Source organism: Podarcis melisellensis (assembly GCF_964234715.1).
Source record: "Podarcis melisellensis genome assembly, chromosome: 8".
Lineage (NCBI taxonomy): Eukaryota > Metazoa > Chordata > Lepidosauria > Squamata > Lacertidae > Podarcis > Podarcis melisellensis.
Window position 1 is genome coordinate 78,951,244 of NC_138540.1, and position 72,089 is coordinate 79,023,332.

Here is a 72,089-nt window from a genome sequence, read left to right on the forward strand (position 1 = left end):
TCCCAGTATGTTTCTGGGCACAATTCAAAGTGTTGGTGCTGCCCTAAACAGGCTCAGCCCTGTATACCTGAAGGTGTGTCTCCACCCCTATCATTCAGACTGGACACTGAGGTCCAGCTCTGAGGGCCTTCTGGCACTTTCCTCACTGCGAGAAGTGAAGTTATACAGAACAAGGCAGAGGGCCTTCTCAGGAATGATGCCCTCCTTGTGGAATGCCCTCCCATCACATATCAAGTAGATCAATAACTATATAACATTGAGACAACATCTGAAGGCAACCCAATATCAGTGAGTTTTTAATGTTTGATGGTTTATTATGTTTTTATGTGTGTTGGAAGTCAACCAGGATGGCTAGAGTGACCCAGCTGCATGGGCAGGGTTTAAATGTAAATCTCATCATCATCATCATCATCTCTGACATAAAATGAAGTAATGATGTATATGATTGGTGGAAATTGAAATGCTTTGTCTGAGGTTTTTAAATACCACTCCCTGGACCACTGGGCAAGGTTGCAGTTTTGCAGAACACTCCGACTGTAACCTTGCATTGCAATAAACAACGTTGGACGCCAAACTCCTCTCATTTCTGAGTTTTATTGGCATTAACTCAGGAGATAAGCCATTTTCTGGCTTATAACATTTGGTGCTGTGACTTGGATGTACCAGGAAAATTTGGGGATATTCTTTTCTTTTCCTTTACTTTTCTTTTCCTGGATTTTATTTTATTTTAATTTAATTTTTATTGATTTTCAACCAGAATACATTTATGTACACTTGTTATAGAAATAGCTCATATAAAACCTTTAGCTCTGCCGAGCTTCAGACTTCCTTCCCCCCGCCTTCGGTAAATATCTTATAATTTCATTACATCTCGTACTTTATTCGTTTATCTAATTAACCATATGCTGTTGAAGTTAATCAAACCCTGCCAGTGTCTTTAAAGATTTACAATTATCTCTTATATACACCAAATATTTACTCCAATTTTCAGAAAACTTCTGATCTTCCTGATCTCATATTCTTCCTGATAATCTAGCCAGTTCCACATAATTTATCAATTTAACCTGCCAGTCCGAAATAGTTGGTAATACATTTGTCTTCCAATTCGGGCCAACATAATCCTTGCTGCCATCGTGGCAAACAAAAATAAATTCTTATCCTTCTTTTTAACCTCCTTCCCCACTAATCCCAAAAGAAAGGCTTCAACAACAGCTGCCAGGATGCTTATAGCTAAAAACTGGAAAGGCAGAAAAATTCCATCAGTGAAAGATTGGCAAATTAAATTTTGTGAATACATAAATCTGGCAAGACTCACAGCTTACATAAGGGGACAATCGGACCAGAAATTATTAAAAGAATAGTGTGGTGCTAAAGAGTATATGAAAAAACATTCTTCTGGAGTAAGTATATTGGTATGTAATGAATGATGCTTTACAGGGTTAAAGAAAAATAAAAATAGTGTAAAAAAAGTACAAAGGTGGAAGTAATCTAATTAGACACAACAATACAGTAAGAGTAAATTTTTTGAGGTCTTAGAACAAAGGAAGGAAGTCAATTTGTGTTTATGTACGTAATGATATGGTTTTTTTCTGTAGATGTGTGCTTTTTCGTTTTTGTTTAGTTTAGTTTTGTTTCCTTTGTTTTTTTCCCCTTTTCTTTTCTGTTTTTTTTTGTATGTTCCGGGGGGTTTTTTTTGTATAATATTATTTTGGATTCAATGTTTGTAATTTTTGTTATGATTCTGCATTGAAAATAAAAAAAAATCAGAAAAGAAAGAAAGAAAGAAAGAAAGAAAGAAAGAAAGAAAGAAAGAAAGAAAGAAAGAAAGAAAGAAAGGAAGGAAGGAAGGAAGGAAGGAAGGAAGGAAGGAAGGCAGGCTTCGGGGTTTTTTTGAAAGGTATACTTAAAGATTTTTTTAAGCTCGTTATAAATTAAATCCCAAAAGCCCTTCACCTTTCGACATTTCCACCACATGTGGTAGAAATCTTTTTCTGGATTTTAAACATCCAGTGTGATATTAGGATGGTGATTTTAACATGTTTCTATATGCACAATACATTTTATAATGATTAAAATGTTCCCATTCTCTGTCTCCTGCACCCTGTGACTTTGGTACTACCCAAGGACTTTTATGACTATGCTTTTTTCTCTTTATTAGATGACCGTAAATGTTCTGATAAGGTTTACGAAGGCTGTGCAACACAGGATTTTTGTACGCTGGCAAGGATAACAACGGATTATGACTTTTTTGGCAGTATCAGCCAAGCACGATGCTGTGATACTGCACCACCACCAAAGTCCAACCTTGATGAGTAATTAGAAGATAGCAAAGTCTTCCCCTTTGACATTTATAATTTGCAGCGGCAGTGAAGGAGGAAGATGCTTACCTGATATTGGGAGTGCAGAGAAAGTGGGGTTCACAGGACTGCAGGGTTACCTATTTAGCATTTAGTGTAGGATGAATGGGATGCAGGGATAGATATGCTAAAGTAGAAAAGTGGGGCGTGGGGACTCTTCCTCATGATAATATAGCATTTGTTGATGTTTAGTGGTTTAGTCGTGACTGACTCTTCGTGACCCCATGGACCAGAGCACGCCAGGGACTCCTGTCTTCCACTGCCTCCCACAGTTTGGTCAGACTCATGCTGGTAGCTTCGAGAACATTGTCCAACCATCTCATCCTTTGTCGCCCCCTTCTCCTTGTGCCCTCAATCTTTCCCAACATCAGGGTCTTTTCCAGGGAGTCTTCTCTTCTCATGAGGTGGCCAAAGTATTGGAGGCTCAGCTTCACAATCTGTCCTTCCAGTGAGCACTCAGGGCTGATATCCTTAAGAATGGAGATGTTTGATCTTCTTGCAGTCCATGGGACTCTCAAGAGTCTCCTCCAGCACCATAATTCAAAAACATCAATTCTTCGGCGATCAGCCTTCTTTACGGTCCAGCTCTCACTTCCATACATCACAACTGGGAAAACCATAGCTTTACCTATACGGACCTTTGTTGGCAAGGTGATGTCTCTACTTTTTAAGCTGCTGTCTAGGTTTGTCATTGCTTTTCTCCGAAGAAGCAGGTGTCTTTTAATTTCGTGGCTGCTGCCACCATCTGCAGTGATCATGGAGCCCAAGAAAGTAAAATCTCTCACTGCCTCCATTTCTTCCCCTTCTATTTGCCAGGAGGTGATGGGACCAGTGGCCATGATCTTCGTTTTTTTAATGTTGAGCTTCAGAACATATTTTGCGCTCTCCTCTTTCACCCTCATTAAAAGGTTCTTTAATTCCTCCTCAATTTCTGCCATCAATGTTGTGTCATCTGCATATCTGAGGTTGTTGATATTCCGGCAATCTTAATTCCGGCTACGGATTCATCCAGTCCAGCCTTTTGCATGATGAATTCTGCATATAAGTTAAATAAGCAGGGAGACAATATACAGACTTGTCGTACTCCTTTCCCAATTTTGAACCAATCAGTTGTTCCATATCCAGTTCTAACTGTAGCTTCTTGTCCCACATAGAGATTTATCAGGAGACAGATGAGGTGATCAGGCACTCCCATTTCTTTAAGAAGCTGCCGTAGTTTGCTGTGGTCAACACAGTCAAAGGCTTTTGCATAGTCTATGAAGCAGAAGTAGATGTTTTTCTGGAACTCTCTAGCTTTCTCCATAATCCAGCGCATATTTGCAATTTGGTCTCTGGTTCCTCTGCCTCTTCTAAATCCAGCTTGCACTTCTGGGAGTTCTCGGTCCACACACTGCTTGAGCCTTCCTTGTAGAATTTTAAGCATAACCTTGCTAGCGTGTGAAATGAGTACAATTGTGCGGTAGTTGGAGCATTCTTTGGCACTTCTTTGGGATTGGGATGTAGACCGATCTTCTGTCAAGTGTCTCTTTTGTCAAGTGTCCGGGGCTCCGGAACAGATCCCGGACTTAAAACAAGGTACCACTGTACTTGAAGAAAATAAACTTGTTCATAAACAGCATAGTGAAAGAGTATACACAGAGTGCTCATAGCAGCTATCTGACTCTTCACAGAGGCACAGTCTTAGTGATTTACTAGAATCCTGCAACCACTCTGTCTGCCTTAGCTTTATATAGCAATAACAACAGCATTATTCCACAGTCTACTCCATACATAATCCATACAGCTCTCTGACTGAGGCCCATAGAGAGGCTGGCTACTTTTTATAGGAAGAATGAGTATCACCTAAGATGAGTCATGAGTCACAGTGACAGCAGCTGTTAGCAGTTAACCAGTTAGCAGGCTTAGGCTTGAATAAGGCCTTGTAGGCCTTACTGCTTCTTCTGCTCTCAAGAAGTGTTACTTGGTGCCATTGACAAACTGATAAGGTATTGCTGGAAAACTGGCTGTTTTGAGAACAAGGGAAAGGGAAGAATATGGCAATTTAAAAGCAGTCAACCTCAAGTTTGGATAGAAGGGCCTCTGAACAGGACCCAGGAGGCAAGTCCCATTTTGAATTGGTGGAGCTTTTCTTTGAATTGAAAAGACAGCTGATAAAAGAGATGAAGGAAAATTTAGACAAGTTAACAGACAAGTTACTAGCCAAAATGGATAAAAACACTGAGGTGGTGACAGAACTGACTATTAAGATAGAACCATTGACAAAGAAAACAGAAGCGGGGGATGTTTTTTATGCAAGGATTTGACATGAAGAAAGATCAGGAGATACCCATGGTAGAGGTGGATGGTATGGGTGGCAGGTAAGAATCATTTGGGGATGCCTTGGTGGCAGACAGTACAGGCTCTGAGACTGAGAAAAGCCTGTGTGGAAGGTGAGCAGGATCTTAAATCTGATCCAATTGCCTTCCGGTGAAATTTAAGTACCGTATTTTTCCATGTATTGGATGCCCCCGTGTATAGGACACCCCCTATTTTTGGGGACCCCAAATTAAGAACTTGGGTCTTAGGAAATTGACCTGACTTGTTGAAATTTTTTGGGGGGGGGGAGGATTGCCCAGATGCTAACAGCCCCATGTGTCTAACAGGCCTCCTATCAGCTGTTCCCTCACCAGCAATCGCTGAGCTTTTGGGGGGTCAGAGTTGAGCTTTGGGGGGGGGAGTGGTGAAGCTTTTTTTCCAATTACTTTTAGCACTTTTTGCCTTTCCCGTGGAGCATCCATACAGTAATCTGCTTGCCTCCTCCCACTCTGCCCGCCATACAGCTGGGAGGGATGCTGGGAGGGAGGCTTTTGCTGTGCGGTGTCTTCGCACGGCTCCATTTGTGCACGGGCAGCATAAAGTTACACAGGAGGAGCGCGGTGATTGAAGTAATATCCCCCTCTGTGCCTTTAACATCAGCGAAACATCGCGCCTTGCACTCCTCCTGTGTAACGTTGCGCCACCTGCACATAAATGGAGCCGCGCAGAGACGCCATGCAGAAAAAAAAAACAGATCACACCCGCAGCCTCTGCTTGTAGGGTGGACAGAGTGGGAAGAGGCAAGCAGACTGAGAATGCCCCACGGGAAAGGCACTGCCTCTCCATTTGGCCGCGGCGATCAAAGATATCTCTCCCCTCTGTGTCTTTCCCTTGGGGCATTATTTTCAAAATACAGTGCATGATTACCAAAATCAACAGCTTCTTGTTGGGGGGTGAGGTTTTCCACAGGTAAGTAAGAAATGGAATGAAATGGAACTTCACTTATTTCAAATTGAAAGAGCGTTTGTTGACCCCCCCCCCTTTTTTCATTTGTCCTTTCTTCTCATTTCTTTTCTTTTCTTGTCTCCTGATCTGTGGTACAATTTGGATGGGTAATTTATAAATCATTTGGGTTTTTTATATATCTGCAGAAAGGGAGAGAGGAAAACAAGATGAAAAATTTTATATACTAATAATTTAGTAGAAGAAGTTTCGGCAGCAGTGGCAGTAGGCTAGTAGTAGCGAAGGCACATTGGCCATGAGTTCTAGTGTTATGAGTGTCAGGAGCATCCTACACACGAGTAGGCATCTGGCAGAGACACATTGTGATGGCCTGGGAATCTGATTCAGAGGCTGAACTGGAGGATTCCCAGCCTGCACAGGAGTCCCCGCCTCCAGGGCCAGCTGAGCAGGGGCAGGGCCTTGAATCTGAAGGGCCCGCACCTGCACCGGATCCTCAGGAGCAAACACCAGATGAATCCACTCTGGCTCCGGAGGTCATTGAGGACCCATTGCCTACAGGTGCGCCTGTCCAAGCCCTGTCAGGGGAAGGTGAGCCTCCCCCTGGGTCCGGTAACCCTCCAGCCTCTCCTGAGCTGCAGAGGGTCAGGGCAGAGAGGCGGAAGGAGTTCTATCAGGAGGAGTGCTCGGCTTAAGGCCAGGAGAGGCAGGTCACCTGTGGGCCAGGACCGCCCCTGGCCTCAGAGGAGATAAAGGCCAGTCAGCCCAGTCCCTGGTGGTGGGAGCAACATCGTTGGAAACCTTTTTCTGCCAGCACCCAGACCTGTTCTTCCAGAGTTCCCAACCACGCCCAGCTTCTTGCTTGGTTTTTTTTTTAAAAAAAAAATATTTATTACTTTTAAAGCTTACGAAAAAGGAAAAAAAGAAAGAAAAGACAAAAGAAAATAACAAAAGGAAAAAAATACAATACAAAATATAAACAATACAAAGCACAACCTTAACACATTAAACTAAACACATTAAACTAAACAAAACCCTATCCCTAACCCTAACCCTAAATAAAATAAAACAAAAACAATTTAAAAACAGACATCACACCTTTTCCATACTCTATCTTTCATTCCCTTGTTTCATTGACCTCCTCTCACCTCCCTTTTTGTATTCCACTTCTATTAATTGTTTCAGCAAATCCTTTCCATCTTTCTCTATTTTCTGTCATATTATAAATATCTTAACATATTTTTAACCTTATTTTCCATTAAAACTAGAATACTTGTATATACTTAACTCCTTATAACATTTCTACTAAGGCCATAAAATTTCATTCCAACTTTTTTCTATCACTCATTAATTTTACAGTATTTCTATAAATAAACTTTAAATTTTCCAATCTTCTTCCACCATCTCTTCTCCCTGGTCTCGGATTCTGCCAGTCCTTTCTGTCAATTCCATATAGTCCATCAACCTGGAGATCTTATGTCCGAGGCTCTTAACTCTTTTCCAAGTCCCTTCTGCATATTCTTTAATGCTAAAGAGCAGATCTCGGGGAGACTCCAGCCTAACAATGCTTTTATTCCTTCTCGACAGGTCAGCCAAAATTCCATAGTTAAAGTAAAGATCCATAAAGTATTTCAGGACATGTTTCAAGCTTCCTCCAAATCCAAAGGCTCCCAGAACTTCAATCTCCTCCTGACCCAAGTCCATATCCCAAAAGTCTGTTAATCCCTGCATAGAGGGATCTTTCCAACTTTCCTTCTCCAACCCAAGCCGGGCTCCGATCCTCAAAATCTGACTTTTTCTAGATTCAATCATAAAAGCCCTCAACTTATAGTCTTCAATTTGCTTCTGTAAGGCTGAGGATCCCGCTTGTATTACTTTAGGTTCGACAACAACAGCTTTCTCCTTCTCCTCCACAATTTGTCCTGCCAAAGTAGATTCCTGTACCAATTCCTGAATAATTTCTGTGTTGGTGCTCACTTTTTGTCTCAAATTAATCGTTTTTTGTCCCAAGTTGTCAATTTTAGTAGTCATATCATCTGTCTTCTTATGAAGCTGTTCCAGCGAATAGCTTATCTTACATAATGCAGTCACTATGGCTTCTCCTGTCAACATTTTTAAATGGTCCAAGGTCAATCCCTGGTTCTCACAATTTCTTATCTTGCAGCTGGAGATTCCCCAGTTACACTCCTGTAACAGTTTCAAAAAGCTCCCTCTAGAGGGAAACAGTCTCCACTTGTATCAATCCTTTAAAGCACAACTCAAGCAATAAAGATAGTTTCAATTTTCAGTTACTTTTCCTCCTTTTTAACTGCAGAAGAGGACAATGGAAACAGTATATTTCTCTTATTTAGCTAGGTGTCAAATACATTCTGTTCACAGTCAATGAACTCTCCCAAAACGTCACTCTTTCTGGCAGCCCGTTTCCAGGTTCAGAGCAGTGGTAATTTGATTTTTCACTCTCTCCTGCAGGCTCGCTAGGTCCAAAATTTCCCCCCTCTTCTCCTGCTTCCAAGGGGGGTTTGATAATTTTAACCGATGGAAATTTAATCCTTTGCCAAAGGCTTTCCGATACTTTAGCTTGTAACGTCTTTGCTTCAATCTATTTACAAAAGAGGAAGGCGGACTTCCTGTTTAAAACCTTCCTGTTTCGGTGCCAAATTAAGGTATTTAAAGATCCAATTTTCTGTTCTACTCACGGGTAGTTGTTTAAAGTCCAATTGTCCACAGGAAAAAGTCAGCGCTCTCCGGCAACAGCAATGCGGCTTCACTCCGTGAAAGAAGCAGTCAATTTGAAGCACAGCGCCACGCACCCCACGTCGCTCCGGATCCCCAAAACAGAGTTTCCCCGCGAGTAGGGGAGGCGCAAAAGGTGCCAGCCAAATCCCAGGTTCACAGGCTTCTCCCACCTGTGATTTCAGTGGGTCTCCGCCTTCGCCGTGGTGGTCAGACCCTGCTTTCCACGGAGCAAGTTCCTCCCGATCGGAGGAGCTCCGCCATTGCCAGAGGCGCCAACCCAGAAGTCCGCCCAGCTTCTTGCTTTGGACCCCACTTAACCCTTTGTGGACAGACTCCAGACCCTCGACCCAGGACCAAACTCTGACCACACCTCACAGTAACCTCCCCCCGGGACCAGCACACACATGCCCGACTGGCATGTTCTCTCCCTCCTGGTCAGTCGTTCGGGAACTTCAAAAGCTTTCTCCAGCCCAAACATCACAGTGACTGATACCAAGAGGCACCAGCACACTTTAGGATCAGCAGAGTGTGTGCAGTTCGCGTGACGGACTCAGTAGCGCAGCATTTTAGCTAAACTACTTTATTTACATATAATACACTCAGAACATTCTAACGCAGCTCCTTCCTCATCAGCATCAAACAGCAAAGAGAAGGAACAAAAAACAATAATCCTACATCACAGAACACAGTAATACAAAAATGCTGTCTCCGTCACTTCCCACTATGTGGAAAGAAAACATACACTGTCATGTGATAAAAAACAATCCCATGACTGCAAGCATGGGGAAAGAATCCTAACAATGAGAGAGGAATAAAAAGTTTTCTTTATCCATTTTCCCACACTCTCAATAAATTTGTATACTTCTTCATGCCCCTTACTTGCCTTCTTTTTAAACTGAAAAGCCCCAGATTTTGCAACCTCATTAGCGACTTGCTCTTGATCGATTACTCCTCCTTTTCTGAAACTTTTCAACTCTACAATAGCCTTTGAGGTGGGAAGATGGTACATCATATTCCTAATATTTGCATAATGGCATCATGATATTGGAAGATTCGTTCAAAGGTAGCCAAGATATCTACAAATAAGAATAAAAATTCACACCAATGCAGGGATAGATGTTTTAATGCTGTGAACCCCTCTGCCATAGGCTCAGGTTGAATAGATGTGAAAATAGACCATCTCTCATTAAGACACTACAATGTCTACTGTGCCTCATTCCCAAAGGAAACAGAAACCCTGCTTAAACACCTGGAACCCCTAAACTGTCACACTGCTCAGAGATTGGGGTGGTGTGCAACAATAAAATGATAATTCAGTAGAGTGTACCTGTGCAAGAGACAATGGCATGACAATGGTGGAACTTTTTTATTTTTATTTTTGAATGTCAGAGACAGGGCCCCCCAGTGAAGAGGAGGGTGATGTTGGGGAAAAAGAGTCCGAGTTTGCCAGAGACAGGGCTCTCCAGAGAGACAGTGATACAGAGGAAGAAGTAGTTCTCCTTCCTTCTCAGCTGTTTGAAGACAGTCCCCCACAACCACCTTTCTCCTCAGCCGGAGGAGATAAATTGCGTGTCAAAACCCCTCCCACCAGAAAGAAAGACACAGGACACGATGTTTAAGTTTAATGGGCATGAAATGGCCACAACTTTATTGATTAGAGAATTGAAGGTATTGGCCCTAGGCATTGGCTCCTATCCGCTACCCGGCATGATGTCCGGGAAGGGTTAACACAAACCGTGGGAGGCCCCTGTTGAAGTACGCCAACTAGGATCCCACGGGTGTCACCGCTTGGGGCGTGCCGGGGGCCCTTACCTAGCTAGGTTTCGGACAAGACAACGCCCCTCGGAGTCCTCTACCGCAGTGTTTCCCAACCTTGTGCCTCCAGTTGTTTTTGGACTACAATTCCCATCATCCCTTGCCACTGGTCTTGCTAGTCAGGGATGATGGGAGTTGTAGTTCAAAAACAGCTGGAGGCACAAGGTTGGGAAACACTGCTCTACCGGACTACCCAATTTCCTGGGGAAGGTGATGGCGTTCCTTCCCCCCCATCCATTTGCATAACAATAGAACCCCAGCCAATGCCTAACCGCCAATACAGGGAAAGTTGTGACGTTTGCTATGAGGTAGGCGAAAAAACCAACTGGCCGAAGATCGCCAACTTGGAAAAATTCCTACCAGGCCCCTTGCGGCGACCAACCGAAGTCCATAGCAAGGTCATGATGACCTACGGCTGCCTAAGCGTCTAAGGGTGGGTGGGATGGGAAAACCTCTCAGCTGGTCAGGAGTGAAGAGGGCGGACCCTGGGCGTGCCCGGCTTAAAATACCTTAAGCCCCGCCTCCCCCCAGCCCGCCGATAGGCGGGCAGGGTCTCGAGCACGCCCAGGGATTCCCCCAAATTCTCGCGGGGGCCAAGGTCAGCCCCCGCGCTTGGGGGGAGGGGCTAGACCGCAACCCCCTCTCCTCCCCAGGGTCGGAAATGGCTTTGCGTGTCAAAACCCCTCCCACCAGAAAGAAAGACACAGGACACGATGTTTAAGTTTAATGGGCATGAAATGGCCACAACTTTATTGATTAGAGAATTGAAGGTATTGGCCCTAGGCATTGGCTCCTATCCGCTACCCGGCATGATGTCCGGGAAGGGTTAACACAAACCGTGGGAGGCCCCTGTTGAAGTATGCCAACTAGGATCCCACGGGTGTCACCGCTTGGGGCGTGCCAGGGGCCCTTACCTAGCTAGGTTTCGGACAAGACAACGCCCCTCGGAGTCCTCTACCGGACTACCCAATTTCCTGGGGAAGGTGATGGCGTTCCTTCCCCCCCATCCATTTGCATAACAATAGAACCCCAGCCAATGCCTAACCGCCACTCGAGCAAAGCTCGCCGCCAATACCTTCAAACCTGTAACCAATTCCTATGCCCTGCTATGGAAACCCCTGAACCCAGGACCTAATCCCTGCGATGATATCACCCAACCATAAGTCGCTCCCTGCATCAGACAGATGCACGCCATCCCTTCTGTAGAGGGCCTCGTTGCTGAACTGGATGCTCGGGTGTCTGATGACGAACCCGCCCAGAGCTGCCACTCTACGTTCCACCGCTCGTTCTAAAACCTTTCTCGCCTTGTTGACTCCTACTGGGCTCATGCAATCTCTCCATGTCCTCCTCTCAAGCAACGAGGACCAAATTATTGTGACATGTGGGTATGCAATTACCAGCTTGGTCAGATCGTCAAAAATGTGCCACCTCAGATTGATCGCCTTGCGATATGCGAGATCATTTTCTCCCAATTGAATCACTAGGGCGTCAGGCGGACCCTCAGCCGCAGCCCTGGCCATCACGACTGGTTTGAATTCACTCCAGCGCATCCCTCTACGCGCTATCCAAATCAGCTCCACCCTGGGATGTAAACTCAGGTTGCCGCCCAGTCCAGTTCTCAAGGCATGAAACTTGGCCCAGTGCACGATGCTGTGGCCCACCAACCAAATGCGCAGTCTCGTGGGTTCTGAAAAGCAAATAGAAAAGTGGGCGGAGGTCAGGGGTGTAACACGCAGTCACAAATTGCTTCTCACGTAGGCCTTGTACGCGTTAGATTTCCACCTCCCCAAGTCTTTTATCCTCTCAGTGGAGAGCCCCATATGTACTGCAGTAGTGGCTGCGCCAATACGGAAGGAGTGAGCAGCAAATTCGGATGCCGGGAAACCGCAAGCCGACAATGCCGACCGCATAACCCTAGTGAATTGGTGTCTAGTAAGGCGGGATCCACCCGCATGTATCAGAAGCGGACCAGGGCCGCTAGGCCTTAGGTAAAGAAAACGCCTCGTGTCCCGAACCGGACAAGGGCCCTTCCCGTGAGCTGCCGGCAGCCGGAGCAGGGCCCCCTTGCCTTGCTGATCTGTCTTTGAGTTCCGCACCCGCACTATGAGATCGGTTCTAGAAAGGGTCAGGTCGCTCATCAAAATACCCCTCTGAGACTGGGTGGCATCCCCTTCGCATACTACCTCGCCTACGCGTAGGGCGCCAAAGAAAGCAATGGAAAACGCTGCCGAGAATAAACGCGCTTCGTGCTTTGACCAGCAAATTTCACGAAGAACTTTGTGAATCTTAAACAGTATTTCATATGTTACAGGCCGCCTCCTGTCCACACAAGGGGGTTGCTGCCTGCGCCATCCCTCCAGAGTTTTGCGCACAATGAAGGCTGCGCAGGGGTCCTTTTCGAAAAATGTTTTACAGAAGTACGAGATCCCTGCTGAGTGAATATTGAGTGTCCTAGGAGCCCGGCCTAACTCCCTCATGTGTGCCAAGTAGCGGAGGACCTCCCTGGTTGAGGGAGTGGTGTGGCTACTCGAGCCAGAGATGCGTGCGCGAAATCTTAAAAAATCGACCCAAGCCTTCTTATACGATCTCATTGTGGACGGGGCCACTGCACCAAATACTCCCTTCATTATGTCTCGCTCCCAATCCTCCAGAGATGCTCCGGGAAAGGCATCAATGATTGGTCCGCCTCTGGCGCTAACGAGCAGAAGCGCTCCATCTGAAAACGAGATAGAGCGTCCGCGATATCATTATTAATGCCAGGCACGAATTTGGCCGAAAAGTAAATATTCTGTTCTAAACACAGAAGGACAAGAGCACGCAATAGGTTTCCCACTCTGGTGGACCGTGCAGACTGTCTAGCGAGGACCGCTACGACTGCTTGATTGTCAGTGTTGAAACAAACCCTGTGCTGGGAAGGGGTGAATCTGCTGGGGAAAAAGGCGAAAAACCACCGAGAAGGGACACGCAGCACACGGGGGGTTAGGTGAAAGGGGCACGACAGGTACGCGACAGTACGTTACCCTCCTTCGCTTATTTGTTTTTTTAAAAAATATTTTTATTGGTTTTTTACACAAATGAAAGACAATACAAAACAAAACACACACATCAAAAACATACAACAAAAATTTGACTTCCCCATGCCTTCCTTTCACCACATCCTTATTTTATCATATTTTCAAGCAACCCTTCAGTCAATTTTAATCAGGTCTCTTTTAAATTTACTTAAGATTTAACATTTACAGCTGTAATTCTTTGTTTCTCACCCCTTGACATCTTATCAGTCCACAATTTTACAATAGTTTTTAAGATATATTTTAAATTTTCTCCAGTCCTCTTCCACTGTCTCTTTCCTCTGGTCACGGATTCTGCCGGTCATCTCTGCCAGTCCCATGTATTCAGTCACCTTCGTCTGCCATTCTTCCAGAGAGGGTAGTTCTTGCGTCCTCCAATACTTTGCCAACAGGATTCTTGCTGCTGTAGTTGCATACATAAAGAATGTCCTATCTTTCTTTGGTACCAATTGGCCGACCATGCCCAAGAGGAAAGCCTCTGGTTTCTTTGCAAATGTCCACTTAAGGATTTTCTTAATTTCATTATAGATCATTTCCCAGTAGGCCTTAATCTTTGGGCAGGTCCACCAAAGATGGTAAAAAGTGCCTTCAGTCTCATTACACTTCCAACATTTGTTATTGGGCAAATGGTAGATCTTTGCAAGCTTGACTGGGGTCATGTACCACCTATAGATCATTTTCATTATATTCTCTTTCAAGGCAGTACATGCCATAAATTTAATTCCGGTGGTCCATAACTGTTCCCAGTCAGCAAACATAATATCATGACCAATATCCTGTGCCCATTTAATCATAGCTGATTTCACCGTTTCATCCTGTGTGTTCCATTTCAGCAGCAAATTATACATTTTAGATAGATTCTTAGTATTGGATTCTAGCAATTCTGTTTCTAACTTTGACCTCTCCTTCTGAAAGCCAAGTTTCCTGTCCTGCTTAAATGTCTCATTTATCTGACGATAATGTAACCAATCTCGAACTTTATGCTTTAGCTTCTCAAAACTTTGAAGCTTCAACTTTTCACCATCTTGTTCTAAGATTTCACAGTATTTGGGCCAATTAGAGTCCATGTTAAGTTTTTTCACTGCCTTTGCTTCCATTGGTGACAACCACCTGGGGGTTTTACTTTCCAATAAATCCTTATATCTATTCCAAACATTATACAGTGCTTTCCTTACAATATGGTTTTTGAAACTTTTATACACCTTTACCTTGTCATACCACAAATATGCATGCCAACCAAAACTATTGTCATATCCTTCCAAGTCCAAAATGTCTGTATCCTCCAGAAGTAGCCATTGCTTCAGCCAGCAAAATGCTGCTGATTCATAATAAAGTCTTAGGTCTGGCAGGGCAAAGCCCCCTCTATCTTTCGCATCAGTTAAAATCTTAAATTTTATCCTGGGCTTTTTGCCCTGCCAGACAAATTTAGATATATCCTTCTGCCACTTCTTGAAGCAGTCCATTTTGTCTAGGATCTGCAACGTCTGGAACAAAAACAGCATTCTCTGCAATACATTCATCTTGATAACAGCAATTCGGCCTAACAAGGAAAGTTTCAGCCTAGACCATATATCTAGATCCTTTTTTACTTCTGACCAACATTTTTCATAGTTATCTTTAAATAAGTTCACATTTTTAGATGTTAAATTTACCCCCAGGTATTTAACCTTTTTTGCTATTTCCAACCCAGTTTCACTTTGAAACCTATCTTTTTCTTCATTTGTTATTTTTTTTTCCAGCACCTTTGTTTTCTGTTTGTTTAGTTTAAATCCTGCTACCTGGCCGAATATCTCAATTAATTCTAAGACTCTTTTGGTACTAGCTTCTGGCTGTTGCAAGGTTAGCACTAAATCATCTGCAAATGCCCTTAATTTGTATTGTTTGGCTCCGACCTGTATTCCTTTAACCAGCTGGTCCTTTCTTATCATATTTAACAAAACCTCCAGGACAGATATAAAAAGTAGAGGAGATATAGGGCATCCCTGTCGTGTCCCTTTCTCTATTGGTATTTCATCCATTACCACATTGTTCACAATTAGTTTAGCTCTTTGTTCAGAGTATACTGCACCTATACCATTTTCAAACCCTTGGCCTACCCCCATCCCATGGAGATTCTTCTTCATAAAATTCCAAGAAATGTTGTCAAAGGCTTTCTCCGCGTCCACAAATATTAAAACTGCCTTTCTGTTAATGTCCACCTCCAGCAACTCCAAAATGTCTATAATGTTCCTCACATTATCTGACATGTGTCTCCCTGGGAGAAAGCCTGTTTGATTCTTATGAATCTCCTCCACCAAAACTCTCTTAAATCTTTTCGCCAAAACGTCTGCAAAGATTTTATAATCCACGTTCAAGAGTGATATAGGGCGGTAGTTCTTAACTTGATGTTTCTCAGTTTCTGTCTTCGGTATAAGTGAGATGAATGCTTCTTTCCACGATTCGGGAGCCTTTTTCCCCTCTAATATTTGATTGCATACTTCCTTCAATGGTTGTATTAACCATTCCTTAAGAGCTTTGTAGTATTTCGCAGTCAGACCGTCTGGTCCTGGTGATTTCCCCAATTTCATATTCTGGATGGCACCCTCTATTTCTTGTTCTGTAATTTTTTCATTCAAAATCCTTTTATTTTGTTCTGAAATCTTTGATAATCCATATTTTTTAACGAATTCCTCTATTTCTTGTTCGTTTGTAGGCCCTTGTGCATACAATTTTTTGAAGAAACTTTGAAAACAGTTACTTATTTCATTTGGTTTGTTAATAAGTTTCCCATCTATTTCCAAGGATGTCACAGTGTTTAGCTTTTGTCTCTTTTTCAGTTGCCATGACAGCAGTTTTCCACATTTATCTGCCGATTCAAATGTCTTTTGCCTCATTTGCTTTATCTTCCATTCTATTTCTTGATTCATCAATTCCGTGTATTGCGTCTGATAATATTTTATTTCTCTTAAAATCTCATGAGACTTTGGTTTGGATCTCAATTTCTTCTCTCCTTCTTTTATCTGGTTCAAAATCTTTTCCTTCCTCTCATTTTGTTTCTTCCTCTTTATAGAATTCTGCTGAATTAGGAATCCGCGCATCACGGCCTTACTTGCGTCCCATACTATTCTTTTTTCCACCTCCGTTCTCAAATTTACCTCAAAATAGTCCTTCAATATTTTTTGGGCCTTTTGATAGATTTCTTCATCTCTAAATAGGGTGTCATTCATTCTCCATCTAAAGGTTCCAGCCGTTGTTAATTTCATTTCCATCTTAACTGCATTATGGTCGGAACAGGTTTTTGTGCAGATTTCTGTTTTTTTCACTCTTGGTGCCAGATTGCTAGAAATCCAAATTTGATCAATTCTAGTCCAGGTCATTTTTGCTTCAGAGAAGAAGGTTCCCTCTCTTTCCAGAGGGTTCCTTGTTCTCCAAATATCGATCAGATCCATGGTGTCAGTCAGTTCAAAGAAAGTCTTTGGTAGTCTCCCGTCCTTAGATATTACTTGTCTTTGTGCTTTGTCCATATTTGTGGAGACAACTCCGTTGAAATCTCCCATCAATATGATTTTAAAATCCATAAAGTCCATTAAAGTCTCATGCAACTTCTTGAAAAACTCTGCCTTCCCCTCATTGGGTGCATACACTCCAACAATTAAAATCTTTCTCCTTGAATTTGAATTTCTACTGCCAGGTATCTTCCTTCATCATCTTTAAAGATCATTTTTGGTTCCCATTTTTCCTTGGCGTAGATCACCACCCCTCTTTTCTTAACTTTGTCTGAGGAAACAAATTCCAGTCCTAATCTCTTATTTATCAAAAGTTTCCTGTGTATCCTGGCAATATGGGTTTCTTGCAAACAAATTATGTCTAGCTGTTCTTTCTTTAATATATGAAAGACTTGATCTCGTTTTCGGAGATGGTTTAGACCATTGCAGTTCCAACTCAGAAGTTGCAGGGACATTTTTGTTATTGGGTATTTTTCCCACCCACTGCGCCAAGTTCTTGTTCCTCGTCAGTCGGTGCTGGGTTCAATCCAAACGATAGGTTTGCAATGTCCGGTATTTCCCTCTCTCTCACGGTTCCTTTCTGAAAGTCCTCAAAGTTTCTCTCCAAAAAGTGTTCTTTATCTTGAATTGTTTTTATTTTGATTTTCTTCCCTTTGAAGTTGAAAGACAGCCCTTGTGGGAATTCCCACCTGAATTGAATGTTGTTTTGTTTCAGTAGGTCAACTAAGTCCTTAAATTGTGTTCTCACCTCCAAAAAATATCTGGAAATATCTTTAAAGATCTGTATTTGGGAATTTTTAATAACCAGTGCCTTCTGGAAATGTAGATTCAATATTTTGTCTCTTTCTTCCTTGGATCTAAGGGTAATTAAGCAATCCCTTGGTTTCTTGCCTTGCTTTCTGCCAATCCGGAAGGCTGTAGTTATTGCGAAGTCCTCTTCCTCTCCCTCTAACTCATCATTCCAAAATTCTTGGAACTTGTCTGTAAGAAATTCCCCAAGCTTGTCCTCTTCTTCCTCAGGTACCAGTCTCAATTTCAGATTCTTGCCTTTCCTCTCCAGTTCCATCAGAGCCAAGGCTGCATCATGTTCGTATACTTTCTTTGCAATAGGAACAAATTTCCCTTTAGTTTCCTCGGCCGTGCTCTTAGCGCTCTCGGCTATTCTCCTTGTTTCTGTACTTTCCTGAATTAGACGATTTATAGAATCTGTGTTAGACGATATTGTCGTTGTGCTCAAATCCAGTCTTGTTGTCAGTTCTGTCAATTTTTTGGAATTCTCTGTGGACTGCTTAGTAAGTGCTTCTAAAGATTCATTTATCCTGAGTAAGGCCTGTGTCATGGAATCCATTGATACTGTTGTTGCTCTTTCCTGTGCAGCTGATGCTCCTGATGTGGAGCCTCTTTTCTTTTGAGCTTGCTTTGCTTTGGATCTTGTTGATATTTCATCCAGTGGACCGCTCATATCTCAAGGTCGTTCCCACAGGAACAGCTGCAAGTGGAAAATCCCACTATTTCTGCCTCACTACGACAGTCTCTCTTTTAGACCTCTAGAGGGAGTACATTGTATCCAATACAAGAACAAAGAAACAGGGAAAGACGTAGCCATACAAAGTTCCAAAAGTAAAAGTCCAAGTAAAGACCCTACTTTGTTACAATTTCAGATGTTACAGTTTTTGTCCACTAAAGTCCCGTTATTTTATCTCAGATAAATCTTACTTTGTATCCACCAGCTAGTTTGACAGTTCACTCCCAGGCGCTCACTGTCCCGGCAGCCTGGCCAGAGGTGTAGGCAGCGGAAAGTTTCCATTTCTAAATTCCTTTCTTCAAGCAGGTAAAATCAAATCAGTTTTCTTCCCCCCTCTCCTGCTCATTAGGGGGGAGGTCCTCTTTCGATGTCAGGTTAACGAAATTAAACAGCATAAATACGTTCCCTTTAAACACAGCTTACTCCTTTCGTTGCTCAGTCAGTCATGCAGTTCCGGGAGGCAGACTTCCTTAATTTTTGCCTAACCCGTTTTCAGCCTAATCTTCTTAATTTTTAAAGTCCTGTTCACTTTATTTGTTGATCTTACTCACAGGTGTTGTTGCCAATCGGTAGTTTCAGGAAGGAATCGGCGCTCTCCGTCAATGGCGACGCGGCTTCGCTCCATGGGCTGGGTTGCGATCCTCAGCACCACGCTCACACCCGATGCCGCTCCGGAGCCTTTAGAAAGGCTCTTTCGCGATACCGGGGGGCGCAAAGGTGCCCACCGAATCTCCTTGCTCACAGGCTTCAGCGCCTGTGATTTTAGGGGTCCCCCGCTCGCCGTAGCGGGTCAGACCCGAACTCACGGAGCAGTCCTGCTTCAGAGCTTGAAGCAAGGACCGCCATTAACGCTGGCGCCGACCGGAAGTCCCTCCTTCGCTTATTTGGATCGGGGCGCAGTCTGCTCGCTCAGCCGTAGACCCGGAAAGGATGCCGCTGTTTGTCTGCCTCCCCATTTTCCTTCCCCCTGCTGACACGCAAGCCGGGATCGAGCGGCTTCCGGCTGCTAAAGCGCAAAGGTTCCCCGCGCAGCTGCTCCAAAATCCCCGACCTTCCTAGCCTGCGCTCTCCCGAGGGATCAGGATTCCCACTCCGGCAAAGACTGAGGTCCCGCTAGTGACTTCAGCTCGGAGAAGCAAACGGCTGAAGGTGAGGGCAGCTGAACACGGCTGGAAAAAACAATCCCACGCTAGAACAAGCTTGAGGAAAACCAGGTAAGCGATCCAACCTCTCAGCTGGTCGGGAGTGAAGAGGGCGGACCCTGGGCGTGCCCGGCTTAAAATACCTTAAGCCCCGCCTCCCCCCGGCCCGCCGATAGGCGGGCAGGGTCGCGAGCACGCCCAGGGATTCCCCCAAATTCTCGCGGGGGCCAAGGTCAGCCCCCGCGCTTGAGGGGAGGGGATAGACCGCAACCCGCTCTCCTCCCCAGGGTCGGAAATGGCTTTCTCATGGAAGCAAGAGAGGGCTGGAGGGAGGCCAAGGCACTGATAAGTGATCTCTAGTAACAACACAGAGGAGGGGTGAATCATCGGAGGAAGAGGTAGTTCACCAGCCAGAATCCCCCTGTGCTCGTAGGTTAACAAGGGTCAAGGAAAGACGTCAATCAAAGAAACAAAAGGGGGGTTTCTGGAAGACATCCTGTTGGCACTGGAATTGGAGTCCAGATGCCTCAATGTCTTGTAAGGAGGTGGTAGCCATGGGTGTAATTACTGTGTATAATAAATCTGCTTGAAAACTGACGAAGTCTGCTTGCTGCCTGATTAAGCCAAGGAGGCAACTAGATTGTGACAGCTGGGGACACTCATCTCTATTTCTCCTTTATATCTGCTGGTGAGGTGGTGGAAGTGCTATTCTGGTGCATTGCCTCAATAATGGACTGAATCAGAGCCAACAAAGTGAAACTTAATCCAGATAAGACTGAGGCACTGTGGCCTAGACCAGATGGGTGGAAGATTGCCTCTTGATGGGGTTGCACTTCCTTTGAAGGAGCAGCTTCATAGCTTGGGGTACTCCTGGTTCCTTTGCTGTCACTTGAGGCTCAGCTGGCCTCAGCAGTACAGAGTGCTTTCCATCAGCATTGGGTGGTGGCCCAGCTACACCCATATCTGGACAAGGATAGCCTTACTACTGTCATCTACGCTCTTGTAACCTCAAGGTTAGATTGCTGCAATGCAGTATATGTGGGGCTGTCTCTGAAGACAGTTCAGAATCTTCAGCTAGTTTCAGCAGCCAGGTTGCTCACCTGAGCAAGATGGTTTGAGCACATTACACTGATATAAGAATTAGAGACCCAAGGTGTATATGCCTATTATTTTAATAATGTTTCAATGTTTCACTTCAATTGCATCTCAACAAATGAAACTGATCTGTAGAAAATGTAATTTGAAAAAAGAGACTTTAATAAAAAAATACATGAAAGAAAGAATGTATTAGGCTTGATTTTCATGTGTTCTGCATTTGTGAGTCTCTCCCTCCTACGCTGCATTCCATGTCTCCTTATCTAACCCTGAAAGTGGTACAAATGGCAGGATGTTTTAGCACAAGAGTATAAATCAGCTATCTTTCAAGCTATCTGAGACCTAGGAAGAGGATTTTATGATGCTCTTCCCTCACTGGAAGCAAGGTTGCCAAGGTAACGCCAGGCATCCAAGACCTAAAATGGTCAAATGGTCTGGGCAAATCGGGGCCACTCCAAGGTGATTGGAGAGGTGAAGATACCAGTATGGAGCCATAAATGTGTTTTATCTCCAGACCTGTAACCTTCCCTGATGTATGCAAAGATGTTTTATGACTCTTTGTTTGCTGTGTTTGAACTACTATATAAGCTTTTGTTCTGAAGTGCCTTGGGGCAGACCTTCTCACATTGAGTTCTGTTGCAATAGCTTTAATAAATAGCTATAATAAATGCTGGGTCCTTAAATATAGATGCTGGACTTGAAAATTGTTTCCTTGGTTCTGTGGTTTATTCAAAAGGTGGTTGTTCCTCACCTGGGTAACAAACAAGGTAGTGTAGGGGTGCATCATTACCCCAACACTGATCCTGGCCTGACTGCACTGGCTACCAATTAGTTTCTGGGCTCAATTCAAAGTGATGGTTTTGACCTCTAAAGCTTTAAACAGCTCAGGAGCGCAATACCTCAAGGATCGCCTCTTTCCATATGAACCCCCCCAGATCGTGATATCATCTTCTAAGGCCCTTCTTCATGTGTCTCATCCTCAAGCGGTCTGGAACCTGGCAATACAAAGAAGGGCCTTTTCTGCAGTAATTCTCCACTTCTGGAATGCTTGCAAGGGAGGTTTGCTTGCGGTCTTCATTATATGCCTTTAGGCACCAGCTAAAAACGTTCCTCTTTAACCAAGCCTTTGTTTGATTGGCATCTTATGCCCCTTTAAAATGTGTTGGGGGAGTTATAGTTTGTTTTTGTTTTTATGGTGTATTTTGTGGTTCTATAATCTGATTTTATTCTGTGAACCACCCTGAACCTCCGGGTATAGGGTGGTATACAAATTTTAGCAACAGCAACTACTTAGAGACTATCAGGTAGCAAGCATCTAACACATCTAAATAAGAAGATGATGATGGAGGAGGAGGAGGAAGAGGGACACTATCACAATGGCACTCTCCCTGCCCCTAGATAAAAATGCATGTAATGGAGAAAGTGAGGACATCTACAACTTAAGTCATTATTCATTTTATTATTGTATCGCAGAGGAAACTGTGGACAGACAATCTTCTCTCCTTTCATTGAATTTCATGCTGCTGATTCTCAGGGAAATCTGGCAAATTGGCCTGGGTTCCATAAACTTAATCCACTTAGTCATTAGTAATTTTATTAACTAACAATTATCCATTTGTTGCTTCTAAAGACTCTGTCCTTCACTGCCACCAATGCCAAATATTGTTAATTTGATAAATGCAGAAACACAACACAATTTTATTTGCCACACCAGTTTATTTTGATTATGAAGGAAGGAAGAATTAACCCATAAACCATATCATGAGACATAGCTCCCAAGCCCCACATTTCTCTATGCCCTGCATCCCATTCAGCCTCCACCAAATGCCAGATAAAAGACACAGGAGTCCTGTGAATTCCAGAAACTCTGCAAAGCCACCATCAGAGAGGCAATCTCCACCTCTACTGATGCTGCAAGTGGTGGGATCCAAAATGATGGAGACATTCTTCTCTCCTAACTACCCTTCATTGTTGAGCCGCTTTCAGTGAGGCAGAGTATCACCGCATCGTGCTTCTGTTATAGTGCCTGAAAGGTAGTCATAATACGGTGATGTCCTAGCCAACTCACAAAACGTTGGGGTGGCACAGCCGTTATAAACCTTATCAGGAACCGAACTGTCATCTGGTAAAGAGAAAGAGGCATGGTCACATGTGTATTTTTTTGTTATTATGAAAGAGAGGCTTAATCCACATTCTGGAATGGGGAGAAAGAGAGAGAGAGAGAGGCTCAATATTGCATTCTGGATCATCGCTTCATAGGCTCAACTATATACTGCATAATACTGTAATATGTTCAGGGGAGAGAAACCTGCCCTTTCCCACAAAACATGAAATCTTTTTTTTCTGGCATGAAGCTGCAAACAGAATAAGAGAGCAACCAACCCACCTTGGCAAACTGTGTTTCTAATCTCCCTCACATTTATTGGCAGTGATACTTACTGTGAACAAGGACAAACTCAAAGCATCGAGTCTCATCACCACGACATCTGAGATTTCTCAACTTTGGACAATCTTCTGGATCAGAAGCATCATAGAATGGACACCTTAGCCCATTGAAACCATATTCTGGCCCTGCCAAAAGCAATCCATACAATAAACACATGGATCCAGCCTATATATCTCCATAAAAAATCCTAGGCCTCAGTTCTTTAATCCTGCCAGAGGGTTGGATCCAGCCCATATATCTCCATAAAAAATCCTAGGCCTCAGTTCTTTAATCCTGCCAGAGGGTTGGATCCAGCCCATATATCTCCATAAAAAATCCTAGGCCTCAGTTCTTTAATCCTGCCAGAGGGTTGCATTAATCATGCAGACAACGCAGATCTGGTTATTACCTTGAATACCTAGACTGAGAGGCCAGCAGTCAGATTGCAGGACTTCACCTGCTCTGGATGGTGTGTTTTGGGATGGGGAGAGAGAAGCCAGACAGGCTTCAGGTGGTAGGCCATCCACTTGTGAGCCAGGATCAGCCCTGGTAGGCATATGTTCCAACATTTCTTGAGAGGACATTGGGACATCTCCCGCCCCCACCCTCCCACAAACACATCGATATGGCCGGGGAAACCCAGACGTTTGGCAGCCCCACATTATGTTGTTTACTTTGTTACTATGTTGTAAACTATGCTGTCACCTATTGCTGAAGGGTATACACATATATATCTACATATAGATATATACATTTTTAAAATAGTAAATACAGCTTGTTATTATTGTTGTTGTTGTTATTATTATTATTATTATTTGTATTCAGTACATTTATATATGTTTTATATACCACAATACAGTCTCAAAGTGGTTTGCCAAATAAAAATGTGTGTGTGTGTGTGTGTGTGTGAAACTGTGAAACTACAATAAAATAAAAAGCAATTTTACACATAACTACAATGCAATGCAATAAAGCAATCAAATCTTAAAAGAAATAAAAATAAGATATATTTAGATTCAGGGATCTTTTCCCTCTCTTCAGAGACCCTTTTGCCAAGACATCTCCCAACTCACTACACATTACACTGAATTTATGCCCTACATTTACACAAATAATAAAATACCTGCTACTCAGTCAGTATCATAGATCCCATTCTGTTTCACAAATGCACACAATCTGCCCAGTCACTCCAGCATCTCTTACTCAAGTCACCAACCCCTATCGCATGTCACTCCTTCCACACAACAAAAATGTACTTCAAAAACCAAAGAAAGAAATAAATGATTCACTTACTGAACCGTATAAAATAATAATACAAATTGCCACCCATGAGTAACACATATATTCCTGACAACAATTTCGCTACTTCCCAGGTCACAGTCTCCCTTTCCAGACTCAAGTTGGGCTAGTAGGGACAAGATGTCTCGGGAAGTGTGCTGTCTCCCCAGGGCTAAGATCCAAGATGTAACTGAACGACTGCAAGGAATCATAAAACCCACTGACAAATACCCCTTCCTCTTGGTTCATGTGGGAACCAATGACACTGCAAGCAACAGCCTCCAGAAGATCAAAAGAGACTACGAGGCTCTGGGCAGGAAATTGAAGCAAGAGGAACAGCCATTTTAGATCTGGTTCTAACCAATGTTGATGACCTGGTTAGTGGGGTAGAAGTGGAAGGATCATTAGGTGCGAGTGATCATGCTCTTCTGAAATTTACTATACAGCGGAAAGGAGCAGTCAAGCATACTAGGACTTAATTACTTGGCTTTAAGAAAGCCGACTTCATAAAACTTAGGGAAGTGCTGGGTGAGATCCCATGGACAGTAATACTAAAAGGAAAGGGAGTTCATGATGGCTGGGAGTTTGTTAAGAGGGAGATAGTAAAAGCACAACTTCAGGCAATACCATTGAGACGGAAACATGGAAGGTGCCTAAAGAAGCCAGGGTGGCTATCTAAAGAACTTTTAACTGAGTTAAGACAAAAAATGGAAAAGGGGGGAAACCACTAAAGAGGAATTCAAACAAATAGCCAGCACGTGTAGACACAAAGTCAGAAAAGCTAAAGCACAGAATGAACTCAGGCTTGCTAGAGAGGTTGAAAGCAACAAAAAAAGGCTTTTATGGGTATGTTCGTAGCAAAAGGAAGAACAAAGAAACCGTGGGGTCACTCAGAGGAGAAGATGGTGAAATGCAAACAGGGGACACAGAAAGGGCTGAACTCCTCAATGCCTTCTTTGCCTCAGTCTTCTCCGATAAAGAAAACAATGCCCGACCTGAAGAATTTGGAGCAAATGATTCAGCAGAGGAAACACAGCCCAGAATAACTAAGAAGATAGTACAAGAATACTTGGCTAGTTTAGATGTATTCAAGTCTCCAGGGCCAGATGAACTGCATCCAAGAGTATTAAAAGAACTGGCAGATGTGATCTCAGAACCACTGGCAGTCATCTTTGAGAATTCCTGGAGAACAGGCGAAGTCCCGGCAGACTGGAGGAGGGCAAATGTTGTCCCTATTTTCAAAAAGGGGGAAAGAGAGGACCCAAATAATTACCGCCCAGACAGTCTGACATCAATACCAGGGAAGATTCTGGAGCAGATCATTAAGCAAACAGTCTGTGAGCACCTAGAAAGGAATGCTGTGATCACCAATAGTCAGCATGGATTTCTGAAAAATAAGTCATGTCAGACAAACCTGATCTCGTTTTTTGACAGAATTACAAGCCTGGTAGATGAAGGGAACACAGTGGATGTAGCCTACCTTGATTTCAGCAAGGCATTTGACAAGGTGCCCCATGATATTCTTGTAAAGAAGCTGATAAAATGCGGTCTTGACTATGCTACCACTCAGTGGATTTGTAACTGGCTGACTGACCGAACCCAAAGGGTGCTCATCAATGGTTCCTCTTCATCCTGGAGAAGAGTGACTAGTGGGGTGCCACATGGATCTGTCTTGGGCCCGGTCTTATTCAACATCTTTATCAACGACTTGGATGATGGACTCAAGGGCATCCTGATCAAATTTGCAGATGACACCAAACTGGGAGGGGTGGCTAACACCCCCCGAGGACAGGATCACACTTCAAAACGACCTTGACAGATTAGAGAACTGGGCCAAAACAAACAAGATGAATTTTAAAAGGGAGAAATGTAAAGTATTGCACTTGGGCAAAAAAAATGAGAGGTACAAATACAAGATGGGTGACACCTGGCTTGAGAGCAGTACATGTGAAAAGGATCTAGGAGTCTTGGTTGACCACAAACTTGACATGAGCCAACAGTGTGACGCGGCAGCTAAAAAAGCCAATGCAATTCTGGGCTGCATCAATAGGAGTATAGCATCTAGATCAAGGGAAGTAATAGTGCCACTGTATTCTGCTCTGGTCAGACCTCACCTGGAGTACGGTGTCCAGTTCTGGGCACCACAGTTCAAGAAGGACACTGACAAACTGGAACGTGTCCAGAGGAGGGCAACCAAAATGGTCAAAGGCCTGGAAACGATGCCTTATGAGGAACGGCTAAGGTAGCTGGGCATGTTTAGCCTAGAGAAGAGGGGGTTAAGGGGTGATATGATAGCCATGTTCACATATATAAAGGGATGTCACATAGAGGAGGGAGAAGGGTTGTTTTCTGCTGCTCCAGAGAAGCGGACACGGAGCAATGGATCCAAACTACAAGAAAGAAGATTCCACCTAAACATTAGGAAGAACTTCCTGACAGTAAGAGCTGTTCGACAGTGGAATTTGCTGCCAAGGAGTGTGGTGGAGTCTCCTTCTTTGGAGGTCTTTAAGCAGAGGCTTGACAACCATATGTCAGGAGTGCTCTGATGGTGTTTCCTGCTTGGCAGGGGGTTGGACTCGATGGCCCTTGTGGTCTCTTCCAACTCTATGATTCTATGATTCTATTCTAAGGAAGAAATGTATTGTGTGTCCAGGCAGAGACCCCCCTCTCCCCTAGGAGACAGGCCCAGAGCAATGAATCATACATGTCAACATTTATTATGATTAAAATGGCCACAACTTTATCCACAGTTTCACATGTAGGAAACTTTGCCTTAGGCATTGGCCATGTATCCCTCTCAGCCCCCCAGCCGGGGAACTGAGGAACAGAAGAGTTAATTGGATCAGAGGGGGCATTGTAAAATGCATCTTTACATAGCCAGCCCCCACTTCTCCACACAATTTTGGGAAGTTCACCGACAATCTACCAGTGTATGGCCAGTGATCCCCTTCACACAAGTCCTGAACCCTGAAAATGCCATCCCAAGGAGGGGTGAGTCACTACTTCAGTCCCCCCACCCCTAGAATGACGACTAAAGGTTTCTGTCCAAGGCCTAAAACTGCCAATATTGTGACAATTTCTATGGGGAAGGTGAATATTGTGACAATTCCTATGGGGAAGGTGAAACCTGCGGAGCAGGGATAATTCCTTCCTGGAGAGGGTTGGGTGGGTGAAGCTCTGGAACAGACTGTGCGTCCCACGCTGGCTATGCCCCACTTATAAAACCCCAGAGCAGACCGGAATGAAATTTTCTCACTCGCGGTCCGCTCACTTGGCCTGGCGCTTAGTGACACCACAGATTGGCTGGTTTACATAGAGGTTTGGCAGGAACCCCAATGGTCTGCGACTCTTGGAAGGCAGGCCAGCTCATTGTGAGGAGAATCAGAACTTACAGGGTTAAACAGTTCTGTATGACGTCTCACATTCTGAGGCGTGGTTATGTTCACATACGGGAAGCTTTCTTTGTGTGTGAGTTCTCTTTCGGTTTTGACTGAGAGGCGAAAGGATGCCTGCTCTTTCGCCGAGCTAATTTACGATGTTTTTCTATGCATTAAAAGAATGTTGGAGATAAGAGAGAAGCCTGCATTCAGTCTGATTTATTATCCACACAAGGCAACAGTTTCTCCCGCTGCCGAACTCTGCTAGGACTATACTAAGAGAGCTAAGGGAAGTTTTCGATCGGCATGGACGTCCATCTGGCACAGCAGAAGAGGTTTCAGGTCACCAGCGTTGGTTTCGCGCAGTGCGAACCTGAGAGTTTTTGAGAAGGTTCAACAGTTGCCTGAGACAGAAGCCAGGAAGTGGCAAGAGGCAATGGGAACTCAATGAGGTCTTTAGATGTGTACTCGACCACGAAGCTGCCAGAGGGCAGGCAGGTCAAGAGCTGTGCACAGACGGATAGACAGGTGCAGGGTTTTGCTGAAGAGCTTGGTGAGATGTTTAAGCTCAAAAAACCTGGTCCCGTTCGGGTTTATCCAGGTGATAAGATAGACAGGTCTGAGAATGGGAGTTTCTTGCTCAGTCCGAAAGGCAAGATTGAGCAGTTGCTTGAGAAGTTCCGGATGTCTGACTGTGCAGGGGTCAGAACGCCCATGGAGTCCAACTCTGTGAAGGGTTGTGTTTGGGGTGAGTTATACTCACAGTTTCCCTCAGGATGCGTGAAGAGAGGGGGTGTGAGGAGAATCAGAACTTACAGGGTTAAACAGTTCTGTGTGACGTCTCACATTCTGAGGCGTGGTTATGTTCACATACGGGAATCTTTCTTTGTGTGTGAGTTCTCTTTCGGTTTTGACTGAGAGGCGAAAGGATGCCTGCTCTTTCGCTGGGCTGATTTATGATGTTTTTCTACTCATTAAAAGACTGTTGGAGATTAGCAAGAAGCCTGCATTCAGTCTGATTTATTATCCACACACAAGGCAACAGTTTCTGCTGCTGCTGAACTCTGCTAGGACTATGCTAAGAGAGCTAAGGGAAGTTTTCGATCGGCACGAACGTCCATCTGGCGCAGCAGAAGTGTACTGGGCGCCATCTTTCCGGACACTCAGACCGACTGGCTTGTCTCTAGGGAGATCGGGAGTGCTGCGCGCTGGTCCGCAAATGGCACCCACTGTCAGATGTTTTAGTGGTTATTCATCTCTCTATCGCTCCCCAATCCCCCAATAAATGAAGAATCACCCAGGGGTCATTTGAAGCTCTTTGTCAATAAATGCTTCAGACAGGACACTTGCTTCCCCCTTGAGACACATATGGTGATGCTGATTCTAATCATCTCCCATGTAAACTAGGAAGATGGCTATTGCACTGAAACAGTATCATTTGTCTATGAACAACCAATGAGAAAACGTGAAACCTCAATGCTATTCATGCTCAGGGATTGATAGAGATATATAAATCTGAAAGAATGCAGCTACTTACAGTCAATCTGTGCTTCGTTGCAGAAGTGAGTTTGGCAGCAGTAGACGTTACTCTTTAAGTAATCTTCTAATGTAGAGAAGCTGTAATTTGTGGAGGGACAATTTGTAGCACATTCCATTTCAAAATTGGATTTTACTGGAGACCCATCTGTCAGCAAGAATTGGAAAGACTAAATCTGCAAAAATTCAAATCACATCTCTCCTTACTGAAATCTAGATTATGTGTTTTTTTTAAAAAAAATGTCAAATGGGTGACTGAAGAAAATAAAATATGTCAAGCACTGGATTTGCAAGCTAGTGATTCAAGTCATTTCATTAGTAATCAACCAATGAGTACAACATATTTTCTTCTCCAAAACCATGTAAATATTCTAGGATATTTCCTTTAAAATTTGCACATAAATGGGTCAAGGCAGACTTGGTTTTGCTAAGGGCTCGAAACAGGCTAATCTACCATTCATCTCTACCTAATAATCAGTTAGTTGTTTCAGAGGCCCACTCAAGAATATGCCATATACTATATTTTTAAGAGGCAGAAGAATAATATATTACTTTGCTATGCATTTTTGTATTTTTATACTGTAAACCGCCCTGCGATCCTCGGATGAAGGGTGGTATAGAAATTTAATAAATAAATAAGATGCTAAGAAAAACTAGCAACCCTGGAAAAAGAGAAGGCTAGTATTGAGGTGGTGAATGTTCACTTCACAGTCCAAGTTTGTAGGAGAAAATAAAATACAATGAAAGAATTAAAGGCAATAAAAAAGTACAATTAAAAATCACACAGCATCTAGCACATCAGTTGATAACTGCTGCAACAAGCAAATGTCTTGGGGTGGGTGGGAATTGGGGACCGCAGATCTCCCAAACTCAACATCCCTACTGCCTCTTTTTTTTTTTTTATTTTTTTATAAAAATTTTTTATTAAGATTTTTTACAGATTAACAAACAGAATAGGTTTCATAACATCCTTTCATTCTATTGCGGACTCCCTCACGTCTCCCGCTTCCACTTTCATCATTAAAAACGAATTTTTCCAAGCAAATTATCATCTTGTTTATGCTCTTAATTACAATATTTAGGTTAAACTCAAATAAAAAATTATAATTTAATGGTAGACAGTTATTTCTGCTCTGGCTTCCTTGTTAGGATTCAACCAAATTACAGTACTTTTGTAAATAAATCTTAAATTTCTTCCAGTCTTCTTCAACCCTCTCCTCTCCCAGGTCGCGGATTCTGCCAGTCATCTCAGCCAGTTGCATATAGTCCATCAGCTGCATCTGCCATTCTTCCAGTGTTGGTAGATCTTGGGTTTTCCAGCTCTTAGCAATAAGTATCCTTGCCGCCGTTGTAGCGTACATAAAAAATGTTCTGTCCTTCTTTAACACGTTCTGGCCGACCATGCCCAGAAGGAAGGCCTCTGGTTTCTTGGTGAAGGTATACTTAAATACCTTTTTTAACTCATTGTATATCATTTCCCAAAAGGCCTTCACTTTAGGGCAGGTCCACCAGAGGTGAAAGAATGTTCCTTCATTTTCCTTACATTTCCAACATTTGTTATCAGACGAATGGTATATTTTAGCCAATTTCACTGGGGTCATGTACCATCTATATATCATTTTCATTACATTTTCCTTCAGAGCATTACATGCTGTGAAGTTCAGCCCGGTGGTCCATAACCTTTCCCAGTCCTCAAACATAATGTTGTGCCCAATATCCTGGGCCCACTTTATCATAGCCGATTTAACCAATTCGTCTTGTGTGTTCCATTTCAGCAGCAAGTTATACATTTTTGAAAGTACCTTGGTCTTAGGTTCTAGCAGTTCTGTCTCCAGTTTCGATTTCTCCACCTGGAATCCTAACTTTTTATCAATCTTAAACACTTCCTTAAGCTGAGCATAGTGTAACCAGTCTCGCACTTTATCTTTCATTTTCTCTAAACTCTGCAATTTCCAATTGTCTCCATCCCTTTCTAGTATTTCCCAATATTTTGGCCAATTGGCCTCCATATTGGGTCTTTTTCGGGCCTTAGCCTCCAAAGGTGACAGCCACCTCGGTGTTTTGTTTTCTAATAAGTCTTTGTATCTTGTCCAGACATTAAATATTGCTTTTCTGACAATATGGTTCTTAAAAACCTTGTTGATCTTAACCTTGTCGTACCATAAATATGCATGCCATCCAAATGCATTGTTAAAACCTTCCAAATCCAGCACATCCGTGTCCTCCAGAAGTAGCCAGTCTTTTAGCCAGCAGAAAGCTGCGGCTTCATAATACAACTTTAAGTCTGGCAGGGCAAAGCCCCCTCTTTCTTTTGCGTCCGTTAATATCTTAAACTTAATTCTGGGCTTTTTGCCCTGCCAGACAAATTTGGAGATATCTTTCTGCCACTTCCGGAAGCACTCCGTTTTATCTACAATCTGCAATGTCTGAAACAAAAATAACATTTTTGGCAATACATTCATCTTAATAGCAGCTATTCGACCTAACAATGAAAGTTTCAATTTTGACCAGCTATCCAAGTCTCTCTTAATTTCAGACCAACATTTTTCATAATTATCTTTAAACAGACTCAAATTCTTTGCTGTTATGTTTACCCCTAGGTATTTAACTTTCTTAACCACAGTTAACTCTGTCTCTCTCTGAAACCGTTCCGACTCAATATCTGTCAAGTTTTTTCCCAACACCTTGGTTTTTTGCTTATTTAGTTTAAATCCCGCCACCCGACCAAAATCTTGGATTAGTTGTAGTACTCTTTTCGTACTAGATTCTGGCTCCTGTAATGTCAGAACTAAGTCATCTGCAAACGCTTTAAGTTTGTATTGTTTCGCTCCGACCTGTATCCCTTCCACCAACCTGTCCCCTCTAATCGTGTTCAAGAGCACCTCCAGGACCGAGATAAATAACAACGGGGAAATCGGACAGCCTTGTCGTGTTCCTTTTTCAATTTTAAACTCTTCTGTAACCACATTGTTAACTATCAGTTTAGCCTTTTGTTCTGAGTATATTGCATCAATCCCATTCTCAAACCCCCGGCCCACTCCCATTTCTTTTAAATTCCCTTTCATAAACTTCCAGGATATGTTATCAAAGGCCTTCTCCGCGTCTATAAAAATTAAAACAGCTTTAGTATTTATGTCTGTTTGTAAAAGCTCCAATATATCTATAATGTTCCTTGTATTGGCAGACATATGTCTACCTGGGAGAAAGCCTGCCTGGTCTTTATGGATTACTTTGTTTAAAACCCTCTTGAATCTACTTGCCAAAACGTCTGCAAATATTTTGTAATCCACATTTAAAAGGGAGATGGGACGGTAGTTCTTAAGCTGTGTCTTTTCAGTTTCCGATTTTGGTATCAATGTGATGAAAGCTTCTTTCCACGATTCTGGCGCCTTCTTCCCCTCTAAAATTTCATTGCTGACCTCCATCAGTGGTTGTATCAAATAGTCTTTCAATGTCTTATAGTACTTGGAGGTCAGCCCGTCTGGTCCTGGTGATTTGCCCTGTTTCATGTTTTGGATGGCCTGCTCAATCTCTTGTCGTGTTATTTTGCCATTCAGAATTGATCTATTTTCTTCTGACAACTTTGCCAGTCCATTTGTCTTTAAAAATTGTTTAATCGCTGCTTCATCTTGTGGCCCTTGAGTGTATAATTTTTTGAAATATCTCTGGAAACACTTTCTAATCTCTCCGGGGTTCTGGATACATCTTCCTTCAATCTCTAAGTTTGTCACTGTGTTTAACTTTTGTCTCCTCTTCAACTGCCAAGCTAGCAGTTTTCCACATTTATTAGCCGACTCAAAAGTTTTTTGTTTCATTAGTTTGATTTTCCATTCTATTTCCTGATTTATCAGTTTACAATATTGTGCTTGGTAAAGTTTGATTTCTCTCAGAATCGGCTGGGACTTCGGATTAAGTCTTAACTTCTTCTCCAACTCCTTGATTTTTTCCAAAATTTTATCTTTCCTTTCGTTTTGTTTCCTTTTCTTTACTGTGTTCTGTTGTATCAGGAACCCCCTCATCACGGCCTTACTTGCGTCCCAGATAGTTCTTTTTTCCACTGTGGTGTTCATATTGATCTCAAAATAATCCTTTAGGGCTTTTTGGGCCTTCTTAGTAATCTCCTGATCTCTAAACAGGCCATCATTCATCTTACATCTGAAGGAACCGGTTGGAATCAATGTCATGTCCATTCTCAGTGCGTTATGGTCGGAGCATGTCTTTGGGCAGATTTCCACCTTTCTGATCTTAGGTGCCAGACCTCTAGTTATCCATATCTGGTCGATTCTTGTCCAAGTCAGTTGGGCTTCAGAGAAAAATGTTCCTTCCCTTCCCAAGGGGTTTCTCACTCTCCAAATGTCAATCCAGTCCATATTGTCTGTCATTTCAAAGAAGGTCTTTGGTAGTCTCCCATCTTTAGAAATTTTTTGGCTCTGTGACTTATCCATGTTGGTTGATACAACTCCATTCATATCTCCCATCATAATGATGTTGTTGTAGTCCAGATAGTCCAGCATAGTCTCATGCAACTTCTTATAGAATTCCGATTTTCCTTCATTTGGAGCATAAATTCCTAATATCAGTATTTTTTCCCCTTGATGTTGTATTTCTATCGCCAAAATTCTTCCATGCTCATCTTTAAACAGAAATTTAGGTGAAAGGCTCTCTTTTGCATAAATTACCACACCTCTCTTTTTAACTGTATCCGAAGATATAAATTCCTGACCAAGTCTTTTATTTGTTAACACTTTTCTGTGGAGCCTGGTCACATGTGTTTCCTGTAAGCAAATAATGTCCAAATGTTCCTTTTTTAAAATGTGAAAGATTTTTCTCCTTTTTCCTGGAATGTTACAGCCATTTATGTTCCAGCTCAAAAGTTGCAGAGACATCCTGAATATATCTGGTTATTCTTGCTGTGGGGGTACCTTGTTCTCAGATTTTTGGGGGTCCGAGGGTGCAGGAACCCCCGGAGGTTCAGGCCCTGGGGGTAATCCAAGTCCCTTATGGAGATCTTCTCCGTGTGCCACCAAAAACTTGTCTCTATCCTCCGGCGTTCTAATTTTGATCTTCCTCCCTCTGAAAGTAAACGATAAACCTTGGGGAAACTCCCACCTGAAGATGATTGAGTTGCTCCTTAGCAGTTTTACTAATTCCGAGTAGTCTGCTCGAAGATCCAACAGCTGTTTAGGAATATCCTTATAAATTTCAATTCTTTTGTCCAAAATATCCAGTGACTTTCCGTAGTGCAGGCCTAGAATCTTGTCCCTTTCCTCCTTTGATCTCAATATTATCAAACAGTCTCTGGGCTTCTCCTTCTTTATAAGTCTTCCAAGCCTAAAAGCAGATAGTATTTTAAAGTCTTTCTCTTCTAAGTTCCAAAACTTGGAAAATTCTTTGGTAAGGAACTCAGTTAAGTTACCTTCTTCCACTTCTGGAATTGAGCGTATCCTTAAATTGGCCTCCCTGTTCCGAAGTTCTGTCATGGAAAAGTAGATCTGGTGTTCTCCTACTTGTTTGCTGAGTGGTCTTACTTCTTTTTCAAGCTGTCCCAATCTTTGGCTAGTGTCTTCCGCCAGTTTCCGATTTTCACCTACAGCCTCCTTCAATTCTCCAATAGATTGAACATTCTGTGCAACTTGTCCAGTTAGTCTATTTAAACTTTCTGTGTTTAAGTCAATTTTAGCTGATTGCTGGTCAGCCTTTCTGTCCAGAGCCTCCAATTTTTCAAAAATTTTCTCCAAAATAGTGCCACTTGCTCCTGAGGCCATATCTTCCAGTTGTAATTCCTCAGTTTCTCCCTCCCCTGATTGTAGCAGGGAGGCCGCTTCTGCCTCAGGAGGCAAAGTAGTAGGCAAAGCAGGCACAGATGATCTACGCTGTGAGACTGTCGGTAAAGTTAACGTTGTTTGTCTGGTTCTTCCCCTTTTTCTTGTTCCACTCATTCCAAAGTTATCTAAAGACCAAGGTCAAACTGAATTGTTCCCATGAGAAAGTAAGAGCCCAGATGGTAACACTCAAACAGGAGGCCGGGAAAGAGAAAGTAAAACAAAGTCCAAAAATCCTCTAGGTGGAGCTTAGAATGTCTTTGGGGAGGAAGTCCAATCCAATTAAAATTAGTAAGTCTGAATTGATCTCCAAAGATCTTCACAAAGATAAATTTTAGCAGAGTTAAAACTTAAAGCCAAACATTGTTTCCAAAAGTGCTTAGACCACAAGTGTTTCAAAGTAACAAATTCAAACTCAGTATGTTCCAAAGTTCAGATTCAAAGTATCCAAAGCCTGCAGGCTGACTGCTCAGTTGCTCAGGCAGCTCCAGTACCTGGGTTTCTTACTTTTATTTGTAATCCAATAGATCAACAGAAGACAGGTACCCTTGTCTCAATGAAGGTCCAAAAATCAGCCACTTAAAGTCTTTACATCAGCCAGAAACAACAGTTTAAATAGATGCCAGATCAGTCAATGCAAAACGTTACTCTTTGTCTCCACTCCTCCTGCTCTTTACTTTCAAGTTCAGTGTCAGCGGAAGACGGACTTCCTGTTTTTCGTCACTCCGCTTTCAGCCAAATTCACAATTTTTAGAGGCTTTAGAAGTATATTGTCCAGATTACTCACGGGTTGTTGTTTTCCAAAGTTAGCAGTTTCAAGAAGAAAGGTCAGCGCTCACCGGCAACAGCGACGCGGCTTCGCTCCGTTGATCGCGCAACGACCCACAGCGCCGCTACCCCCTCCGCGGTCCGGAGCCCCTTACGGGGTCCCTTCTTCGTTTTAGGGGCTGCTTTTGGCGCCCGCCGGGTCTCAAGACCACAGGCTTCTGCTGCCTGTGGTTTTTCTGGATGGGTCCCCGCTTCGCCGTAGCGGGCGACCCGTTTCAACGGAGCTACCCTCTCCCGTTCAGGAGCTGGCAGCCATTGCCGTTCGCGCCGCCTCCCTACTGCCTCTTTGCCTCAATTTGCAAACTATATCAGGTTGGTTAATTCACTTAACTCATGATGCTCCAGCAACTTTACATTCCTGTTTATCATTATGGCCTGTCCCTCAGGTACAAGTCTCTATAGAGTTGAAAATCACCCACTGAAGACAACCAGAATGATTACAAAGCACTACCACCCACCCACAGCTCAGATAGCTTTTCCAGGAGGATCCAGTGGCTGATGCATGTAACCTTCTAAGAGGAAATGTATATATGTCTGTTCATGTTGGCTTTTTTTTTAAGAGAGAGATTTGTGTGAAATGTGAGAGTGTGCCTGTCAGGGTTTGAGGAAGTATGGTATTATAATATTGCAGACCTACTTGCCATGACATTGCATGAGCCCATGGTACCCAGCTTGTGTATCTGTGAGCACCGGAGGGCAGGGCAGACTGGGAGAGGGACGCAGAAGATGAAGGAGCCCAACACAGCACCCCAGTAGCCCCATGTACTGAGCGAGAAATGAGCTCCAACAGCCATGCAAGGCATAGTGGCAGATGGACTTCGTTACTCCCTCGGCTGCAGTATCACCACCTCTCCAACACTTCTGCTCCCACGTCACACCTGATCCAGGAATGGACCGGTTGCTGCTGCCACCCACACTCCAGCCCCAAAGGCCAGCCCAGTTGTGGGTTCCCTCAATGAGGGAGCTATAGTGGCAGTACATGGTGGCACACACTTGAAAAAATGTGCCCAGGGCAATGCCCCTTCCACGCTACATCACTGTCTTCTTGGCAGCAGCTGCTTTGCAGATAGTGAGAAGATGACTTTGAATCTTGCTTCAAAGGGCTGGGTTCAGGTCATTTGATTCTGGTTAGTCAAGGAAACAGCAGACCCCGATAGGCTCATGTTTCTTATCAGTTGGTAGTTAACTGTCAGTGAGGAATTAACATACAGGGCAGTTGGGAAAATCAGTTGAGGGAGGTGTGAGGCAAAGGCCAGAGAATAGTCATAGAAAGCATGTTAACAGTAATTGGCTGCCCTGTCTAAAGTCCATAGCTGAGATATTACACACTCTATTATGTTACAGAGGAAGGGCCCTAACTCACTAGTAGATCATTTGCATTGGATGCATAAGGTCCCAGATTCAATGACTAACATCTCCAGGTATGGATGTGGGAAATTACCAATAGACAGTAGACACCTCATGCCAATTGGTTTACAAAATATAAAGATGGACCAAGGGTTTGAGTCTGCAGGAGGTAGCTTCCGCTTCCTGTCTTCATGTGAGCAGGTATTATATCACCGAAACAATGTAATGTATAAACCCTCTTTCATTTCAATGAAGAATATATGTGAGGCTTGAATTAAATGCATTACCATTTGCATAGATTAGTGCTATCGCACTCCCAGTTATGTCACTTTCTTGGCACTCTCTAAATGTTATGGAATGTGACTCTAAACAACAAAACTCCTGCACACATGCACAAAGAAAATACAGAGGTGTGTTACATCACTATGTTGTATGCAAGCAAATAACAAGGTGTGTTGTCGTGGTATGTGTGGCAGTGGAGGGGTTCCCAAGAAAGGCTCTAATACGTTTTGTTTTGGCCAACAGCAACACAACAGCCCTGCAGCACAGCCAGTAGATCCTTACTCTCCAGTAGTTGCTGTCACCATGCTCTCACTTACTCCTGCAGTCCCAGTTGGGAGAAAACTTGGAGTACACTAAAGCAATCACTTTTTCAAATGTTTGGAGCCAGTACCACAACACTCCTCTGATTGTGGTTTGTCTCAAAGTTTAGTGGCACCCATACTCTTTCTGAGTCTCCAAGGACTCAGAAGAGTGTGCTGGTCACCTACATCTCTTATCCTAAACTCACAGTAGGTTCTATGCATGTGTGGATTCTAAAACCCCGAAATTGGAAGACATGTACACTTCAGCAGTCAATTTAAGAAACCTATTAGGAATTAAGGTAACAGGGAAACATGCAAAAAGTCAAAGCAGAATACAAAATAAACCCAAGCACTGTGGCTCTAAACTAAACCAATCTTAACCAAAGCACATCACTTGTTGTTCAGGTTTACTCATAAAGAATCATCAATTTTTAGCAGATTCCATCTTGGAACCACAGTGCTGGAAAGGCAACTGGCAACAGTAATGCTGTACTGTTTTTAACACTGATTGGGAGCTGCCCAGAGTGGCTGGGGAAACTCAGCCAGATGGGCGTGGTATAAATAATAAATTTTATTATTATTATTATTATTATTATTATTATTATTATTATTATTATCCCCTCCTGTTGGAAGGGGAACAAACTGCAAGAAGCAGCTCAGTTTTTTAAAGACCCACTCCTCTCTTATGGGAACGGAGAAGCCTTGGCTATTTCTGATCAAGTTTCTTTGGTCCCTGAAATAGGTCCTTTAACTATCCTCTTTGCTAAGAAGAGGCTTGACTCAGAATTGATGTGCAGCTCAGGTTCTTTCTTCACAGCATGTTTCCTCGCAGAATTTTGTGGGCCCCAGAAAGAGAAAACTTCCAGATATACTCAAATCCCTTGAAGAAAGCAAGACCATTATATGTCAACAGACTCTACAGGGTCATCTGGGGAGAATCACAGGCCTGGTTCATGTGTACACTCACCTCAATTCATCTCCAGTTCTTTGGTTGTCCAGCACTTAATTACTCACCTGAATGCATGAAAGGTCATCCCTAGATACTCCAGGGACCAAATGGTGGACCTACACACCCAATTTTAATTAAACAGAAAAGACATACTCACTTAAAAAGCCCTTGACATAATGTTGAAAGCAAAAGCCGTTGTCAATTTCGCAAAAACTCATGTAATTGTTGGAACACACTAGATTTGCCACTTCTGTGAGGAGAGATGAAGAAACATTCAGTGGCACCACAAAGTTGCTCATTCCATGAGAAACGGCATCTACATTCACAATTAGAAATATGACCATGAGCTCAACCTTTGTTGGATATAATCCAACAAACGAAATAGGAGCAGCTTTCATCAACTCAGGATCCACTTGCAATAGTGGGTCATGTGGGATGAAAGCATCCAAAACGCTAACTAATGCTCAAAAGGGCTGTAGAACTCTGTAATGTCATACGTTTGAGACAGTTATGTCAGGTGGTACAGCAGTGGCCCTTATTAACCATCTTCTGTATGAGAGCAACACAAGTGGTGTACTGCTATCAGTCTCAGTTTGTCTCTAACAGTATTTATGTTAGAAACAAATCATCTATATAAGATGTATTAACAACATTTTCCTACATTGTGCATATTAATCTGAACGTGCAAGCACACAAAGTAAAAGTTATTTCTTATTTAAAGTGTCTTGTTCAGCTTTTAGAGGAGGGAAAAGGGAACTCCTTAAAGGGTCAAATGACCCTTTATCATACAGCAATCTTATTGGTTTTCAGGATCCACAAGCAGTGTTGGGTTGGAAGATGCATGTACACATATACACACCTTCCCCCCATTTCTCACACACAAACATACCCGCTCACTGTGACAGACAGAGATATAGCTTTATGGTGATTCATGCATCCCCACACCAAAGCAATGGCATCTCCTTCCCCCATTGCAGCACATTCCACCTTACCTCTCCCTGTTGCCTAGATAATTGACTGTGCGGTTTCCCCTTCTTCCCTGCACCAGTCAAATGGGCATTAAGTTGTACAGTGCAATTTCAGAGGTCCCATCACACACTTCTGCACACAGCCCACATTATTGGTGATGGGAAGTGTGCTACCACCAGCCCAGAGCATGAGCAGAGCATGAGGGCAATGGGGAGAAAGATGCACCAGGAAGCCTTCCCCATCCACCTTCATCACAATCGAATGTGTGCTCATCTGCCCTGCCAAACACCTGCTTGGCCAACTGAGGGAAACACAGTTACCGAAACAGGACAAGGGGTCAATCCGCAGGTATGTGACATAGACAACCGATTGCAGCTGACATGAGGTCCATAAGCCATGAATTGCTCACTTGTGCTGGAAGTAATGGGCAGGTGGCCCAGTCTCATGAGAAGTGTAACAAGCCCAAACAGAGCAACCACATCAGCACAGGAAGCACTATAAAATCAAGCACTAACAGGCAGTGCCGTTGCTGGGAGGGAAGACTAGCCAAGTTCTTTGCCCTTGGTGAAGCCTCCAGAGGCTGCATTGTGGCTCTCAGCCTCTGTGTGTATGTGTGTGCAAATGCATGTGGGGTGTGTGTGCCAAACTGGGTGTTTGACCTGGGTGAAATAAAGCCTAGTTTCGCCCCTGCTACCAGAGATTCCTTTCTATTTTGATTCCCAGATGCTCTTGGTCTTATCCAATCTTTTCAGCATAGTTTTGTTTTCCTTCAATGAACCTATCTCAGTCTCTCTAGCTTAGTCCATTCCACATCCCCTCCCAGGTAGTGAAAAGAAGAATCCAGGATTTCAGCTTCCTACTCACCTGGGAGAAACAGGGCCAGGAGAAGGCAGATACTGAGGAAAGCCTTCATAGCGCTGAAGAGATCAAAAGCTTAGAAAGACTCAGAACAAGCCAGCAGGTGACTTGTGGAGCAAGAGGCTGATGTGGGGGAATTTATAGGCCAAAGCGGGGAGGCCTGGGAGTAGAGGTGGGAAGAACTGGACCAGTGAGGGGCGGGAAATGATGAAATTAGAATTTGCATAGAATGTTTTCTTGGAACACAAATTTCAGTGCTGAAATTAATAAAATGTGTTTTTTTTAGAATGGCATGATCTTCTGCCAACTGCCTCTTCAATTAATTAACAACTCTTCAATTAAGAAACAACGATCATTCTCCTTTGGATGTAATTTCACCAAATGACCTTCCAGTCCTTCTCCACCCCAATTTCCCCACATTGTCTGAGGAAAGTCTCTAGACTCAGCCAACTTGGCACGTTCAGTTTTGTAATATACAATCATTTTACAGAATGTATCCTGCAAAACAAAACAGCTGCATTTTTAAACCCCACAAATTAAAAGCTGCTTGAGAATGTTTTAAACAAATTAGAAACTTGGAGCAGGGAAACAATAGCAGAACCGCCCTCCCCCAGCCGCCGCCGCCAAGCCCTGCCCAAAGAGTTCATTCACATGAGTCTGGTTCCACCTCATAGGTCAGCTGGTAATGGCCTTACAAAGGGAACAGACCCTGCAGTCCTCACCACAGTAAAAGGTCCAGTCCTCACTGCACCAGGAGTCTTTATAGCTGGAGTGCAAGGGCCTGGGCCCTGCCCTGTAGACAAGATGGTGAAGGCCTTGCAAGGGGACAGGCCCTTCAGTCCTCACCACAGCCAATGGTAAGTGACCAGTCAAGTGGCAGTCAAGTGAGATGCAGAAGGCTTTACACAGTCAACCATTTTGTTTCAGACATAACATGAAGAGAACAACCAATATGGTTTTGTAGTAAATTCCCTCCATTTTGGTCTGGAACTGAACCGGTGGTACACAGCTTGAATTGTTCCAAGAGAGGCTAGTGCTTCAGGCATGCATTCAGCGGCATCATTTGCACATCACTTGAGTGTTTGACAACCGCAAGCTGAAGCACTGTTTTCGTATTTTTGCTTGTGCACTGCTGTATTTTCCATCCATATTTGCCCATTATCATAGGCTTGAGTTCTATTCCTCACAGAAAGGAATAATATCTTTCAGTGGGACTTCATTGCTGCCTCTCTGGATTGGCTGGGAGAAGTAGGCAGGAGCAAATTGGCAGAAGAGGAAGCAGACGGAAGAAGAAGTGCCATGGTATTTTATGTAGTATTACACAAAGATGTAAATTCTAATCTTCACACAATATATGCAAACATTTTCCGATGTCCAGGTGAATTTCTGGCTCCACTCCTTTGGCTCCCAGGTTCTAGTTTGATCCCAAGCACAGATATGATGTACCACCTGCAATCCCATCCCCTGGGCCCTTTGGAGAGGCTTGCAGGGGCTGATTTGGCCCCCATGCCAGATGTTCTTCAACCCTGAAATAGATTACAAAAGGGCTCCATATCTTCTCTGTCTTTTGGCTTCCCTTTTTCAGCCAAAAGAGCAGACTTTTCTTTGCACATTTCTTCAAGAAGTACATTATAAATCCACTCCTCTTCAGAAGGTACACCGGTTGAGCAGCATATAGGAAGCAATTAAGATTTTGGCTGATGTTAGATTTCCCATGAACTTCAACTGGTAGAGTTGAAATGAACCAGCTGAACCCGGCCCTGTTCTCACAATGGCCAACCAGATTCCTATGCAAAGCCTCAAAGCAGGACTTGACATCAAACCATTATCCCCACTTGTGATTGTTTTGTATATTGTTTAATTCTATCGATATTTAATTGTTGTTCATACTTCTCCTTCTTTTCCTTTTTTTTAAATGGTTATTATTCTTACCTGTAAACCATCTTGAGGCCCATCAGGGAAAAGACAGAATAAAATAAATAAATTGTTACGAGGTGGGGTTTTTTGGGGGGGAGGATTGGAGGGGGGTGGACAAAAGGGGTCCTAAGATGTATGCCAGACCCATCTATCACCTGGATCCAGTAAGTGTTAAAAGTTAGTCAATTGGCAGAATAGTCAAACCATGTTCCTGGTGAGCTGATGGGGTATTAAGGGGCTTTGTGCAAAACAGAAAATTGGTGGGGGGCCCTCCTTCAAGAAACAAAGCCAGAGGTGAGAGCAGAGTTTTGCAGTGATGTGAGACAGATGTTAAGGCAGCAAGCTGGAAGAAGACAGACAGATAAAGCAACTTTGGTGTCTGTCACGGTGTCCTACTGTGCCAGCAGCGCTTAGTCATGCTGGCCACATGACCTGGAAAGGTGTCTGAAGACAAATGCTGGATCCTGCGGCCTGATGAGCGCTGCACCCCACAGTCACTGTTGACTGGCCTTAACTATCCAGGGGTCTTTTCCCTCTTACATTTTACCTGTGTCAGAGACAAAGGCATGATGATTATGGACTACATGTTTTCCTAGGATTCCTAAGATTTTAAGACACAAGGTTGAAATCCCTTGTTGGAACACTTGTCTCCCCCTCACAATCAGTTTCATACCACTGACAGTGAAATCCGGCAAAATGCTTGAGGTTCCAGAAACCTAATCCAATTTTGCTGCTGAGCTATGAAATCTAGTGTAACCTGTGAGGCCTCATTTCCACAGGGTGGTGAAACTGAGGCTGGCACAGATTAGGAGGGACGTGTCCTTGGAGTTCTTGGGAGGGGAAAGAGATTTAATTTGCTTTCAACACTGCTTTAAATTCTGGTATGGTGCCATTAGAATTCTAGCAATTTGTGACACTGTGCTGAACCTCTTGTTCCTGGGTGCTGGCAAAGTGCTCCTTGTCGTGGCCTATACTTTCCTCCAACTAAGCCTCGTCATGCTTCCAAGTTTGGCCCACTGCTCTTCCTGACTCTTCAGCTTTCTAGAATGATTAAGACACTCCTGATCACCTGCCTCCTCTTGGTCCAGCTTCCTCCAAGAAACAACCTTGGAAGAATAGACATGTTATGGGTATCAAAGTCCATAGTATCTGGTTTTAAGAACACTGAAATACAACTGAGAAATTTATCAGATCATAAGCTGATATTTAGTATTATGAAATGCCAACCAAATACCATTTTTAGATGGAAGCTGAATGACAGCTTATTAGAAAGACTGGAATAATGCAGAAGGGATTTAATGTTTGACTGACTTCTTTGAGTTAAATATAGGGAAATGTGCAGATTTAAATACATTATGGCATTTGGGAAGGTGATTATTAAAGGCTCCTTCAAACAGCAAAATGCTTATCAAAAACGGTGAAAGATCAAAAGACATATTAAAAGAAATAGCAAACTGTGAAAAGTCTTTAATTGACAAGCCTGGTGATAATAAAATGTTAGAAACTATTAGACTGTCATTGTTATTAAAACCATAGCTGTCAACTTTTCCCTTTTCTTGCGAGGAATCCTATTCGGAATAAGGGAATCTCCCTTTAAAAAAGGGGAAATTTGACAGCCATGATTAAACAAAGAGATGGAACAAAAGTTAAAATGTTTGAAGCAGAAGCACTTGAAATTTGACACTTCTATAATGATGTCAACTCCTGTCCAAGACAGCAGGCATCTTTCTAGTTCTGGGAATGTTTTAGGCAAAGAGATGAGACTGTTCATAATATACTTTTCTATTTGCTTTTGAGATGGATACTTGCTTTTCCTACATTCAGTGCAAAGATGGATCTAGGGGAGCACGACTATTTGGCTGCTGACTCAGGACCCTAAAGTGTGTTTTATATAAACGACTTTTTATTTCTGTTCCTTGTATATCACATTGTTGTTTTGTTGCTATGGCCAATGGCTAACACAAATACTGATTATTTCATTCAAAGATCCTGCACTGGCTTGGTCATTGCCAGAGAATGGAAGATGGTAGGATGGCCCTAAAGATATGCTCTACAGGTAGCTGGCTTCAGGCACCAGACCCATTGGCAGACGAACTCTGGGTTACAAATATGTCTACAAACATGACATGATGACTGGCAACATCCACCCAGCTATTTGGGAGTCCATTGCAGACCACCACAGTGCTTGGAGGCAGGCAGTTAGGTCATGCATTCATAGCAGTCACGAGAGGAGGAATGACAGCTGGGAGGAGCGCAGAGCAAAGATTTCTCTCTATAAGTTATGTAGCTAATAATTACCTTGACATCTGATGGGAGAGTGTCCCACAAGAAGGGCACTACTGCCAAGAAGGCCTGGTAACCTGTAACTACGCTTCTGGCATTGAGGGAACCACCAGAAGGCCCTCAGAGCTGGACCTTAGCATCATGAACAATGGGGGTGAAGATGTCAAATCAAATATCTTTAATTCGGTCAATGACCAGAAAGCAATTTATAAAAATATGACATTATAAATGGTAAAAGGTAAAGGTAAAGGTACCCCTGCGCGTACGGGCCAGTCTTGCCAGACTCTGGGGTTGTGCGCCCATCTCACTCAAGAGGCCAGGGGCCAGCGCTGTCCAAAGACACTTCCGGGTCACGTGGCCAGCGTGACATCGCTGCTCTGGCGAGCCAGAGCTGCACACGGAAACGCCGTTTACCTTCCCGCTAGAAAGCGGTCCCTATTTATCTACTTGCACCTGAGGGTGCTTTCGAACTGCTAGGTTGGCAGGCGCTGGGACCGAGCAGCGGGAGCGCACCCCGCCGCGGGGATTTGAACCGCCGACCTTTCGATCGGCAAGCCCTAGGTGCTGAGGCTTTAACCCACAGCGCCACCCGCGTCCCGGATAAATGGTATAAATTATAAATGGTATTGTGCTACAAATAACAGTGAAAATATGGCCATTTCACTGAATTGGTGCTTATATTTATGACCAGGTTTCGACTTTTAGGTTTTAAGAATTCAATTCAGGTGTCACTACTGTTTATTATCGTTCCTTCGATGTTTACAATTTGAACTCCGTTGTTGACATCATTGCTCGTCTTATTCTTGTTGCAATGTAACAGTACTTTGCCACAGGCCTGTTGATTTCGGGCTCTTTGTCAGCTAAGAGGTGTCTGATATAGGTGTCGTCTGTACTACGAGGTATTTTCCTCAGAATTGGTTCGATCAGCTCTTTTCTTGAGTCTCGATAAAATGGGCAGTATAAGATGACATGCCCGATGGTTTCGATTTCATTGCTGTTACAGGGACATAATCTTTGTTCGATCGGTATTTTGTTGTATCTTCCCTCTAGAAGAGCTGAAGGGAGAGCGTTAAAGCGGGCCCTGGAAAATGCCCATCGGTGTTTAGCGTTGTCTAGAACTTTGAGATAGTTTGCTAGATGGGGCCTTTGGGAATTGTATAGGAGTTTATAAGTTATCGGAAGTTGATTAAAGTCATTTTGGGCTTCAATGTCCCTGAGTCTTTCTTTGATTATGTTCTTGGCCCTTCCCCTTTCTAAACTTAATAAATACTCTGGGGAGAGACCATATGTGGCCAATTTTCTGAGAGTGCCGGGGGTGAAGATGCTCCTTCAGGTATGCAGGACTGAAGCTGTGTAGGGCTTTAAAAGTCAGCAACAACACTTTGAATTGTGCTCAGAAATGTACCAGGAGCCAGTGTACCAGGAGCCAATACTTTAGGACTGGTGTCATATGGTCCTAGTGGCCACTACCATTAACTAGTATGGCAACTGCATTCTGGATTAGTGATGGTTTCAAAGTCACCTTCAAGGGTAGTTCCAAGTAGAGCACATACAAGCAAGAGACTGCCAGAGCATGTACTACTCTGGCAAGACAGCATGCAGGCAGTAGGGTCTCAGCCGGTGTACCAGATGGAGCTGGTAGACACCTTTCCTAAAAACAGAATTGACCTGTGCCTCCATGGACAGCTTCTGTCTTGCCAGCATTCAACCTCAACCCGTGAATCACCATCCATCCTCCAACTGCCTCCAGCCACTCACATAGGATGTTCATTGCCTTAACTGGTTCTGATTTAAAGGAAGGGTAGAGGTGGGTATCATCTTCATATTGATGAACACCCAGCCCCAACCACCTGATGATCTCTCCCAGTGACTTCATATAGATGTTAAAAAGCATGGGAGGGGGACAGAGTCCCGAGCTGCAAGGAGTTTGAACACTCCTCCCCAACACCATTTTCTGGGCACCGCAGTGCCCCCAACTCCCAACTCCTCCAGACAATCCAGAAGGTTACTGTCACGGCCACCCAGGACGGGTCCCAGCTCACAAGAGACCTCACTCCGTTGCAGTTTATTTACAGGAAAAGTTTATTGAAGATTTCTGCTTCTCGTACAGTTCAGCATCGTGGCCGTACGTCTGTCACGTTAGACCGCTGAAGTCCCCTCTGACTCCTCCCCTCTTCCACACCAACTTAATAGCCTGGCTCTAGACCACCTCTTCCTCTCCTTTCTTTTCCGCAGGGTCTTCCTGCCCCCCTGGGTTCCCTCTCTCCGTGACTCGCCTGAGGCTGAATCCTCTGCCGCCTCTTCCCCCCTCCTTCTGGCTTTAGGGCCGGGCTCCTCCCCTGAGCTCTCTCCACTTCCGCGCGCCTCTACGTTTGAACTTGGCGCGCGTACGTTGCTGCTGACCTTTCTTTCGACCGCTACACCACCCCTTGTTCTGCTCTCCACCCTTTCCGGCTGAACACCTTGCTCCAACCCCCTTTCTCTGTTCTCTCCTAATCCTGCTCCCTCCGAGAGGCTGACGACTCCACCCCCTTTACTCCGTTCCGGCTGAGACGCCTCTTGCTGCGTCTGTCTTCCACTGGGCTCCTCTCCGCTTCTCCCTTCTCCTCCCTTTTGCTTGATTAAGGTAACCCCCTTTTGAGACTCCTCTGACTCGCTGCTCAGACTCGTGGATTCCCTCAGAATTCCGTCATCTTCTTCCTCATCCTTCTGCCCCTCCTCCCACTCGCTCTCCGTCTCCTCTGTCATCTCCTCCTCTCTCCCAGAAACCCTGACATCCATCCCCCCCTCGAAGCCCCCCCTTCCCCCCTCCCGCTCGCCGGGTGCAGGTTGAGGAAAACGTGGTTCTTCCGGGGTCGGTTCAGGATACAAGTTGTCCACTTCAACGTTCTCCTCTGTCATCTCCGTATATGTGTGTTCGAACTCGGGTTCCCCACCCACAGACCTCACAGTCTCTTCCTCCATCACTGCTTCTCCTGGCGCTGCCTGCCAAGGACCTACCATCCATCTCTGACTCCATGCCTCCCTTGGCTGATCCACCCACCAACAAGGGCCTGTCTCCTCCCCCCCCAGTCTCGGATCCCTGGTCGGGCTTGTTTCGGGCGTATGGCCCTCGGGTGAGGAGAAACCCTCGAACGTGCTGTCTGACAAAGTGGGCGTGAAAAGCCAATCATCAAAATACTCCTCGGGCATGGGCTTGTGCGGAAAAAGTGCATGGAACTCCTCCTTCAACAGGGGTTCGTCCAACGCGTAACCCGGCACCCAGCTATTGGCAGAGGCCGGAGTGCCTTCCCTGGCTAGAAAATATTCAACTCCCTCCTCCCCCCATCTCGAGTCCAGTATCTCTGTGACCTCGTTAAGAGGTTCTGGTCTTGGCGATTCCCCCCCCTCAGGCGCCCTCCTACGTGGCTCTGGGAGTGCTCCTGACTCTTGAAACCTGTGTGGGGTTTTGTAGGGAGTGAGCACCGACCTATGAAAGACCGGGTGCACCCTGGAACCCTCCGGAAGGGCTAGGCGAAAAGCCACCGGATTGATCTTAGCCTCAACTTGATATGGCCCTAGCTGCCTGTGTCCTAACTTCTTCTTGGCCAATGACCTGGCCGGCATCGCGTGGGCTGCTAACCACACCCAGTCCCCAATCTGGATGTCCTCTCCCGCCCTCCTGTGCTTATCGGCCTGCACCTTATACGCCTGTTTTGCCAGCTCCAAATGTCTCCGCAGCTCCTCGTGCACCTCTTGCAACTCCGCTGCAAACTGGTCGGCATCTTGAGGCCCCCCCCCTCCTGGTGCCGCAAATCTCGGGAAGGTTCTGGGATGACGGCCATTGTTCGCGAAGAAAGGCGTCACCCCGGTGGATGCGTGTTTCGTGTTGTTGTAGGCGAATTCAGCCATCGGCAGATAGTCCACCCACGCCGCAGGTCGCTGGTTGGCGTAGCACCGCAGGTACTGCTGCATGATCGCGTTGACCCTCTCCGCTTGACCGTTGGTTTGTGGATGTCTCGCCGATGTCAGGTTGATTTTGACGTGCAAGATGCCCAGAAGCTTTCGCCAGAAAGTGGAAACAAACTGGCGCCCCCTGTCGGACAAGACGGACTGCGGAAGTCCATGCACTCTGAAGACGTGATCGATGAAGAGCTTTGCGGTCTGTTCTGCCGTCGCCACCTTGGCACAAGGGATGAAATGCGCCATCTTGGTGAACAAGTCCACCACCACTAACACCGCCGTCTTACCTCTGGAGCTGGGCAGGTCCGTAACAAAGTCCAACGCTACCCTCTCCCACGGTTGCTGCGGTGTCTCCAGCGGTTCTAGCAATCCCGCCTGCTTCTGGTGCACTGGTTTGGACCTCTGGCAGATATCACACCTGGCGACGTAGTCCGCCACCTCTCCTCTCATCTGGGGCCACCAAAAGTCTCTAGCCACCAACTCCATCGTCTTCTCTTTGCCGAAATGGCCTGCACTAGGGGCGTCATGCAATTGTTGCAGAACCTTGGCTCGAAGATCGTCGGTGGGCACGTAAAGGGCACCCTTACGAGTCAAAAGTCCATCTTGCAATTGGAACTCATCGTTGTCTCGCGACCCTCCGCGTAGCTCCTCCATCTTGGACTGTGCAAACTGATCCCTTTGCAACGCGCGTCGCACCGCGTCCAGGTCGACTGCGATGGTAGCGCACGTCCACGCCTGCGGTGCGAAAATGTGCTTTGCTGCGATTGGAGCTGCTTCCTCCAAGTATTGCGGCTTTCGGGACAGCGCGTCTGCAATAACATTGGAGTCTCCTGGGATGTATTCTATTTTGAAGTCGAAATCCGCAAAGAACTCCGCCCAGCGCATGTGTCGCTGGGTCTGTAACTTAGCCGTCCGCCAATACTCTAAGTTCTTGTGATCCGTGCGGACTTGCACCGTGTGCTTGGCTCCTATTAAGAAGTGTCGCCACGCTTTGAAAGCTGCATGAATGGCCAACAACTCCCTGTCCCATATGGTATAATTGCGCTCCGTCTTGCTGAGCTTCCGGGAGTAGAACGCACCCGGTCTCCAGTTGCCTTGTGAATCCTCTTGCAAAAGAACGGCCCCAACCGCTCTGTCTGACGCATCGGTCTCTACCCGCATGGGTCTGCCGGGATTCACGTGGAGCAGCTGCTCTTCGGAGGCGAAAAGACCTTTAAGCGTCCGGAAGGACCGCTCCGCTTGTTCGGTCCAGACGAACTTCTTCTTCTTGGAACTGAGGGTGTCAGTGATAGCCGCCGTCGCGTTCGCAAAACCTTTAATAAACTTGCGGTAAAAATTGGCAAAGCCGATGAACCTCTGGACCTCTTTCCGATTTCGAGGGCTTTTCCAGTCCAACAGCGCTTGAACCTTAGCCCTGTCCATGGCCAGTCCCTCGTCGGACAACTTGTAGCCAAGGAAATCAACCTCTCTGACATCAAACTGGCATTTTTCCAACTTGGCGTACAGCCTGTGGTCCTTCAGCCTCTGCAGGACCTCCCTCACGTCCTTATCGTGATCCTCCGGCGATTCCGAGAAAATCAGGATATCGTCGAGAAAGCAGACACACTTCTTGTAGAGGAGACCTGCTAGCACGTGGTGCATAAATGCTTGAAAAACGTGGCTGCCATTTTGGAGACCGAAAGGCATGACTCTGTATTCGTATGTGCCCAGAGGGGTGAACATGGCGGTCTTCCACTCATCTCCTTTCCGGATGCGGATGAGATTGTAAGCTCCACGTAGGTCCAGCTTGGTGAAAATCTTGCCCCTCCTGACGGTCGCTAAAAGGTCGTCAATCTTGGGCATGGGGAAAGCTTTGGGCTTAGTCAAGCTGTTTATGAACCTGTAATCCACTATAAGCCTTTTTTGGGGCGTGTTTTTCTTCTTCACAAAGAACACAGGGCTGCCACCCGCTGCTTTAGATTCCTGGATGAAACCTCGCTTGAGGTTATGGTCTATGAACTCCCGAAGCTCTTGCATCTCGTCTTCCGACATGGAGTACAGCTTGGCAGCAGGCAGTTGCGCCCCTGGCACTAAATCAATCGCGCAGTCGTAAGGTCTGTGAGGCGGCAACTTGTCAGCTTCCTTCTCACAGAAAACCTCCAAGAAGTCCTGGTACTTGTGAGGCACTGTTTGCACCATACCCAGATGCAACTGCTGCTCGGCTTCTCCTCCCTGATCGGTCTGAAAGCAATGCTGAGCACAATACGATGAACAAAAGGTGATCTGCCGCTGGTACCACGCAACCGCGGGACTGTGCCTCTCCAGCCAACTCATGCCTAACACGATGGGTGTGTCCGATAAGTGGGTGACATTGAAACTAATAAGTTCTCGATGGTTGCCAATCTGCATCATCATGGGAGGGGTTTGCTGCACCACTTGCCCCCCCAGCAACTTCCTGCCGTCTACCGTGACCACGTTTAGAGGCGTCGTTGCAGGCAGGAGCGCCATGTTGTGCTGCTTAACGAACTGCAGTCCCACGAAGTCGGCGTTGCTTCCCGAATCGATCGTTATTGGAACCTCGAGGAGTCTCCCATCAGGCAACTGGAGTGTTGCTGTGAGCAGAACTGCCGGTCTGGGAGGCAAAGGGTCCACGCTCTGCAGTGATGCTGGGGGCTTGTCTACAGATCCACCTGGCTGAGCCCCAGTAGCTCTGCTTCCAGCCAGGCACTGTCGTTTCCCTGAAGCTGCTCCCCTGGTTGCACCTCTGCTGTTACAGTTGCCAGTGCTGCAGTGTGCTTCTGGAGCCTCTGGGGGCACTCTTTCGCCATATGGTGCGCACTGTCACAGATGTAACACTTCCTGGTTCCTCTAGGAGGCTTCGCTTTGGCTGCACCAGGGACAGGACTCTGGGATGGCTTCTGAGCCCTAGCACCACCAATCTCCATTGGCTCCTCGCTGTCCTTCCCCATTGGCGAGGGGTGCGCACGGCTGAAATCCCTGTGCACAAAAGGGAGAGTCCTCGCTTGCGCACGCGCTTGGGGCCCGTCCTCCTCGTGCCACGGACGTCCCTCATGTCGAATTCCAATAGCTAAAGCCCGTTGCACCACGTCTTCTAGGGTCTGGGGTCTGTCCCCCCTAGCGATCTCATCCTTGATGGGGGGGCTCAATCCCTCCCAAAAAAGATCTCTGACCGGCTTACTGTCCTTTGGCCAATCTAAGGCGGTGAGTAATGCAAAAAATTTAGAGTGGTATTGGCGCACAGTCGCTTTCCCCTGCCTCAGCCCGTGCATTTGACGGCGCGCAATGTCCACATCCACAGAGGATTGAAAACAAGAATCCATCGCTTTGATGAACGCAGTTGAATTGCGACGGGCCGGTCCATCTTCGCGCCACAGATTGCGTAGCCAAGCCCTGGCCTCCCCATGCAGGTGCGAAACAATGAACCTCACTTTCTCCTCCTCATCTTTAAAATCGTGACGGAGTAAATGCAGTGCATATACGACGTCCGCTCTGAAATTGGGATAGTCTTGCAAGTTGCCATTAAAATGCGGAACCAGGGCACCCCCCCTCCGTCCAAGCGCAATGCCCTCCGCTCTGGAACCTGGGGCCCCCGCCCTGTCCGCGTGTTCCCACCTTGCCTGCAAATCCTGGCACGTCTTCTCCAAGTCGTCATTCTTCTTCTGCGAAGCAATGACTGCCGATGTGAGAGCGGTAACCTGATCCCGCAGTGCAACCAGCTGCTCCTCAGCGCTCATGGCTGCTCCCGTTCGTGAGCTTCGCAAAAAAAATTTTTTGCTTTCTGAGAGGGGACTTACTGTCACGGCCACCCAGGACGGGTCCCAGCTCACAAGAGACCTCACTCCGTTGCAGTTTATTTACAGGAAAAGTTTATTGAAGATTTCTGCTTCTCGTACAGTTCAGCATCGTGGCCGTACGTCTGTCACGTTAGACCGCTGAAGTCCCCTCTGACTCCTCCCCTCTTCCACACCAACTTAATAGCCTGGCTCTAGACCACCTCTTCCTCTCCTTTCTTTTCCGCAGGGTCTTCCTGCCCCCCTGGGTTCCCTCTCTCCGTGACTCGCCTGAGGCTGAATCCTCTGCCGCCTCTTCCCCCCTCCTTCTGGCTTTAGGGCCGGGCTCCTCCCCTGAGCTCTCTCCACTTCCGCGCGCCTCTACGTTTGAACTTGGCGCGCGTACGTTGCTGCTGACCTTTCTTTCGACCGCTACACCACCCCTTGTTCTGCTCTCCACCCTTTCCGGCTGAACACCTTGCTCCAACCCCCTTTCTCTGTTCTCTCCTAATCCTGCTCCCTCCGAGAGGCTGACGACTCCACCCCCTTTACTCCGTTCCGGCTGAGACGCCTCTTGCTGCGTCTGTCTTCCACTGGGCTCCTCTCCGCTTCTCCCTTCTCCTCCCTTTTGCTTGATTAAGGTAACCCCCTTTTGAGACTCCTCTGACTCGCTGCTCAGACTCGTGGATTCCCTCAGAATTCCGTCATCTTCTTCCTCATCCTTCTGCCCCTCCTCCCACTCGCTCTCCGTCTCCTCTGTCATCTCCTCCTCTCTCCCAGAAACCCTGACAGTTACCATGGTGAATGGTATCAAAAGCCACTGAGAGATCCAGCAGAACTAGGAACCAGCTTCCACCTTTGTCCCTAGCCTGCCAGAGATCATTGACTAGTATACTAGTATATTGACTAGTATACTAGTATACAATGCATTCTTGCATTGGACCACACCACAAGAGAGTCAATGTAGGATTCTGACATAGCCTGAGACTACCATATGGCGCTGTTCTTGAAGCAATCATGGCTCCTCCCTTATCTGCTATAGCAGGATAGGCCTCATAACAACAGATGGAATCAGGGCCTTCCTAGTAGGGCTGAATATTGCACAGCCCAAGCAGTCACCCCCCCCCCTTTCTAAAGATACCCTGGGGACTCATTTCAACCAACCAACCAACCAACCAATCTCTCTAATTGGCACAGAGATATAGGGACACATTTGCCATAGCTATATTTTGGACGAGGACGGGGTTAGTGGTGCAAAGATATTGTTCCTATCTCCTGAGTCTCTCAATGGCTCTCCAGAGTTCTGCCAGATAGCGGTAATCTCCTCTGGCTGCCTAGTGCTGCATGGCAAATTGCCAGAAAAGCAGCTACGATAGCCCAGAATCAGCTGCATTTTAAAACTTTCTTCAATGTTCTCCTCTGGATAAATTGGTGGGAAGTTGTTTTTTATGCATTTGTTTGAATTTTTGATGATGTCGTTTTGATAGCGTTAGCCACTTGGAGATTTCATTGAAATATGGAGTGGTTTAAGCATTTGCTAAATCAATAAAATAACTTATAAAGTACCCATTGGTGCTTCTAAAGACACTGTTCTTTGCTGTTGCCACTGCAAAATATTCTTAATTTGATAAATGCTCTCACACAAGGATTCATTTGCCACACCAATTTATTTCGTTTATGAACAAATGAAATTTTAACCCATATACCATATTATTATGAGTCAGAGGCCCCAAACCCCACACTCCTACTTTAGCTTTTCTATTCTGTGCATTCCATTCACCCTCCACAAAATGCCAAAGAGAGTGTGAGAGAGAGACCAACCAGAGAGGACTCAGGAGTCCTGTGAATCCCAGTCGCTCTGCACTCCCAAAACCAGGCAAGCAACCTCCACCTCCACTACTGCAGCAAATGGTGGAATCCAAAAGGAAGAAGACATCTCCTAACTACCCTTCAAAGTTGAGCTGTTCTGAGGAAGGCAGTGTATCATAGCATCGTGCTTCAGTCATAGTGCCCGAAAAGTATTCATTATACAGGGATTTCCTGGCCATGTCGCAAAGAGATGGGCTGGCACAGCCTTTATAAATCTCATCAGGAGCTGAACTGTCATCTAGTAAAAAGAAAGAGACATTGTCAAATGAACACCTGCGTTGTAAGGGATGAGTTTGTGTGTGCAGCAGATACAGAATAGGAACATTTTAATTGTTATTAACTGTATTGCTCAAGTATAAAAAGCATACCAGAATCACATAATGAGATTGTTGCTGTAGCTGCTATTTAAACTGAATTAATATAAGACAAAACTATTAGTTAAAAATCTGTCGCCAGATGAAAAAGCAGAACTAGAAAATATAATACAAATTAAAATCTACCCCAAAATTAAGTATTTAGGAGTATAGTTAACACCAAAGAATATTAACTTATATGAAGATAATTATACCAATTGTTGGAAAGATATCAAAAGACAGTTGGAGACATGGACTAAGTTAAATTTATCATTCTTGGGCCTTATTTCGGTAATTAAAATGATAGCTTTACCGAAGCTACTCTTTCTATTCCAAACGATTTCAATTATAGGAAAGACCAGCAGTATTGACAAGTGGCAAAAAGAAATTTTTAAAATTTTGTGGAAGGGTAAAAGACCAAGAATAAAGCATAAGATATTAATAGATACTGTAGAATGAGAATGAGGTGGCTACGGGTTAACAGATTTGAAGTTATATTACAAAGCCTCATGTCTTCTCTGGTTGAAAGATGGGTGTACATTAAAAAATTGGGATATTTTAGAACTAGAAGGTCATGATACCTGTTTTGGGTGGTGTAATGGTTATATGGGGTTGCTCGTGCGTAAGTTGCCACCACTCCTGGCTAGGTTGCCTGGTTAAACCTTTTCCTGGCTGGACAGCCCTTCACTTCGTGGCTGTTCAGTCACTAGCAGAATCCGTCAGTGGGCGTTTCTTGAACTTCTTCCAGCAAAGAAGTTCTTTGATGCCAAGTCTACGCCTACTTTCCCTGCGTGGAAGTCTTCTGCGCACGGTGGGTGTGGGTAGCGGAGGACCTGTGCTCTCCCCGCTGGTCTCCAGCGAAGAGTCCTGGAGCCCCCTCTCTGATTCCCCCATCTGCCCCCCTTTATCCCTGGTGTTACGCTGATTTTCTTCCCCAGCCGATGAGTTCCCTCTCTCCCTGCTTGGCCCTTCTCCGGCATCGCTTGGGAGCCCTGCCTCCACTTCTGGCTCCGATGTCAGTTCCCTGACAGGTGGCATGGCTATCTTAATTACAGGAAAATAAAGGCACATAGGAGCTTTCCAAATCATATAATACTAAATGCCATATAGATGGTATTGGAAAAATACAAAAGATATTTGGAACAGAAAACGCCAAGATGGAACTCTCCACTAGAAGCAATCACTGTTAAAAAAGAAAAAAAAGAAAAAAAATCAAAGAGAACTGGATAACGTATAACACAATATTAAGGGAAGAGGAGGGTCAATAAATACTGATAAGTTACGAGAAAATAAAAGATCACTTTTCTAGTTGACTAGATTATTTCCAGGTGAATGAAGTGTTCAGACAGGACAAGCAGATAGGTTTTGAAAAGGAGCCTTCAAGATTTGAAAAAGAACTACTGAATAGTAAAGCCAAAATAATCGCAAAAATGTATAGACTTCTTTTAGACTACAAAGTAATGGATGAGGAGGTTAAGGCTTCATTGATAAAGTGGGCCCAAGATGTGGGCCATCCAATTATGCTAAAAGATTGGGAAAACCTATGGAATGTAAATTTGAAATTTACAGCCAGCTATAGCATAAGAGACAACATGATGAAAATGGCCCATAGGTGGTACCTCACTCCTTCCAGATTATAAAGAATGTATAAAAATTTGGCGAATGCTTGTTGGAGATGTGAAGGAAATAACAGTGACATGATCCACATGTGGTGGATGTGTGAAAAGATTAAGACTTTTTGGGGGAAAATATATGATGAATTTAAAAAGATGATGGGGATAACTTTTACTAAAAAACTGGAGGCATTTCTATTAAGTATTTTAGATAAAGAGATCCAAAAAAATTCAAGAGAGATACTCTTGTATGCAGCTGCAGCGGCTTGAATACTCATAGCCAAGAGATGGAAAGATCAGGAGGCTCCAAAAATAATAGACTGGCAAATTAAATTACAGGAATTTGAGGAGATGGTTCAATTGACTAGCAAACTCAGAGAAAACTCGAAGCAAAAATTTGCGGAAAAATGGGATGGTTATAGAAGATATGTTCAAAAAGACAATAATAGTTTTGACTCTGTGCTAGCATTTGAGTGACAAAGAAAGTAAAAGTAGGTGGACAACAATTAAGGATTTATTATGTTTTCTGAATGTATTGGAAAATCTATATAGAAAGGTTTACTGCTTTGTGTATTTTCAATTGTAAGATAACATATATGTGAAGGGACTTGACAGGAAGTCAAGATTGAAGAAAATATTTTGTAAGATAAAAGAGGGGGGAAATGATTTTCATTATTATCACTATTTATTATTATTATTATTATTATTATTATTATTATTATTATTATTATGTGTGTGTTTGTGTGGGTGTGTTTTGTATGGAATTGTTTGGGAGGAAATAAGATGGTAAATAACAAAAAACAAACAAAATATTGATGTATGTAATTTTTCTTTCTCAATTATATTTTGTGGTAGTATGGTTATAATGTTTTCTGTAACATAAAATCGTTCAATAAAAATTATTGTCAAAAATAAGAAAGAGATTGTTGTTGTAGCTGCTGCTACTGTTAGGGGGAGGAGGAGGAGGAGTAACAACAACAACTACTACTACTACTAGGTAAAGGTACCCCTGCCCGTACGGGCCAGTCTTGCAAGACTCTGGGGTTGTGCGGCCATCTCACTCAAGAGGCCAGGGGCCAGCGCTGTCCGGAGACACTTCCGGGTCACGTGGCCAGCGTGACAAAGCTGCATCTGGCGAGCCAGAGCCGCACACGGAAACGCCGTTTACCTTCCCGCTGGTAAGCGGTCCCTATTTATCTACTTGCACCCGGAGGTGCTTTCGAACTGCTAGGTTGGCAGGCGCTGGGACCGAGCAGCGGGAGCGCACCCCGCCGCAGGGATTCGAACCGCCAACCTTTCGATCGGCAAGTCCTAGGCGCTGAGGCTTTAACCCACAGCGCCACCTGCGTCCCCTACTACTACTACTACTACTTTATTATTTGTATCCGGCCCATCTACCTGGGTAGCCCCAGCCACTGTGGGCAGCTTCCAACAAAATATAAAAGACAGTAAAGCATCAAATATTAAATACTTCTCTATACAGAGCTGCCATCAGAAGTCTTCTAAAAGTCGTATAGCTGAATATCATACAGATGTTTAACATTTAGAAATAATAAAAGTCTCTTATAGAGAAGAATTATGGCAAATTGCATTCCAGATCAGAACACAATGTCTGCTTTTACTTTTTCAAAAAAAAGACTAGTTGAAACACTCTTTTTTAAAAAACAGTTTTGCACATAATTTATGTAATTTCTCATCCCCCGTGCATTCAGAAGATACAGGCTCATCTAAAGAAATACGAATCAAAAGTGACATTTACACTGTGATATTTTTTGAGGGGAACACCTCCCCCCCAACACACATGCAATCTGTTTTCTGGCATTAAACCACAAATAGAACGAGAAAGCAACCCACCCACCCCTAGCAGGCTGAGTTTCTCCTCTCTCATTCATTGGCAGGCAGTGCTTACTTACTGTGAACAATAACAAATGAAATGCATTGAGTCTCAGCATCATGACAACCAACAGTTTTCAAATCTGAACAGCCTTCTGAGACAGAAGCATGACAGGCCTCACACTTTCGCCCATTGACGTCACGAAGTGGCCCTGCCAAAAGAAATGACTGCTGTTGACACATGGATTCAAGACATATATCTCCATAAAAACCCTAGGCCTCAATTCTAGAATCCTCCAAGATGGATGTCATATTCTCCACTGCACTCTGCTTCTGGCATTAATCAAGGTGATGATGCAGATTGAAATTTACTACCTTGAAAAACTAGATTGAAATGCCATATAATGTTATGCATGAATATTATGTTGTTTGTTTTGTTGCTATGTTGTAAACTGTGTTGTGACCTAAAGATATAGCTATAGATATAGCTATAATAGTAAATAAAACTTTGGGTTCTTTTTATTTTTTATTCTTTTTATTATTTTACATCTGATACATTCATATACCACTTAATACATAAAACAGTCTCAAAGCCTCTAAGTCAGGAGTGTCCAAACCTTTTTTTTTTGGATTGAAGTTGTTGACCTTCTTTTGGGATTTTAGCCCTGGAAATTAACTGCCGCAGGGGCCAGATTAAACTGACTGGCGGGCCGGATTAGGCCCCCGGGTTAGACTTTGCACATGCCTGCTCTAAGTGGTTTATAAATCAAAAGCATATGTATGTATATACATAATATAAGGTAAAGGTAAAGGTACCCCTGCCCGTACGGGCCAGTCTTGACAGACTCTGGGGTTGTGCGCCCATCTCACTTAAGAGGCCAGGGGCCAGCGCTGTCCGCAGACACTTCCGGGTCACATGGCCAGCATGACATCGCTGCTCTGGCGAGCCAGAGCTGCGCACGGAAACGCCGTTTACCTTCCCGCTGTTAAGCGGTCCCTATTTATCTACTTGCACCCGGAGGTGCTTTCGAACTGCTAGGTTGGCAGGCGCTGGGACCGAGCAGCGGGAGCGCACCCCGCAGCAGGGATTCGAACCGCCGACCTTTCGATCGGCAAGTCCTAGGCGCTGAGGCTTTAACCCATAGCGCCACCTGTGTCCCATATACATAATATACTATACATAATATAGTAGTAGCCAACTCCTAGGGGTCGGGGTCCCATTGCCCCCACATAAAATGTTTGAGGTGGCTGGGCACCCCCACAGTGAATGACCATTGCATTTCAAATGGTGTGAAATTCAATAAAACAATAAGATCTATTTAAAAGCAAGGTATCATCAAAGCACATCCTTCTCCCTCACAAATTCACGCAAACACATCATCCATCTAGTTGTTTAAAAATCTCTTACTCAGCCACCAACCCCTACCAGCAGTCACTCCTACCACATACACACACACAAAATGTACTACAAAAACTAAGAAAAGAAAGGAACTTTTCACTGGCTGAACCATATAAAATAATAGTGCAAATTTCCTCCACTAGTCACACAGATATTCCTGACAATTTCATTCCTTCCAAGGTCACTGCCTCCCATTCCAGACTCTTACCTGAGGATGGGCGGAAGTGCACACCCCAATTCCCTGATACTCCTTCCTGCTAGCAAGGAGTGTCCCCAGACAATCCAAACCATGTAGGAGACCATATTAAAACTTTCACTGAAGGTACCCTCATCACAGTCCCAACACCTTTTGCCTCAGCGGTGCTGCTTTTGTAGTTCTCTAGCTGGAGAGCCATCATCGGCAATTAGGGGTCAACTCACTTCCTCCACAGTTCTCCCCTGCAAGAGGATCTAGGATCTAGTTGAGTTAGTAGGGAGCAAGGAGGAAATGCATTCTTCTCTCTATCTCCTCCCAATCCTGCAATAAATGAAGAATCAACCAGGGGTCATTTGAAGCTCTTTGTCAATAAGTGCATCAGACAGGACACTTGCTTTCTCCTTGAGACACAGATGGTGATGCTGATTCTAATCACCTCCCATGTAAACTAGGAAGATGAATATTGCACTGGAACAGTATCATTTGTCTATGAGCAACCAATGAGAAAATGTGAAACATCAATGCTATTCATGCTCAGGAATACATAGATATGTATAATTCTAAAAGAATGCAGCTACTTACCGTAAATATATTTGTGGTTGCAAAAGTCATCTTGGCAGCAGTTGATTTCACTTTCTAAGTAACCTTGTAATGTAGTGAAACTGTAGTTCTCTGAGGAACAAGTTGTAACACATCCCATGTCAGCAATGCCATAAATTAATGACCCATCTGTGAGACAGAATTGGAAAGAAATAACTACATCTGCAAAAAAAAACTGAAAAAAGATTAGGCTAGGATGGAGGTAGTGAATGTTCACTTCACAGGCCAAGTTTGTAGGAGAAAATAAAATACAACAGAAGAATTAAAGGCAATAAGAAAAGCACAATTAAAAATCACACAACATTTAGCACATCACATGATAACTGCTGCAACAAGCAAATGTCTTTGTGGGAGGGGGAATTGGGGACCACTTCTGCAGTGCTCCCAAACTCAACATCCTTTAGGAATAAGAACCTGTGGCTACTGCCTCTTTGCCTTAATTTACAACTATTATTCTTATTCTTATAATATAATCATATTAGCAGTCCCCCGCTGCTTTAACAAACCATAGATTATTCAATGGCCAAAGGTCTGGAATGATAAAGAATAATGCTTTTGCCTGGTGCTGAAACACATGCAATGATTACACCAAGTGAGCCTCCCTGGGGAGAGCATTCCACAGGCAGGAAGCTGCCACAGAAAAAGCCTGTTCTCAGGTCTGTCATTTTCTGAACCTAGAGAAGGGCCTTGGATGACAGGTGCAGGGTCAGAGTCAGTTCATATGGGGAGAGGCAGTCCTTACGGTCCTTAGCTGTGCAAGACATTATAGGTCAACACCAGCTTTTGAATTTGGCCCAGAAATTAATTGGCAACCAGTGCAGTCAGGCCAGGATCAACGTTATATGGTCAGAATGTCTTGTTCTTATGAGCAATTTGGACATTCAATTTTGCACCAGCTCAAGTTTTTGAACCATCTTCAGAGGCAGCCCCACATATTGTAATCTAGATGTTACCAGAGGGTGGGCAATGAAGTAAGGCTAGTCCTGTCCAGAAATTGGCAAAGCTGGGATATCAACTGAAGGTGACATATGGCACTCCATGCCACTAAGGCCACCTGGCCCTCAAGCTCCCGTATGGCACTAGAAACACCCCAAGCTACTGTAAGCTTCTCTTTTGCCACTGAGCAGCTCCTTGGAGTCACAGGACACGAACAGGTGTTTGTCCTTGCAGACATGCCTGGTGGCTCCCAAGTCAACGATGAAAAAGATCTAATGTCTTCTGGACCTTTGGAGTGAAGCATGAGACCATTGCCTTGTGTTGCTTTGTCCTGGACATCGGACCTTTGCCTTTGCCTTTTCTACGCATTGAGGTTTCGCTGTGCTGCTCTTTCCTTGGCCTTGGAATGTTTGCATTCCCTTTTCACATGGCCTAGACATCCACACAAGTAGCATTTCACTGCCTTCAAAGCTTTGGCACCATCTAGTGGTTGCACTGCATTCTGGGATGACATCTGTGAGGACTCCCATTTAGTGATGCAGCTAGCACTGCGGCAATCCGCTTCATTTAACACCACAGCAGTAACATTCGCTACCGTTAGCTGAGCAGTAGGCAAAACAGCAAGCTGGCTGGCAATCACTTCCCAACTTGAACCCAAAGAATGTAGAATCATGAAGGAATACACAGCCTCTGGAAAGGTGATTCCACGCTGTTGCAACTCATGCCTTAGATTCTGCATTTCCATGAGAAGAGCGCATACGACTTGCTCCTTCAGCAAGTACCATATCATGCAACTTGGCATAAAAGAACAAAGATGCACCAGCCTCCGTTCTCAAATGTGACTCTTGCAGACTGTCCCACATCTGCCTGGCTGAGACCTTGTCACGCAAGAGATATAACTCTTCAGGAGACACAATCAGCGTCAGAGTTCCCCTTGCTTTGGAATCCTTAGTTTTCCATTCATCAGTTACAGGAGCTGGGGTGTGTGTGTCTGTTTTCACATTAAACAGACCCTCTTTTCGTAGCAGAGCCTCTGCATACTGCACCCAGTTTTGATAAAAAAAAAAATTGAAACTTTGGAATTCCAAACGCATTCTCAAGAGCCTCTGTTACTCTATCACCAGCCATGTCTGTGTCTTTAAAGCAAACTGCGTCTATTTACCAGCTGCATTCCAAAGGCACACTACTTGAGGCCTTTGCGTTGTGCTGAACTTCTGCCGCAACTGGTCAGTGCTTTGGATAAAAGTTCAAAGTCCACCCCTTACTGCCATCAATTAGGGACTGGCAGGCTTCCTGGGGCAAGAGCACATACCGCTCATCAATCTTCTTGACATGCAGAGAAGATAAGCTGCATTCCGTTCTTCTGCCATTCATCTGGGCCCATGACCAAAAATGTCGGCATCTCCGCTCGGCCAAGCTGATAAAGCTCCATTTTCTGGCTGAGCCTCCGGAATCGCCTCCGACTAATAATTAACGACCTCAAACCTTTGATGAGGCTCCAAGGCACATTTCCATCCATTCAGCAGAGTTCCCAGCACAGGGAAGAGACAAGAGGTTTGGCTACGTGCTATGCTTTATTTCTAAGCTACGCAGAGAGCAAGGAAAAATACATCCTCTTTCTATGAAAACAGAGAGCAACTGAACAAAGGAACAAAGGAAACAGGAAACCACTAACGTCACATCCTGTCTGCTCACTCCCGTGAGACTTCCAATAGCCTGGAATCCCTGGAATGTAAACAGAGTCCTGTGACTCCAAGCAGCTGCTCAGTGGCAAACCAGAAACTAACATCCTCCCCCTTTCTGTGAACACCACTGGGCAGTGTATCAGTACAATCTCAGAACAAACCCAATTTCTGTACATAGGTACAGTGTTGATCCCTTGGAACAACCTTGGACAATAATTCAGCAGGAATTTCATTACCTGGCATGTAGGACACCGTTGCGATTCCTTTCTGAACACATTCTCTAGCATGTTGCAGCTTCAATTGCAAGTGCTTCGTGCTTTGCTTACAACCTTCAGAAGTCAGCAAAGCCAAACATGCTTTGTTGTCCTGATAAACCTGGATTGGACACTTTACAGGAATTCTCATGTCTTTACACAATTGTAACAACCATTCACAATCCACAAATGAATAAGACAGTGCATTCAGTTCAGCTTCACAAGAACTTAAGTTTACTGTTGTATGCTTCTTGTACAACCAATCAAATAGACCATGGTTGTACATGTAGCAAACTCCAGATGTACTTTTCCTGTCTGTAGTGTCACTTCCAAAACTCGTATCAGGAAATATCTCAAGATCTCCAGACTTCTGATTGTTAAATCTCAGTCTGTAATGCATAGGGCCTTTCATAGAATCATAGAATCATAGAGTTGGAAGAGACCACAAGGGCCATCGAGTCCAACCCCCTGCCAAGCAGGAACACCATCAGAGCACTCCTGACATATGGTTGTCAAGCCTCTGCTTAAAGACCTCCAAAGAAGGAGACTCCACCACACTCCTTGGCAGCAAATTCCACTGTCGAACAGCTCTTACTGTCAGGAAGCTCTTCCTAATGTTAAGTGGAATCTTCTTTCTTGTAGTTTGGATCCATTGCTCCGTGTCCGCTTCTCTGGAGCAGCAGAAAACAACCTTTCTCCCTCCTCTATGTGACATCCTTTTATATATTTGAACATGGCTATCATATCACCCCTTAACCTCCTCTTCTCCAGGCTAAACATGCCCAGCTCCCTTAGCCGTTCCTCATAAGGCATCGTTTCCAGGCCTTTGATCATTTTGGTTGCCCTCCTCTGGACACGTTCCAGTTTGTCAGTGTCCTTCTTGAACTGTGGTGCCCAGAACTGGACACCGTACTCCAGGTGAGGTCTGACCAGAGCAGAATACAGTGGCACTATTACTTCCCTTGATCTTGATGCTATACTCCTATTGATGCAGCCCAGAATTGCATTGGTTTTTTTAGCTGCCACGTCACACTGTTGGCTCATGTCAAGTTTGTGGTCAACCAAGACTCCTAGATCCTTTTCACATGTACTGCTCTCAAGCCAGGTGTCACCCATCTTGTATTTGTGCCTCTCATTTTTTTTGCCCAAGTGCAATACTTTACATTTCTCCCTGTTAAAATTCATCTTGTTTGTTTTGGCCCAGTTCTCTAATCTGTCAAGGTCGTTTTGAAGTGTGATCCTGTCCTCTGGAGTGTTAGCCACCCCTCCCAGTTTGGTGTCATCTGCAAATTTGATCAGGATGCCCTTGAGTCCATCACCCAAGTCGTTGATAAAGATGTTGAATATGACCGGGCCCAAGACAGAACCCTGTGGCACCCCACTAGTCACTCTTCTCCAGGATGAAGAGGAACCATTGATGAACACTTCTGTACAGCTTCTGCCTAGCACACTTCTGTACAGTGTCAGAAAATGCTTCTTCAGTATCATCTACCTGATAACCTCTTGTCATTGGTGTGTCTACAGGGTTAGCATCCATCAGGTTTAGTTTGGTTAACACATCAGCAATTTTCTGTGACTGGTGTACTAAAATATTACTATCTTGGTCTCTCTCTATTTCCAGAGATAGGTAGTTGGTTACCTCACCAAGATCTTTCATGTCAAAGTGCTCCTTCAGTTGAGCTAAGGCGCTATTGTGCATTTTGACATCCTTCCAAAAGAAAAGTATATTATCAACATAAAACAAGCAATACAGCTTCTTTGGCCCTTCCTCTGTGACAAATACACACAGATCAGCTTTACCTTGCTGAAAACTTCAGTGAGTTTAGAGTGCCAGCATTGGGCCCTTTGTTTGAGACCATATAGGGACGTCTTCATAGAACAAATAAATCCCTGTTTTACCTGTACGCCATCAGGTGGAAGCATATAAAGTGATTCACCTAAGGTTCCTTACAAAAATGCTGTATTCACATCGTGATGATAAACGTGTAGATTCTCTTCTGCAGCAAGTTTGAGCATAAGCCTAATGCTCTCATATCTCACGGTGGGTGAGTAGGTCTTGTGATAGTCTTCTCCTGGTACCTGTGAAAAACCTCTGGCTACCAATCTGGCTTTGTGTCTGACTACCATGCCATTTTGATCTGTCTTTGCTTTGAAGACCCATTTGCTGTCAAGCAGTTTCATCCCTAGAACTGTCGGAACTAGCTCCCATGTTTTGTTCCTCTCTAAGGAATCAAGCTCAGCCTTCGTGGCTTGAGATTGAACACATGAATATACCTGGAAAATGAATCAATGAGAACCATGAAGTACCTGGCTCCACCCAAAGAAGGTGTTAGTGGACCAATGAGATCAGCATGCACTACCTGGTATGGTTCTGTAGTTTGCCTACTAGACACCTTACCTTTTGCAGCCATTTTGACCTTGTTTGCTGCGCATGCCTTACACTTCATGTGGTACCTGCAGGGTTTAATAGTCATACCTTCAACTAAGGCAGGCATTCTGGAAACTGCCGCAAAGTTTAAATGACCAAGTTTCCTGTAATAATCATGAATACATCCTGGATGCAAAACCTTGTTAGTATCTGCAATACAACAAGTTTCATCCTGCACAACATCAACAGAATCATCGTAATGCAATACAAATAAATGATCAACATAATCAGCATGCAATACAAAGCCATCTTTCTTGGTGATGGTGCATTTCCTCTTCTTGAAGGAAACGTCTATGTCCTGTTCAGTCAGCTGCGATACACTCAGTAGGTTGTGTGCAGCATCTGGAACAAAAAGAACCTTGTGTATCAATGCATCCAAGCTGTGAAGAACAACCATTCCATAGCCTCGACTGAAGATCATGTGGTCATCTGCTTGGTGAATCGCACCTTCCAGCTTAGAAATAAAGCATAACATGTAGCCAAACCTCTTGTCTCTTCCCTGTGCTGGGAACTCTGCTGAATGGATGGAAACATGCCTTGGAGCCTCATCAAAGGCTTGAGGTTGTTAATTATTCGTCGGAGGCAATTCTGGAGACTCAACCAGAAAATGGAGTTTATCAGCTTGGCCGAGTGGAGATGCCGACAGTTACTGCCCCTCAAGAGCAGGAAGTTTTCTTTTCTTTTTTTTAAAATAATTTTTATTCATTTTTCAAACACATAATAAAAAACAAACACAACACAAAACAAAAACATACAAAACATTAAACATATATAATTTCATAACCTTAATTTCATACACCTTCTTTCTCCGACTTCCCCATACCTCCCTTTCGCTGCATCCTTATTCTGCAATTCTTTAGCAACCCTTTAGTCAATTTGTCTATTAGTTCCCTTTCATTAGATTTCCTTAAACTTATTAGTTACAGCTGTAATTCTCTACTTCTTACCCCTTGACATCTTAACACTCCTCAATTTTACAACAGTTTTTAAGCTATGTTTTGAATTTCTTCCAGTCCTCTTCCACTGTCTCTTTCCCCTGGTCTCGGATTCTGCCGGTCATCTCTGCTAGTCCCATGAAGTCAGTCACCTTTGTCTGCCATTCTTCCAGAGTAGGTAGTTCTTGCATCTTCCAATACTTTGCCAGAAGAATTCTTGCTGCTGTGGTAGCGTACATGAAAAAAGTCCTGTCCTTCTTTGACACCAGTTGGCCAACCATGCCCAGGAGAAAAGCCTCAGGTTTCTTAGGAAAAGTCCACTTAAGGACCTTCTTAATTTCATTGTAGATCATCTCCCAAAAGGCTTTAATCTTTGGGCAGGTCCACCAAAGGTGGTAAAAGGTACCTTCAGTCTCATTACATTTCCAGCATTTATTATTGGGCAGATGGTAAATTTTTGCAAGCTTGACTGGGGTCATGTACCACCTGTAAATCATTTTCATTATGTTTTCTTTTAAGGCATTACATGCCGTAAATTTAACACCAGTGGTCCATAACTGTTCCCAGTCAGCAAACATAATATCATGACCGATGTCTTGTGCCCATTTAACCATAGCTGATTTCACTGTTTCATCCTGTGTATTCCATTTCAACAACAAGTTATACATTCTTGACAAATTCTTAGTATTGGGTTCTAACAGTTCTGTTTCTAATTTTGACCTCTCCTTCTGAAATCCTATTTTCCTGTCCTGCTTAAATGTCTCATTTATCTGATGGTAATGTAACCAATCTCGAACTTTGAACTTTAGTTTCTCATAACTCTGAAGTTTAAGCTTCTCACCATCTTGTTCTAGGATTTCACAGTATTTTGGCCAATTAGAATCCATATTAAGTTTTTCACCGCCTTAGCTTCCATTGGTGACAACCACCTGGGAGTCTTACTTTCCAGCAAGTCTTTATATCTAGTCCAAACATTGTATAATGCTTTACTGACAATATGGTTTTTGAAACTTTTATACACCTTTACCTTGTCATACCATAAATATGCATGCCAACCAAAGTTGTTATCATACCCTTCCAAATCCAAAATGTCTGTGTCTTCAAGAAGTAGCCAGTGTTTCAACCAGCAAAAGGCTGCTGATTCATAATAGAGTCTTAAGTCCGGCAGGGCAAAGCCCCCTCTATCTTTTGCATCAGTTAAAATCTTAAATTTTATTCTGGGCTTTTTGCCCTGCCAGACAAATTTAGATATATCTTTCTGCCACTTATTGAAACAGTCCATCTTGTCCAAAATCTGTAAGGTCTGAAATAAGAATAACATTCTAGGCAATACATTCATCTTGATAACAGCAATTCGGCCTAACAAGGAAAGTCTCAACCTAGACCATATTTCTAGATCTTTCTTTACTTCTGTCCAACATTTTTCATAATTGTCTTTAAATAAATTCACATTCTTAGATGTTAAGTTCACCCCCAGGTATTTCACTTTTTTCGTTATTTCCAAACCAGTTTCACTCTGAAATCTCTCTTTTTCTTCCATTGTTAAATTTTTTTCCAGCACTTTCGTTTTCTGTTTGTTCAGTTTAAATCCTGCTACTTGACCAAATATCTCAATTAGTTCTAATACTCTTTTGGTACTAGTGTCTGGCTGTTGCAAAGTTAACACTAAGTCATCTGCAAATGCCCTTAGCTTATAATTTTTGACTCCGACCTGAATACCTTTAACCAACTGGTCCCTTCTAATCATATTTAACAAAACCTCCAGGACTGATATAAAAAGCAAAGGGGATATTGGGTATCCCTGTCGTGTACCTTTTTCTATTGGTATTTCCTCCGTTACCACATTGTTTACAATTAACTTTGCTTTTTGTTTAGAATATATTGCACCTATACCGTTTGCAAAACCTTGGCCTACCCCCATCCCTTGGAGATTCTTCTTCATAAAGCTCCAATAAATATTATCAAAGGCTTTCTCCGCGTCCACAAAAATCAAAACAGCCTTCCTATTAATGTCCACCTCCAGCAACTCCAAAATGTCTATAATGTTCCTCACATTGTCTGAAATATGTCTCCCTGGGAGAAAGCCTGTCTGGTCCTTATGAATCTCCCCTAACAGCACTCTCTTGAGTCTTTTTGCCAAAATGTCTGCAAAAATTTTATAATCCACATTCAATAAAGATATAGGGCGGTAGTTCCTGACCTGGTTCTTTTCAGTCTCTGTTTTCGGTATAAGTGAGATAAAAGCCTCTTTCCACGATTTGGGAGCCTTTTTCCCCTCCAAAATTTCATTGCATACTTCCTTCAGTGGTTGTATTAACCATTCCTTCAGCGCTTTGTAGTATCTAGCAGTCAAACCATCTGGTCCTGGTGATTTTCCCAGTTGCATATTTTGAATGGCACCCTCTATGTCTTGTTCTGTAATTTTCTCATTCAAAATCACTTTGCTTTCTTCTGAAATTTTTGGTAGTCCATATTTTTAAATAAATTCTTCAATTTCTTGTTCATTAACTGGCCCTTCTGGTTGATATCTCATCCACTGGGCCGCTCATGTCCTCAAGGTCGTTCTCACAGGAAAAGTTTACAAGTGGAAAATCCCACTATTTCTTCTTCAATGTAACTGTTTCCCTTTAAACCCTCTAGAGGGAGCATTCAATTGTATCCAAATGGAAATGAAAGACAAAGAAACAAGGAAACATAGAGCGATGAAAAAGTTCCAGAGTCAACACTGTAAATCCTCACTTTGTTTCAAAGTTTCAATATAGCCAAAAGTTCAACAAAATAATTCCACTAAAGTCCTGTAACTTTGTTTCAGACAAACCCCCACTTTGTATCCAAATTGTTTTGACAGTTCGCTTTCCCGGTGCCTTACTCAGGCAGCCCGACCCAGGGGATTTGGCAGTGAAAGGTTTTTTCCGTCCGATTATTTTCATGCAGGTCAACAATGTCCAATTTTGTTCCCCCCTTCTCCTGCCTGTTGGGGGGAGGTCTAGGTTCGATGTCAGGTTTGACAGGTTTAAAAAGACTTTTTTCTTTTAAATGCAGCTTGCTCTTTTCATTGCTTTGTTTATCATGCAGTTCGGGGAGGCAGACTTCCTTAATTTATGCCTTTCCCGTTTTCAGCCAAATATCAGAATTTAGTGTCCCGTTAAGTCTCTCAATCTTACTCACGGGTGTTGCAGTCAATCTTTAGTTTCAGGAAGGAATCGGCGCTCTCCATTCAAGGCGACGCGGCTTCACTCCACGGGCTGGGTAGCGACTCTCAGCACCGCGCTCACACCCGATGCCGCTCTGGAGCCTTTAAAAAGGCTCTTTCACAGTACCGGGGGGCGCAAAAGGTGCCCACCGAGTCTCCTTGTTCACAGGCTCCAGCGCCTGTGATTTTAGGGGTCCCCCGCTCGCCGTAGCGGGTCAGACCCGAACTCGTGGAGCAGTCCTGCTTCGGAGCTCAAAGCAAGGACCGCCATTAACGCTGGCGCCGACTGGAAGAGCAGGAAGTTTTCTATTGTCATGAACACGCCAACCCAAGGCCAAGATGTATTGCCTAAAATAAAAAGCAGGCAGATGCAGAGAGAGCAGAGAGCCTTGCATATTTCTCAGACAGTTGAAACATGGGGGTTGTCAACCCCTCCTCTTACAGGGGCTGGCAAGAATGCAGCTTATGTGTTTCGGCAAAGTGGGCTGGGGAGCAGCCAGCTCTTGCAAGAAGCACAGTCATGACCGGCACAAAGGAGAGAGAGCAGTTCTTCACAGGAAGAGGAGGCAAATAACACCATTAGTCCCAAAACTAGGTGAATTGGGAAAGTCATAGAAAGAAAACAAGCCCCAAAATGTAAGGGTAAGAAGTTCAGGATATTCTGCAAAAACTGGAAGGACTCTAATTAGTCAGAGACAAATTGATGCTTGCAATAAATCTACCAGTTAATTATGTCTTGCATGCTGTCATCAAGCTGGCTGCTAACAGCTTGACCCTTCTCACTGTTCTCCACGTCAGACTGCAGAGAGAAAAGGCACAATGACTGAGGAGGACAAAAACCAGGTGGCGCTGTTGGTGGCAGAGGGGGGCACCCTGCTCCTGAGGCTGATCCTTATCAGATCATGTGGCAACACAGGGATTGTGGGTGAGTAGGGCAGACAGCTAGTGGAGGAATATGGAAGCTGTATGTCTAAGAGCTCATGCCTCTCCCCCCCCCCCTGAATTTTTCAGGGAAACTTTTATAGTATGTATCATTCAAAATGGCATTCTTTTCCTTCGTGAGCCTCAGAGGGCAGAATTCCACAGTGACAGGCAGAAAGTGGGATTTCTCAATAGCCTTCGAGAAGTCAAAACACATCATTGGGTAACCCCGATGTTGTTAAGCCAGGAGGTGATGCTTGTGAATTTGGATACATTTGTGAAAGTGATGGACAGCATATTCGAAAACCCCACACAATAAGAAGCTCTCTCCCAGAAGTTATTGAGCAGTATACAGGGAAACAGGCCAGTACCAGCAATCTGGCAAGACTTTCACATGCTTGTTCAGCAACTGCGATGGGAGGGGAAACTGCTGGTTGCATTATACAAGGCTGGAATGAATGAGTGGATTTTGGATGAACTGGCTCGAACACCGCTTCTGAGTACACTTCAAGTGGTAGGGCAGGCATCTCTGCAGTTGGGCCTGAGACTGCAGGAGCACACAAGGGTACGGCAAGGGCAGAGAAGGTCTGTAACTCCTAGATCCTACACGATGGATGAGAGAGTTGGCAGCAGGCACAATGAGGCGCAGGACAGGGAGGAGCCTATGCAACTAGGTGCCACCAAGGTGGGCGCTTCCCTGTAATTGCTCCAGCCAAGAAGGAGAAGCGCCAAAAAGAGCAGTTGTGCTTTATCTGCAGCTCAGCCTCACACATGGTGACACAATGCACAGCCAGGATGGTCCAAGAATCCCTGTCAGGGGTGAGCATGGACAGAAAGCCAGAGTTCAAAGAGATGCTGGCAGGAAACGACAAGTCTCAGTCCCTTCTGGGGGCCCAGGACTGGGAGCAAAGGTAGTAGGAGGGCCTTGGCCAGGACCTGTGATTCTGTGAGTATGAAAATGGGGAACTGTGACTGTCTGCTTTCCACTCACATATGCTAAATCCATCAGAGCAGAATTACACCATCTGGGAGAAGGAACTGCTTGTTATACGGGACACTCTGGAGACGTGGTGACACTTCCTGGAGGGTGCGCAACATTAGGTGGAGGTGCACACCGATCACCGTAATTTAGAACACTGGCAAACAGCTCAGTGTCTTAACCAGAGGCAGATAAGGTGGGCACAATTCTTTGCTAGATTCAGCTTCAGAGTGAAGCATGTAGTGGGCCTTCAGAACCAAAGAGCAGGTGCTCTTTCACGGAAACCAGAGTATGTGGAAGAGGAAACTACCTCAGTGCTGAGGCACATCCTCACACCAGAACAGATACAGATAGCAGCGGTCTCAGCAGCAGAGACACCTGACTTACAGAAGCAAACTACCTCAGTGCTGAGGCACATCCTCACACCAGAACAGATACAGATAGCAGCGGTCTCAGCAGCAGAGACACCTGACTTACAGAAGCAAACTGTGAAGGATGAGTTTGCAAGGAGGAAGATAGAGGCAATACA

The 72,089-nt window shown here is 44.4% G+C and overlaps 1 protein-coding gene across 7 annotated transcripts; it reads right to left on the reverse strand.

Moving 5' to 3' along the window:
• Positions 1 to 22,177: 22,177 nt before the first annotated feature.
• Positions 22,178 to 60,230, reverse strand: LOC309376189 (phospholipase A2 inhibitor and Ly6/PLAUR domain-containing protein-like). 7 transcript variants are annotated; one of them, XM_081922444.1, is made up of 5 exons: positions 40,461 to 40,524; positions 38,785 to 38,877; positions 29,099 to 29,245; positions 22,921 to 23,052; positions 22,178 to 22,603 (listed from the first exon to the last, which is right to left on the reverse strand). In XM_081922444.1, exons 1-5 carry the CDS (start codon positions 40,507 to 40,509, stop codon positions 22,464 to 22,466), a joined length of 561 nt encoding a protein of 186 aa, XP_081778570.1. In that variant the 5' UTR covers positions 40,510 to 40,524; the 3' UTR covers positions 22,178 to 22,463. The 7 variants fall into 7 exon arrangements, 1 of the variants encoding a protein (XP_081778570.1); XR_014171079.1 differs by lacking the exons at positions 38,785 to 38,877; positions 40,461 to 40,524 and adding an exon at positions 36,781 to 36,902 and having other exon boundaries at positions 29,099 to 29,233; XR_014171080.1 differs by lacking the exons at positions 38,785 to 38,877; positions 40,461 to 40,524 and adding an exon at positions 36,741 to 36,848.
• Positions 60,231 to 72,089: the final 11,859 nt, after the last annotated feature.

Bases quoted from the DNA above. Each gene is read 5' to 3' on its own strand.
- LOC309376189 (XM_081922444.1), bottom strand. From the start codon at position 40,509: ATGAAGGCTTTCCTCAGTATCTGCCTTCTCCTGGCCCTGTTTCTCCCA. The intron at 38,878-40,460 runs GTGAGTAGGAAG...CTCTCCTCACAG, and splicing joins CCTGGCCCTGTTTCTCCCAG to AAGTGGCAAATCTAGTGTGT. The intron at 23,053-29,098 runs GTAAGTAGCTGC...TGCTTTTGGCAG, and splicing joins CAACGAAGCACAGATTGACT to GGCCAGAATATGGTTTCAAT.